Here is a 70,616-nt window from a genome sequence, read left to right on the forward strand (position 1 = left end):
TTTACCGTCTGAGCCAATAAGACTTCATCCCCACCAAACCCGGAAGGCCGGCGCTGCCTCAGGGCTTACGGGGTGGCTTCCGGCCATGATCGCCGACCCGGCGAGCGGGCTGCGGCGTTTTCCTTCTTGCAGAGGGTGGGGAATGTAGCAGAGTGCGGGGTAGGGCCGCCCCGGCGGGCTTCTGCGCGCGGGTTTGGTTTACGTCTGCTGGAAAGGGAGGGAGGGAAAGAGGGAAGGCGGGGCGATCACTTTTTAATTCGCCTGCAAACCCCGGCGCCAGCTTTATCTGTGCCGCGGCGAGATGTCCGGAGGATCAGCTAGGAGCCTGGGCAAGGGTGAGACCTGCCGACCGTGATCCGACGCGTGGTGGGGGATCGGGGGGGTGGGGGTGGGGGGTGTTCTGCTCCGGAGCTGAACGGCCCAGGAGACTTCACATTCGCGGAAAACCGGACGCCCCCACTGCGGTCCAGGCTGTAACCGCGTCTGCTGCTCTCCGCAGGAAGCGCGCCCCCGGGGCCCGTCCCCGAGGGCCTGATCCGTGTCTACAGCATGAGGTTCTGCCCGTATGCCCAGAGGACTCGCCTGGTCCTGACGGCCAAGGGTATCCGGTAAGGACCGAGGCAGGGGCCGCTCCCAGCCTGCCAGGAACCAGCTGCTTGGGGAGGCTTGGACAGGCCTGGGGGCGGGGGATGAGAATCTCTGATAGGGTCCTTACTGCCAAATAGAGTATTCTCAGCCTTCTGCGGGGTGATAAAGGCCTAGTGGTAAAGAACTCGCCTGCCAGTGCAGGAGACATGAGACTCGAGTTGGATCCCTGGGTTGGGAGGATCCCCTGGAGGCGGGCATGACAACCCACTCGAGTATTCTTGCCTGGAGAATCCCATGGACAGAGGAGCCTGGCGGGCTACAGTCCACGGGGTTGCAAAGAGTCATACAGGACTGAAGCGACTTATTGCATGCATTGAAAGCTATGAACACTGTTCCCCTGGTGGGGAGTGGAAGGAATCCCACAGACTGCACCAGTTGAGGACATCTCGTTTAGATTAACCTAACCGTTTTATGGGTCAGCAAAGCTGGGGCTCCAGTAAAGTCGGTGGTATGCAGAGATCACTGGAATGGGAATCACAGGCAAAGGCTCTTTTAGCTTTGGCATATCCCTGAATCCTTCTGTACTGCCTTCTCCTTCATCCCACTTCATTCACGTCCTATTTATCTATATATTGTTTGCTTCTATTCTGAGGATATAGCCCTTTCCTGACCAGCGGGTAATTTACCCTACTACTGAGTCCAGACCTTGACTATCCTACTGGTAGAGTCCTGAATTAACTACATGGTGCATTTTCTTATAGCTTGGGTTTTTGAATAAAATAAAGTGTCTCTGTTTTAAGATTCAGATTTTGGGGAAGCCCCACAGAAACTAGTTATCTACAGGAAATATCCAAGTCATTGACTTTTCCTGACTTGAACAGCCATTGGATCTGCCTCTCTTCCAATGACCTTTGAGATCTGTTGAACAGACATCAAATACCTGTGATGTGGGAGTTTAAAACATAGCACCCATTCCAAAGAAACTTTCCATCTATATGCTTAGAGTTTTTTAATTAATTTTAGCCTGCTAGAGGGAGAATTAAGCAGACAATACTTTTCTCTAAAAAAAGTAAGCTATATAGTCTAAAGAAAGAAAAAAATTATTTTTGGATTAATCACTTCAGTAACTCTTGTGTCTTTAGATGAAACTGATTCTAAATACATAGCAAAATATTTAGCATTTAGTAACATTTGTCAATACATAGCAGATATCCAATTCAATTGGATTGAAAAATGACATACCTTGTGCTCATACAACTGAAGAGTTCAGGATCAAAACAGCTGAATTTGGAGGCACAGAGTTCTGGGTTAGTGCCCCTCTGGAGCTCTAGATTGAAAACTTTAATCTTTCTGGGACAGTTTTCCAAAGGAAAATTAAAGTGATCTTATAAAAGTGCATGTATGGAGAGTGAAGGGTGGTAACTGTTGCCTAGCAGGGCAAACAACAGAGGAACCTGGTGGACCGCAGTCCATGGCATCGCAAAGAGTCGGACATGACTGACCAACTAATATACTATGTTCATGGGTTCGTTTTGAGTCCCAGGAGACTTTGATTAGAGAAGTGGTAGACTTTACCACATGATACAATCTACTAAAGCACGGTTTTCTCTCATCTTCCAACTTGTTGCAGCAGGTATGTTGCCCTGTTGGCTCATCATTACCAAGATACCAAAATGCATATGTGTTCTGAGAGCCTTCTTTATTACAAAAGCCCAGGATTTACCCTTTCTTTTCACAGTATGAAATTGCAGAAATCTTGATTGGCAGGGAGCCTCATTGTTCTTGCAGTGGCTTGTATCTGAGTGTACAGTGATCTGTCAGCAGACAAACCCTGTAATACATACACACAGACGCCAGTATTCAATCTGGCTATTCCTTTGTTTCCATGGGGGAGAGGGTAGGGTTGTGTATTTAATAGTACCTCAAGCTAAATGCTATTGTAGCTTCTGAGGTGGATGGGGAGAAAGGAAACAAAAGATGTTAGGGTGTATTATTTCTGAGTAACTAATCTGTTCTGTTGAACACTCATCCAGCTTTGACAATGATATGGATCTGGCTGTAGCAATTATATGAAACTTCCCTTCCTCTTATTTCCCCTAAAATCTCTCAGACAAGAGAGAAGTTAGATCTAAAAACAATCTTAGTATAGTCTGGACTTCACCTGTTTCTTCTTTATGGGTTTACTTAGTGTGATTTACCCATGTGGCAGTTTTAAAAAACATCAGTGCATGGAGATTTAATCTGGGAGCTTATTTTGTGGTTGAATTTTTTGGATTCTCTAATATTCTTGTAAAAAATGACTAGCTTTCTATTCAAATTAGCAAAAGGAATTTAGTTTTATCATATTGATTCTATATAGTGGGTGTGGACAAACTCAATTAGCTGGCTGATTTATTTTTGCAATTAAGATACATCTTAGTCCCAAATGGAATATCTAATCGACAATCTTGAAGCATTTCCACTTATTTATTCAACCAGTGTATACTGAGTGCCTATCTGAAAATGTTTATATTTTTTCATAGCATATAAATCTGTTTAAAACTTTGCTGATTTACATGTTTGTTTATGAATATGACCAAGACACACAAGGTCACTGCTTTCCTGGAGCTTATATTCTAGGGAGGTGACATAACAAACACGAAATTAAGCGAGCAAAGTAATTTCAGTTACATATCATCGGTACAATGGAGAAAGTAATTCAAGAAATATTGAAAAAGGTAATTGTGGCCACATCATAATGACCAAACTGGAAGTTATAGGAAACATGTGACAGGTAAGCAGGGGCCAGATCACATGGCATGGAAAGGGGTTTAGAGTTTATCCTCACTGCAGTGAGGAGCACTTGAGGGGCATGCGAAGAGTTGACTCATTGGAAAAGACTCTGATGCTGGGAGGGATTGGGGGCAGGAGGAGAAGGGGACGACCGACGATGAGATGGCTGGATGGCATCACTGACTCGATGGACGTGAGTCTGAGTGAACTCCGGGAGTTGGTGATGGACAGGGAGGCCTGGCGTGCTGCAATTTATGGGGTCGCAAAGAGTCAGACATGACTGAGCAACTGAACTGAACTGAAGTAAGCAGGAGGGTGGCCTCATCCAATTTACTTTTGTAAATGGATGTGGAGAATGAACTATAGGGAGGTCACAGGGGAAGCACAGGGGCCAGTGGGACTGCTGTAGAGATTCAGGTGGCAGGTGATGTCTTGGACGAGGTGGCAAGTGTTAAAGCTGAGAAGCAGATGAAGTCAGACTGATTTGAAGATCTAGCTGACAGGTCTTGCTGATCCAGGTGATTTGAGGAAGAGAGGGTAGGGGGAAGGAATCAAGGCCACGCTGACTCCAAAATTTGGGGTCTGATCAGCTAAGTGGGTGATGGGACCAATGACATTTTATTCAGGAATACAAGAAAAATGTTACTGTCTTCACTGTCTTCTATGTTTTTCAGGCATGAAGTCATCAACATAAATCTGAAAAATAAGCCTGAGTGGTTCTTCAAGAAGAATCCCTCAGGCCTGGTGCCGGTTCTGGAAACCAGTCAGGGTCAATTGATCTGTGAATCTGCCATCACTTGTGAGTACCTGGATGAAGCATATCCAGAGAAGAAGCTGTTGCCAGGCGACCCCTATGAGAAAGCTTGCCAAAAGATGGTCTTTGAGTCCTTTTCTAAGGTGCGTGTTTAAGAAATTTCAGCTCCTATTTAAAATATCTTTGTTTTTAAAGCTGAATCAGTGCTGTCACTCTTGGTTCAGTGATTTGGGAGGGAAAGACAAACAGGATTATGCTCTTGCCGGCTCTGACATGTCCTGTGCGCCCTTTCATAATCTGGACCCTGTTTACTTTTCAAAGTTACATCTCTTCACTCTTCTCCTAATACTTTATATTCATGTCATGCTGAATATTTTTATTTTTCCCAAACTTGCCACCTTCTTCTCTATTCTTGCTAAAAGACTTTCTCCTTCTCACTTTGCCAAATTGTCTTCAAGTCTCTTTCATGTATAGTACATGCCATTCAGTGTCCTTTTAAGATATATTTGATTCAGACTCACCAAAATGGCTTATTTGCAGCTTATAAAATCCTGAACGGTACAGCATCTTTGTTGACAAAACTGTTTCTAGGATCAGTATATAACCTCTGTGAAGAGGAACTGGTGCACGTTTCACGTGTATAGAATACCCTGACACGGCCTGTGAGGGTTCTATCCTGCTTTAATGTGACAGGGTCAGTATGGTTAGCCTCACACTGATAAACTAAGACATTATTCTCTGTCTAGGTACCACCTTTGATATCGGGGATTCTTAGAACACAAAATAAGGAAGACTGCTCTGGCCTAAAAGAAGAATTGCATAAAGAAATCACCAAGCTAGAGGAGGTAAATAATCCCTTCTTGATTCTTATTGGATTAAGTGATATATTATACCCACACTCATTTCTCCTCTTTTCTTCATACTCCCATCTCCAAAATGACTTTAAGGTAATTAGAAATAGCATCAAATAGGAAATTTTAGTTTATAACAGATACCAGCTGTAAGCTGCTGTACTTAAGATACAAACCAAAATACCTAAAAATGTTTTGTCATGGGCCTGCTTTTAAAACTTTTTATTGCACTGACACCAAAATATTAAGGAAAAATTTCAACCAAATTTCCACAGCTTTACACCTGTTTATGTTTTTCTATGCTTGTTTTCAGTCCTTGAACATATATTTAAAATGTTAACATAACTATAATCAGAACATAAGTCATTGTGGTTTTTTCCACTTAATATTATATAATAAACTTTATGGATATAAAATTATTTTATACGTTAAAACTTATATAAAATTATATAAAAATGTTTATTATATAATGAACATTTCCCACAAGTCTGCCATTAGAGAGACACTTGGGGAAACCCAGATGTGTTTTTTCCTCCTTTGTGAGAGAGATGCTATTTGGACCTTTATATGGAATTCTCTTCCACTCACACTCAGCCTTAGGTTTTTACTGAGGGAAGACACAGTTCTTGTCTCCTTTGGAAATGCATCCTAACCTTTTATCAGTAAGTTTGAAATTTACTGTAAAGTGAGTGAAGTCACTCAGTTGTGTCCAACTCTCTGTGACCCCATGGACTATAAACCACCAGACTCCTCTGTCCATGGGATTTTCCAGGCAAGAATACTGGAGTGGGTTGCCATTTACTGTAGATTTTTTCAAAGCTTTTTTTCCCATTAAGAAAGTTCTATTACTAGTTTGCTAATATTTTTCTAAAAGTCATGAGAGTGTTGGCTTTTATTGAGTATTTTGTCTTCATCTATTACATTTGATGAAATGTTCACTGAATATTTTCCCTTTAATCTGATGAATAGGTATGGTAGCATTGACAGATTTTTCTGGTGTTGAACTGTGCCAGTATTACTGTGTAAAACCCACTTGCTTTCAATGGATTTTCATATATATTTTAAAACTAGTTGATATTTCATTACTGCATATTTGTTCATAAAAGAGACTACTTTGTTATCATATCTTTGTGTGTTTTTTTGTTGTGGTGGTGGTTGTTATTTTGGCCATGCCAGGAGGCCCCTGGCAATGAAAGCACAGAGTCCTAACCACTGGACCCCCAGGGAATCCACTATTTGGTTTTTATATCAGGGATTTTCTCAACTCATAAAATGAGTCAGGTTACTTTCTCTGGTTTTTTAAGTTCGAAATCATTTGATAGGGTTTGGCAATTTCTGTAAAACATTTGAGTCCAGTGTCTTTTATAGGGGTAGAGTTTTTATCAGTAGTTCAGTTTCCTTAATGTTAATTGATTTTCAGGATTTTTATATTCCAGTTTTGTAATTGGACTGTAATGAATTGTAATTCATTTGTAATGAATCAGTTTTGTAATTTATATTTTTCTTTACAGTTACATATTTCATATTCTCATTTATATAGACAGAAAGAGGATCATGTTTCCTGATTTAGAAAAGTCTCTATGTACAACTCAGAGAAGGCAATGGCAACCCCCTCCAGTACTCTTGCCTGGAAAATCCCATGGATGGAGGAGCCTGGTAGGCTGCAGTCCATGGGGTCATGAAGAGTCCGACATGACTGAGTGACTTCACTTTCACTTTTCACTTTCATGCACTGGAGAAGGAAATGACAACCCACTCCAGTGTTCTTGCCTGGAGAATCCCAGGGACAGCGGAGCCTGGTGGGCTGCTCTTTATGGGGTCGCAGAGTCGGACACGACTAAAGTGACTTAGCAGCAGCAGCTATATACAACTACAGCTGGCTCTTGAACAGGGCAGAGGTTTAAGGTGCCAAGTCCCCAAGCAGTAGAAAATCCACATACTACCTACTAAATTTGGGGTTAGTTGGGGGACATATAATTTTCTTCCCATCTAATTTCAGACTCCAGGTTAAGGACTCATGCGTTAAAGTGAGTTGTACTATTTCCATGTTTCAGGCTGCTGAGAGAGTATTTCCTTCTGACTGAAACTATCATACTTAATTTTACTTATGCATAATATAATTACCAGGCACTACAATTTAAGGACAGACCTAGACAGTATTGGTTCATTGTACAGTTCTGAGTGCCTAATAACTGCAAGGCACTCTGCTGAACAGTATGGGAGGTAGAAAGTGAGAGGCAGTCCATACCATTCAGATGATTGGTTTGATAGTAAACCAAAAATAAATACTCAGGTAGATATAAATAATCTATCTACAATGCAGGATGTTATAAGAGCCCTGAGAAAAATCATGGATGTTTTATAAAATGCTTTGGTGTTTATTAGCCAGATAATATTCTCAATCTTCTGTTTGAAAAACCATAATATTAATTTACGTCCTTAAATTTCAGACATATACTTTTGTACTTGGTTTTCAAAGGATTTTATGTGGCATTGTTTAACAGTTAATCTAGTTATGTCCAGTTTATTTTCAGTAAAGTTTTTATTGACGTATCATATGCGGAGACTTACCCAAAGCGTAAGAGTATAGCTTGAATTTACAAAGTGAAGACAGCCATGAAATTGGCATCCGTATCAAGAAACAGAATATTAGTTTTGGATGATTTCTGTACTTTGTACAAATGGAATCATATACACTTTGGGGTTTGACTTCTTTCATACAGGATCAAGTTTCTGAGGTTGTATATGCTGTGTATAGTTCATTCCTATTCTTTGTATAGTGTTCCAGCATATGACTACTGCACAGTTTATCCATTTTAGTCCTGATGGACAGTATTCTTATGCTGTTTAATATTCAGGTTCTGACTGCTAAGAAGACAACCTTCTTTGGTGGCAATTCTCTTTCTATGATTGATTACCTCATCTGGCCCTGGTTTGAACGGCTGGAAGCTCTGGAGTTGAATGAGTAAGACATTTGAATATTTTTTGCATGATTTAGGACAATGATAACTGGAATTATGTATACTAACCTTTCATATAGATGAAAATTAATGTATCTCATTCAATTGACATGAATGGGAACAAGCAGACAGGAGGAGACTTGGACTTTCCAGAGCATGTCCTATACCTACACTCACCATTTTCTCCCATCTCTGGGCTGGGCAGGGGTGGGGAATTCTGTAACAGGTAGTAAAATGTTTGAAAAGTGATTTACTCCTCCCCTGGTTAGAAACCCATAAGGATGCACATTTTAGTAAGGACGTCAGGCAGGACTGTGTGACCAATGCCACCTTCCATTTACCAGCAAGAGTCCCACACTGTTTCCCAAACTCTGTGTTTTGAAGTTTAGCAGCCACCTTGGCTTACTCCCATTTCCTAGAGCTTAGAGCTGCTCAGTTGCTATTAGTCACTGTCTGACCACAGAGTAATAAATATGTCATGTTCTTGATTGTCTTTCACATTTTCATTTTAAAAAGCTACCAGTCTCTTAGTTTGGACAAGTTCTTAGGTTAACTGAGCAAGTCACTTCACTCTGGTCTTAGATTCCTCTTTCACAAAACAAGGACCTCTACAATACTTCCAAATCTCATATTTTATGATTATGCACATCTTAAAGAAGTATTTCTAAAGAACTCTTTGAAAATAGAGGAAAATGATATGAAACTGCAGAGTTAAAGGAGCCTTTGCAATACCTTCCTACTTAGCCTTATTCATCCCTTCATTATTTCCATTTCCCACAGGTGTGTAGACCACGCTCCAGCCCTTAAGCTGTGGATGGCAGCAATGAAGAAGGATCCCACAGTATCATCTCTCCTCACTGATGTGAAGACCTTTCAAGGTTTCTTCAACCTCTACTTGCAGAACAGCCCTGAGGCTTGTGACTATGGTCTCTGATGGGGACAAGAATCAGCAATGAAGACATAGCTGATACTTTCCTTCACTAATATGAATAATACTGTGGTTTTATTTTACCATGTGCTCTCATGTCTTATTGAATCACCTCTGATTTGACACCAAATTTGGCCAAATTGTGGGCTTTCCTCCAGGCCTCCTACAGCAATATAAACACAATTCCTGTCTCAGGGTGTTCAAATGACTCTTAAGGGTTCTATCACACTCCATGCTGAAAATTTCTAAATCACCTCTAGTGAGAGCTGGAAGTCAATCTGGATTTTTAACTGCCCATAGGACATTTCCACATGGATACTGTGTTGTCATTGCAAGAGATGCCTTTTCAAGTTTGTCTTCTAGGTTCTGAGTTAAGAACTTTTCAATTCCTCATTCTTTCTTTTCCATGTCTGACTCGGTTTCATGCCTTTTATACAACTGCTGTTGCCACTGAAGTCCAGACCCACATTATTTCAAAGCCAAGTGACTAGCTGGTCTCCTATTGGTTCTCTCAGGCTTCAATCACTAACCCTTTCAAAATCCTTCCTACCAAATCCTATGCTGCCCAGCGCAAAAGGTGTTCCATGTATATAAGTAAATGCTGAGAAGGCCACATCCATTCTAAAGCTGGATGAGTAATTCGGCAATACTGATGTTGTCTTTATACACTTTAGCTCATTAGGCTTCTCACTATTCACTTTCTATCATCACATCACCTCCATGAGAAAGTAGGTCCGGAGAGCATCATTTCATTCTACAGATGATTCAGTTAAGGTCCTGAGGTTAAGTGAAGTCTTAAGATGCTGGAGGAAAGTGCTGCAGAACATACCCAGTACAGGGCTCCTTTATCAGAACTAGGGAGCGGGCTTTCGACCTGCCCTCATACTCTCTCTTTTTTTTTTTTTTCCTTTTTTTAAAAATTTATTTAATTTATTTTTTAAAATTTTAAAATTATTAATTCTTACATGCGTTCCCAAACATGAACCCCCGTCCCACCTCCCTCCCCATAACATCTCTGTGGGTCATCCCCATACACCAGCCCCAAGCATGCTGTATCCTGCGTCAGACATAGACTGGCCTCATACTCTCTTAAAAGTAAGAGCGCCTAGAAATCCCCCAAGGCTCACCCCTAGATTTCCAATTCGGTACGTCCGGGTGGGCCCAGGAGTACACATATGAAATGGGCCTTTCGCCCTATGGTGATACAGGCGACCTGGGGGCCGCACCCTAGGAGGCAGCAGCGAACTGGCTGACTTCACAAAAGGTCTCCAGCCGCCCACCTCCGCCGCCACCAATGCCCACGCTCGGAGCTGACCCATCTCTGCTGCCGTCCGCCTGCCCCACCCAACAAGCCCGGGTCCGCTGTGGGCGGACTTCAGTAGGATGTAGACCCGGGCGCTGAGGTGCCACGACCAGCCACTATTCGGCTTCCACTTTGGCCAGCCACAGACCCGTTGGGATCCAAGATTCCGGCCCAGGAGCCTGTAACGCGGCCACTCATTAGCTCAGCTTTGTACCGCTCGGCTGGAGCGCTTCCAAAGACGGAAGGTTGGTGACGCTCTGGGCGCCGCGGCCAATTGGCGGATAGAGTCGCGTTCTAAGGGGCGGGTTCCGCCTGGGCCCCGCCTCTCTCTGCGACCACCCTCCACCCCCCCCCCCAACCTCCGCTCCATATCCGGTTCCGTTTGCCGCCCGCCGGGAGGTGCCTCGGGGGCGTCTGTCATTTTGCCTGCACCGGGTGGGTTGCTGGGGTCTGCGTTGTATTGAAGGGGAGAGGGGTTTGAGGCCAATTCTGAAACTTGAGATTTTTCACGAATTTGGGGACCCAGGATGGGATTGCCGATTTTTAATTTTGCGTAACACTTTCAGAGGTTAAAGGTCTGCCTGGAATGCGGGAGACCCGGGTTCGATCCCTGGGTCGGGAAGATCCCCTGGAGAAGGAAATGGCAACCCACTCGAGTACTCTTGCCTGGAGAATCCCATGGAGGGAGGAGCCTGGTAGGCTACAGTCCATGGGGTCGCAGAGAGTCGGACACGACTGAGCGACTTCACTTTCACTTCAGACGAAAGCCCAACTACGGAAGCCCAACTGTCTTCACCGAGGTTTCATCAAAGATTTTAACATTTTTTAAAAAAGCTACTCTGAGGATAAGAAGCAGGTCTTTAAAGCAAATGCCTTTAACTTAAAGGGGGGGGGAAAGTCCATTTTCTGATTTGACTGAGACAAGTAAAGATGACTCCGTATCACTGATTGTCAGCCCTGCATTGGGCACCGCTATTTTAGCTACACTGTAGGGACCTGGGTTGGGAAGATCCCCTGGAGGAGGGCATGGCAACCCACTCCAGTATTCTTGCCTGAAGAAGCCCACGGAAAGAGGAGCTTGGTGGGCTACAGTCCATGGGGGGTCACAGAGTCGGACACTACTGAGCAACTAAGCACAGCACCGCACAGGGCACTGGCAGTTGGGGGCATTTGGTCCTCAGAAACGTTCTGTCTTGTCAGAACTATGGGTCTTTCATGCTACGTTCAAATAATAAAAATAGTAGCTATTGTCGAGTGCTTACTAGGTAATAGAGGGATCCTAAGTAATACAGCTTGTCATCCACTGTGAATTTTCTCCGCAAACCACATGATGTATTGGCACCATTGGCTCAGAATTACACATGAGGACACTAAGGCATAGAAAGTTGCAATATGTTCAGGGTCACCCAGCTAGTAAATGCTGAAAAGGAGATTCAAATCCAGCCTGAACTCATAGTCATTCAGATCATTCTGAAAATAAGAATATACTTCTGCCCCAGACTCTTCATTCATCAACTTTTAGGTTTTAGACAGTGAGCTGGAAGAGGACTGTATCTACCTTTTTGACACACCACTATTATGCCTGGGCTATATCAGAAGTGTTGACATTCCTTTTTGAAACCCAATGTGTTTTGTTTGATTTTACAAATGTTTGATTTTGGTTTATTTTAGGATCTTGAAAATCTGCCATTGCTTATTCAAGTGGAAAATTGTTAATTTTTTTCTTTGATCCCATAAGTTATAAAATAGGGATATGAAAGGAGAACCAAGTACTTAGAAAGTCTCCTTTGAACCTGCCCCATTGCAAAGAGGACACTTCTCCCACCGATAACTTTAGTAATCTTGTTTAATGTCCCAGAGACATTAGAACACAAGATTCTCTATGATCCTAACTTCTTGGAAATAAGTCCTAAATCGGCCCGTTTGAAAAAGAGCCTTTTTCCTCACTTGTCTAACTCTTTGAACTTGCTGAATAGTGGAATTCTCAGTAACATAATCTGTCATGTAAATCAAGCTTCTGAAATATTAAGAGGAACGTCTTCCAAGTTCTTCCACTATCTGAGATTAGTATGACAATACAATTTTGAAAAATTGCAAAATGCAAACCCCGTTTCCTCTCCTCAAAACAGAGACTCATGTAAATAGAGTGAAAAGATTATTTCTGTGGTGGCACTTTTTTTCCTAGAAAGCTTAAGATATCTTCACCCAGGACTGAAGATCTCCACATTTTCAAAACAGATTCCATCATATTTCAGGTCTCTAGAAACCAATCTGGAGTAGGTTTAATGTTGCCTAATTACCATTTATTCCTTGCTTAAGTACTCAGTATAATAGAGGTATAAACATGATATAATAACAAACAAGGGAAATTTGTAAAGAGGATTTCCAAGCGGTACTTACTGAGTCTCAAAGAGAAAATAGGGTTAAACTTATATGTCACAATTAAAATCTTTCTAGGGTAACCATATTGTTCAGTGGTAAGATTAAAAACTGAAATATAACCTGCAGCATTCAGGCATTCAATTGTTGTTAAATAGGTAACTGGTGAAATAAGCATTCTGAGTTGAACTTTAATTCTGATGTGCAAGGCAAAGCTCAATTATAGTGCATTTTATCTTTTTGTATATAAAATCAGAATGTACTATACTATTAAAAATGTGTCCTTATTCACTAGGATTAATCATTAATTTTGAAGTAGACTAAACTCTTACTATACTGAGGATAGCCACCTGAACAATTGCATTTAATACTCAAAACCCATCGAGTAGGTACTTAGTGTTCTCATTTTATAGGTGAGGAAGATGAAGATCAAAGAGGTCAGATAGCTTGCCTAAGTGCCAAGGTCAGGGTTTGAATACAGTGCCAAGTGAGAAACTTGACATAATATTCCTTCCCTTCAGAGGAAAAACAGTCCACCCCTTTGTCCATTCTCCCCTGACTATATCAAATAGACCTTTGCCCCATGACTTCCCATATATTACTACAAGTATACAGTTGACCCTTGAACAACATGGGTTTGATTTGCAAGGGTCCATGTATACATGGACTTTTTTCACTGAATACATGCTACAGTACTACATGGTCTGCAGTTGGTTGAATCTGCAGGTGTAGAAGCACAGATGTGAAGGGCTGACAGTGGTGGACCTGCTGCTGCTGCTAAGTCGCTTCAGTCGTGTCCGACTCTGTGCGACCCCATAGACGGCAGCCCACCAGGCTCCCCCGTCCCTGGGATTCTCCAGGCAAGAACACTGGAGTGGGTTGCCATTTCCTTCTCCAATGCAGGAAAGTGAAAAGTGAAAGTGAAGTTGCTCAGTCGTGTCCGGCTCTTAGCGACCCCATGGACTGCAGCCTACCAGGCTGCTCCACCCATGGGATTTTCCAGGCAAGAGTACTGGAGTGGGGTGCCATTAGCTTCTCCAGTGCCCTGAAATCTCTAGTTGTTCAAGGGTCAGCTGTATTTTTAATAATATTTACCAGCTCTCAGAGTTGGTTTTATTGAAAACGTGGGAATAAGGAGACACAACATGAAAATATATTCTCTTCTAGTGTAGTAGAAAGATGGACCCAGGAATCTCTTACTTTTCAAATGGAATCCTCAGTTTGGTTGCTAATCCAGTCATCATCAGTGTATACCAGGGATGGGCAAACTAAAGCCAGTGGGTCAAGTCAAGCCACTGCTCATTTCTTTGCAGTTCAAGGGCTAAGAATAGTTAGGGGAAAACATTTCAGTGAAGAAGTATAATTTGTAACATGTGAAAACTACATGGAATTCACCAAGAGTGAGTCCTAATGCAAACTAGACTTTGGGTGATAATGATGTTTCAATATAGTCCATTGATTGTAAGAAGTGTACCACCCTGATGCAGGATGTTGATGGGGAGGCTATGCATGTGTGGGGATAGGTTGGTTGGAAACTTCTCTATATTCTGCTAAATTTTTCTGTGAACCTGCTCTAAAAAGTAGTCTGTTAAAATATACCTGTATATGAAGTTCAAATTTACTATTCATAAATAGTGGTTTATTGGAACATAGCCAAGCCCATTTACTTATATATTATCTATGGCTATTTTCACCTTACGAGGGTAGAGTTGAGTAGCTGAGACAAGATGGCTTGAGAAGCCTAAAATGTTTATTCTCTTGACCTTAACAGAAAAAGTTTGCCCATCTCTGGTATAGAATAAGATTCCAGATGGAGTGACTTGCCCTGGAAATCAAACTTCCAGGCTTCATAAACCTCCTTCCACCTCTTACTAGTTATCAGGCTTTTGACAAGTGACTTAACCTTGCTAGCCTCAGTTTACTTGTCTTTTAAAATGAGGTAAGAAGAGAATCCTTGTAGGATTATTTTAAGGATTTAGTGAGTTAATACACATAAAGCATTAAATACATGTTAGTATAATTTACTTTGAGTTTAGAGAGTTTCACATTCCTCATATGGCCTTTCCCTTTAGAATCTGTTCATGTGAAAGTCAACTATTTGGAATACTATACTTCCTTTATGTGAGTGTCACATTTACCTGATCAGGAGTCATTTCCTTGTCTACCAGAAGCTCTCACATGACATGAGTATGTTGACTGTTTCCTTTTTACGCACCGGTCAGTTCATTTCAGTTCAGTCGCTCAGTTGTGTCCGACTCTTTGCGACCCCATGGACTGCAGCATGCCAGGCCTCCCTGTCCATCACCAACTCCCAGAGTTTACTCAAACTTATGTCCATTAAGTTGGTGATGCCATCCAACCATCTCATCCTCTGTCGTCCCCTTCTCCTCCTGCCCTCAATCTTTCCCAGCATCAGGGTCTTTTCAAATGAGTCAGCTCTTCGCATCAGGTGGCCAAAGTATTGGAGCTGCAGTTTAGCATCAGTCGTTCCAATGAATATTCAGGACTGATTTCCTTTAGGATTGACTATTTTGATCTCTTTGCAGTCCAAGGGGCTCTCAAGAGTCTTCTCTAACACCACAGTTCAAAAGCATCAGTTCTTCGGTACTCAGCTCTCTTTATAGTCCAACTCTCACATGCATACATGACTACTGGAAAATCCATATCCTTGACTAGACGGACCTTTGTTGACAAAGTAATGTCTCTGCTTTTTAATATGCTGTCTAGGTTGGTCATAACTTTCCTTCCAAGGAGTAAGCATCTTTTAATTTCATGGCTGCATCACCATCTGCAGTGATTTAGGGTCAGAGCAAAGGCTAGTTACCCCCTTTATCTCACGTAGATGGAAGAGCTATCCAAGTGACCTCTGTATTGCTGGGCTATTGGCAGTATGTCCTTGGTAATTAAAAAGGGTCTGCTTTGAAATGTATACTGGGAGTTGAAGAGAGCACACAGATTTGTCTCTGCCTCTAGATATCTGGTTTCCTATTCATTACTAGTTTTTCATAACTTGAGTAAAATCTCATAAATAAGGCTGGAACTAGGGTAGTGAGGACATAGAATTAAAGGAGACACTTTAGGGTCGTGCAAGATCTTAACACTAAGTTTTTCTTCTTATCTGCTAGATGATGAAAAAGTTTGGCCTTATTTTATAATTTATTTAGGCTGTACTGGGTCTTCATTGCTGCATAGATGGCAAGCAGGGGGTTACTCTTTAGTTGCTGTGCCTGGGCTTCTCATCGATGTGGCCTCTCCTTGCCAAGCACAGGCTCTAGGGCACATGGACTCAGTAGTTGTGGTTCCCAGGCTCTAGAGCACAGACTTAATAGTTGTGGCTCATGGGCTCAGTTGCTTCTGGGCATATAGATCTTCCCTGATCAGAGATCCAAGTCCTGTCCCACTGAGCCACCAGGGAAATCCTTGGCCTTAAGATAAAGTACACTCATGTACAGAGTATGGCCAGGAGGGCTTAGAATGAGAAAGAAAACGTTAGTGTCACCCTGGTCAATTTGTATTAAATTCCCTTGGAATAAGTGGAATTCACATGCCTGTTCTTCGCAGATTGTTGATGCAGAGAAAAGACCGCGCAGGATGTTGTGAGTTCAAAGCAAGGGGTACTTCTCAGGTTTGTTTTTCCCGCTCCGACTACGCTGGCTTCTGAGTCTGGGGCTCTGTCTCTTCAGGTTGAATTATCTTAGCTGCCGTCCTGGATCACTTCCCTACGACCCCGCCACGGCCCTGTTGCTCCAAAGTTGTATTTGGGGCCAGAGGGGCGCGCCGGAACGCTGCTGTCCTTGGACCCTGCGCCGGCGGCAGCAAGCCTCACGGCAAAGAGTGCGAGCGTTGGTCGTTGCGCAGACGCCAGGAGAGCATGACTGACGACGCGACCAGGACCTTGGGGAAAGGTGAGTCCTCTTGACAGTTGTCCGCGGGCTGGGGGTGCCGGCTGGCTGGATATTGGCTCTGGAGAAGCTGTTGCTGGTCCTTGGCTCGCAGACCAGCGCGGCGGCGAGGAGGATCGCGGTTCCTCCGCCAAAAAGCCACGTGCAAAAAAAAAAAAAAGGGGGGGGGGCTCTTCTCTGGGGCCCGGGAGGAGGAGGACCGAGGTCCTCGTGGGGTCCTGGGAAGGCGAGTGAGCCCCTCTCCACAGAGGGCTAACCCGCCTCCCCGTCTCCCCCTCCATCCGCAGGGAGCATCCCCCCAGGGCCTGTCCCTGAAGGCGTAATCCGCCTCTACAGCATGAGGTTCTGTCCCTACGCGCACAGGACGCGCCTGGTCCTCCGGGCCAAAGGCATCAGGTGAGCGGCGGGAGGCCCCATAGGCGCTCGGGAAAGTTCACCATCTAGGGCGCCCCGCTTAGGTGTCACAGGCTGTCTGTCACTTTCTTCTGAGACGAAGTCAATAAACGGTTAGCAGAGGGCAGGTGGGTTCTTGAGTGGGCCATCCTGAAACGCAGAATGAGGTCTCTGCAGGAAACTGTTAGGACCACTCGGAGCAAACTGAATGATGGCTCTGGTGAGCTGGGTTTCTTCCCTAAAGTTTGTGAAAGAGAGGACCGCGGAGGCTACCGAGGCCTTCTCTGACAGCTCTATGAAATGCAGCCCAGACCCCACCCCAGGTATATTCAGGTCAGTTCTGTTCCCCTTATTGCACTAACAACGTTTCCTTACTTACGTGTTTTTCCTCCACACTCCCCAGCCTCACTTCCATTGCCCCTCCACACACTTTCACACACACTGTCTGTCTGTCTGTCTCTCTCTTGCACACACACAAATGTATGTTCCTGAAGGCAGGGACTTTGTCTTTCTTATTCATGGGCTAGAAGAGAACCTGGCCAATAATAGGCACTTAAAACTATTTTTTGAATGAATGAGCAAATAGTTCCAAACAAAGAAGCAGAAAGGACTGCTATCAAGACGTTTCCCACACACCTGAAAAATGGGTGCACACTGGTCATAGAAGTAATTTTGCAAGACTAGCTCCTGCAAAGGAGGTCTGGATTTTGAAGGCAGAGCAACTTTACTGGAATGGGGAGGCTGCATGGAGCCAGCTCAAAGCTAAAGTGTTACTCAAGCCTCCAAAGTGTATCATTAGGGGATGACTTCGGAGTTTTGTGCTATAGAGATGCAGAGACTATTGCAGAGACTTTAAAAAAAGAAAAATTATGTAATTCTGCTCTGTGGATTGTCTATGGCTTTTTCCCAGGTTATTCCCTCTTGCTCAATCCTAGTTGGCCCAAAGGTTACTTTTTTAAAAAAGAAAAATAACAATAGATTGATGTTTTACCCACAGTGATGAAGTGGCAGCTTGAGAATTGATAGAAGTCTTTCTTTAGGGCAGAGTTTCTCACCCTTGGCGATGCTGACATTTGGGGCAGATGATTCTTGGCCTTGTGTGTTTGGTGAGGAGGAGCTATCCTGTGTGTTGTTGGATATCTTGCAGCGTCCCTGGCCTCTGCCCATTAGATGCCAGTAGAATCCCCCTCCCTCCAGTTGTGGTGAACAAAAAAATGTCTCCAGATATCAGATTTGTACTTTCAGACTTTAAAATGTACTAAAATCTGTGGTGCCGTGGTTAAGCTTGTGAGCTCTGAGTCAGACTGCCTGGCCTTCCATCTTGGCTCTGCTACTTCCTGGTGGGGAATATTGGGCAAGAGATGGAACCATAAGGAGCCTTATTTCTCAGAAGGGATGTATTAAATGATTTCTTTGCCTTCCCTTGTTTGCACCTCATCATGATTCCCTAGTTTATCTCATGGGAATCGTGGAGAGCAAATGGGATAAGGCATAGAAAACAGCAAACACATCCTACTGTTGCAAAGAAGAATGATGTTGTTATGTACTTTTCTTTGCACAAACCTCAATTTAAAAAACTTATTGCAAATTTTAATTTTATAGATTGGTTGTTTCTGCTTTCAAGATGAGTGTCTGGGGATTTCCCTGGCAATCCAATGGTTAAGACTCTGTACTTGCACTGCATGGGCACAGGTTTGATCTCTGGTCTAGAAACTAAGATCTCACACGGCGGGGAGAAAAAAAGATGAGTGTCTGCCTAATCCTCTCATTTTTGTTCTGTCCTGTTTTCCCTTTGCTTTATAAGACATGAAGTTATCAACATTAACCTGAGAAACAAGCCTGAATGGTACTTTACAAAGCATCCTTTTGGCCAAATTCCTGTCCTGGAGAACAGCAAATGTCAACTGATCTATGAATCTGTCATCGCTTGTGAGTACCTGGATGATGCTTACCCTGGAAGGAAGCTGTACCCATATGACCCTTATGAGCGAGCTCGCCAAAAGATGTTATTGGAGCTATTCTATAAGGTATATCCATTAAAAAATAAACAAAACACTTAACACTCTATTTTACTTTATATGTCTTTCTCAACCTCCAATCCATCTTAAAAGTCAAATCATGGGTGAAATTGATTTGTTTTAATATCTGTGTGTGCCTTAGGAGGATAACTGGTGTGGAATTATAGTAAAGCTGTGACCTCTGATATTAAAGGTTAAAGTCTTTGCCAATAGCTACTTTTCCAGTGGAACAAGCAGTCTCAAGAGTTATGATTATGGCATAGTTATGATTGCGTAACTTGAGACAAGGAATATTGAAAGAGTGGAAAACTGGTGATACTTTGAAGGAGCTATTTCCAAGGTCTCAGGTGAAAAAAATATCAGGGTGTGAAAACGGTAATGCACAGAAGGAGATTGCCCTTTATGGGGAACAAAAGTGCCAACTGCCCAGGAAATGTGAAGAAGAGAGAAAAGGGGACAGCTGTTGATATTGGGAGAGAATGTGATGGAGAAATTTTATGATAGCTTTTTTTTAAAGAAACAAAAATGACTCAGTGATATTAGTGACTGATGTCTACTGAGCACTAGTGATGTGCCAAGCACTGTTCTAACTATTTTATAAAGGTTAACCTCTTTAATCCCCATCACTGCCCTCATCAGGTCCCACCCATTAAGGTGGATACTATTCTTGTGTCCTTTCTTCAGATGAGAACACTGAGGCTTAAAGAAGGAAAATGTCCCACCTAAGATTGTACAGTATGGAAATAGCTGAACAAGTAAGGCGTACCAGAGAGCCCCCTTTAAAGCACCTTGTTTAGCTGTGACAAGTGGATTCCTGAAACCACAGAGATCGCCGTCAGGTGGCACTGTGGACAGAGGGACAGAGCTCTGGCTGCATTGTCAGGCAGAGCAGGAGCACGGAGTGCCCTCAGACTTCTCTGCTCAGAACCTGTGTCCTCCGATCAGGTCCCACATTTGACCAAGGAGTGTCTGGTAGCATTGAGATGCGGGAGAGACTGCGCTGATCTGAAGCTGGCCCTGCGTCAGGAGTTCTGCAACCTGGAAGAGGTAAAAATGGGGCCCTCTCCTGGCCAGATGTGGAGGATAAAGTGATGCGGGTCCACACCCTGGTCACCCCGATGCCCTTCACTTTCACAGGCTTATAGACTCTTCCTGTCAGACTTTGATAAGTTCAACTACTAGTCATCTGACTTGTGGATACTTGTGCTCCACTAACCTCCTCTGGCGGAGAAGGCAATGGCACCCCACTCCAATACTCTTGCCTGGAATATCCCATGGATGGAGGAGCCTGGTAGGCTGCAGTCCATGGGGTCGCTAAGAGTCGGACATGACTGAGCGACTTCACTTTGACTTTTCACTTTCCTGCATTGGAGAAGGAAATGGCAACCCACTCCAGTGTTCTTGCCTGGAGAATCCCAGGGACGGGGGAGCCTGGTGGGCTGCCGTCTATGGGGTCGCACAGAGTCGGACACAACTGACTTAGCAGCAGCCGCAGCAACAACCTCCTCTGGAATTTTTCTTGAAAATCTGCATAGGGGTAAGAGAGGGCATGTGATGAACTTGTTCCTTTCCCAGAATCACCACATTCCTGACCTGTCTCTGCACGGATTCTGTAGCTTCTGCTTCTGAGTCCAAGGTCAATATTGGTTAGGGATTGTGTCTGGCTTCTAGTATTGATTTAAAAAATTATAAGGATTTATTCTTTCACACACATACACACAAACCTAGAGGTACAGTAGTATAGGGCCATTTTGATGGCTTCTTTATGAAGTTACCAGGGACTGAAGTTTTTTTTTTTCTCTTCCTGTTCTGTCATTTTTCAGTGTGAGGCTTACATCCTCAAAATAACAAAATAGCTGCTGGAACTTTAGCTATCACATCCAAGTTCCAGGTTACAGAAAGGACAACAGAAAGGAAAAAACTGGCAAAAAGCCATACTCCTTTAAAGGCTTTCCTAGAAGTTCTGTCCAATGATTACTTAAATTTCATTGACCAGAGCTTAGTCATCAAGTTATAAGTATCTGCAGGGGAAGTTGGGAAATTTAATCTCTTAGCTGGGACCACTTTGCATAAAATCAGAGTTCTGTAATTAAGAAAGAAGGGGGAAAATCTTCCCTGGTAGTCCAGGGGCTAAAATTCCATCTTCCCAATACAGAGGGCTCAGGTTCTATCCCTGGTCAGGGAACTAGATCCCACATGCCACAGCTAAAAATATCTCACATGCCACAACCAAGACCTGAGCAGCCAAATAAATAAATGTTTTAAAAAAAAAGGGGGGGGGGAAGTGTCTATTGGTAATCAAGGAGCAATCTTTGTTATCAGATCCTCCAAGTATCTAGCAGTAATAGGGCTACTTACCCTGCACCTCTCTTATTGTCTGGAAGGTGGTCCTTTGACGTCCTTTGTCTTTGTTCTAGAAACTGATAAATTCCCCTATGGGTGGGCTGTAATTCTTTGGCAGCCAGGGAACGCTATTTTTATCCCTTTAAAAGAAGGCTGATTACTAATATTCTTCCATCTGACCTTTGTGAAGTGGAAGCTGTTCAATTTATTTACACTTACAGCTGCCTGTCTCAGATTTATATAGTTTCAGCATTTATGGATTCAGCATTATGTGTAAGAAATGTCAGCCTTTGGTCCTGAGAACTCAGACTGCGGTCTTAAGTTTGAGGAGGCAAGTAGGATGAGGTAGAAAGAGTCTTGGCTCCCTAGGCTTGGCTTTATAGGATTCCAGAACCTTCATCAAGGTTCTGGACCTCTCTGTGCCTTCGTTTCCACATTCATAGAACGAAAGGGTATTTTAAAAGGTGTATTCACAAGTTTTGCAGAGGGACAGCCCAGTGAAAGGAGGTCCGCTGGTGGTTTTAGCGCCTGCTTCAGCCAGACCAGCCCCGCTTTCAACACTGTGTTTAACAAAACTTCTAATAAGCTTGAATTTGAAAAGGGAGGGGGACCTTGCTTTCAAAAAGAAGTTTGATAGCTCTTGCCCATAGAGAATTTTTATGGTCTTTATTTTCAAAGATTAGCTGAACTGATTTTATCATGTCTGGTTACCTTCTTACAAGTTAAATGCTGGGCCAGGGAAAGGAGCCCTGAAACAAAATCTTTTAAATTTAAAGATAATTGAAAACATACGTTGACCTATCTCCTTCCTACTCTGCAATTGAATGATGGATGAACTTTGAAAACTACAGATTGCTAAGTAAATGTATAATATTACAATGGAGGCGCAGTTCCTTAGTTTGGGTTCTTCCAGGGAAGTGAACCTGTATTTTTGTGCTGGGCATGATGCTAAAGTTGCTTTGCATATTCCTCTTATTTAACCTTGCCAATGACCCTCTCAGATGTAATAAGTAGTATCAGTGAAATTCTGGCTAGTTAAGGGCTGCTGCTGCTGCTACTGCTAAGTCGCTTCAGTCGTGTCCGACTCTAGGCAGGCTAATTAAGGATCACTGAGTATGCAGTATTGTTCCAGATTTGAGTTGTTTTTTTGTCCCATTGAATGTTAGTAGGAATTATAAGTACAACATAAGTAATATCAGAATCTGAAAGATGCCCGCTGAGCTTGAATTATTTGATACATTCCTCTTGATACCAGTATATTGACTCTAGGAGATTCTAGTGAAATTGAAACTTGTCAGAATAATTCTAATAGAAATGTTTTCTCTCTATTAATAGAGTTGATGTGTACAATTTTTTCTCCATGGTTTTGTACAATCAGGATTTTCTGTGAGTTGAAAATATCTTAAATATCTATGGATTGTCTTGAGTGATAAGCAACTCAAGAGACCAGTGTATAATATTCCATGTTATCTGCAAGCAAACAGGTCAGTTTAAGTTGGCAACCTTATACTCTAACGTTTTCTTCTTTTTAAATAAATGCCCTTTGACTTTTATATTTTTCGTTCAAGGAAGTATCATCAAAATTGAAGGTTTATTTGTGCTTGTTATATAAGCTCATTTTTCCATGTTATTTTTATACTTCTTTGAGATACATTTTTTTGTTGTTCAGTTGCTTAGTCATGTCCGACTCTTTGTGACCCCATGGACTGTAGAAGCTGCCCTTCACTATCTCCCTGAGTTTGCTCAAACTCATGTCCATTAAGTCAGTGATGCCATCCAACCATCTCATTCTCTGTCACCCTCTTCTCTTCCTGCCTTCAATCTTTCCCAGCATCAGGATCTTTTCCAATGAGTTGGCTCTTAGCATCAGGTGGCCAAAGTATTGGAGCTTTGGCACCATCCTTCCAATGAATGAATATTCAGGGTTGATTTCTTTTAAGATTGACTGGTTTTATTTCCTTGCTGTCCAAGGGACTTTCAAGAGTCTTCTCCAGCACCACAGTTCTAAAGCATCAATTCTTCAGTGCTCAGCCTTCTTTATGTTCCAACTCACATCCGTACATGACTACTGGAAAAACCATAGCCTTGACTAGACGGACCTTAGTCGGCAAAGTAATGTCTCTGCTTTTGAATATACTATCTAGGTTAGTCATAACTTTTCTTCCAAGGAGTAAGCGTCTTTTAATTTCATGGTTGCAATCACGATCTGCAGTGATTTTGGAGCCCCCCAAAATAAAGTCTGACACTCTTTCCACTGTTTCGCCATCTATTTCCCATGAAGTGATGGGACCGGATGCCATGATCTTCGTTTTCTGAATGTTGAGCTTTAGGCCAACTTTTTCACTCTCCTCTTTCACTTTCATCAAGAGGCTCTTTAGTTCCTCTTCACTTTCTGCCATAAGGGTGGTGTCATCTGCATATCTGAGGTTATTGATATTTCTCCCGGCAATCTTGATTCCAGCTTGTGTTTCTTCCAGTCCAGCGTTTCTCATGATGTACTCTGCATAGAAGTTAAATAAGCAGGGTGACAATATGCAGCCTTGACGTACTCCTTTTCCTATTTGGAACCAGTCTGTTGTTCCATGTCCAGTTCTAACTGTTGCTTCCTGACCTGCATACAGATTTCTCAAGAGGCAGGTTAGGTGGTTTGGTATTCCCATCTCTCTCAGAATTTTCCACAGTTTATTGTGATATGCACACATGTAAATAAACGCCTAGAAAAATGTCTGGAGAGACTCAAATCAGACTCCTGCTGGTGCCTACTACTGGAAGGGGATTAGCCTGGGGGTGGGAAAGAAAAGTGGTTAAGAGCAAGGATAGGAAAAAAAAAAGAGCAAGGATAGGAAGGGAGAGCCTTTGCTTTCTATACTGCTTTCTATGTTTGAATTTTTGCCATATGCATAAGCCAGAGTTGTGTCCAGCACACTCATTAGGGTTATTTAGATTATTTCAGTTGCTTATCATTATTAATGATGCCTCCCAGAAACTGCAGCTCTTTTGCATAAAAAGCCCTTTCTCTGTTTTAAAATATGTCCTTAGGCCAGACTTCCAGGAACAGAATTACAGGATCAAAGGGTATGACCATTTTAGAAGCTAGAGTGGAATGTTGCTAAATTGCTTCCCCTAAGACTTGTGCTGTATACCCCCTACCCTCTGAGAGTGTCGAAAATGCCCTTTGAACCAATCCCTTTTCACTGTTGAGAGATTTCATTTAAAAAGATACTTGCCTGTCTTGAGAAACGGTAGTTTCTCACAGTTGCTTTAATGTATATTTCTTTGATTGATAGTGAGGTGGTATATTTTCCCCAAAATATTCCATTTCTTTGTGTTTTATTTGTGAAAATGGTCTACTACCCATCTGTTTGTCAAGATCTTCCTGATTTTCCTTGTTAATTTTTTAAAGAGTTCTTTATATGTAAAGGATATTGGCCTGTTTTTAAGATACATTGTTTTGTTTTGACTTTTTGTCCTTTCTGCACATATAGAAATTTAACATTAAAAACATTGTGTGATCTTTCCTGCTGTGATTTCTTCCACTGCTTTTGTACATAGGAAATCCTTTCCCCCTTCAGAAATTTGATAATATGCTTTTATATTTTCACCTACCACCCATCACTTTAAAGATATTTGACTTGTCAAGCCTTGTCCCACTAGCTTTCCCCCACTATTATCTTACAGTATATATTTCAACAAAAAGAATTAAACCTATGAAAGGGATTCCAGGATAGAATTTTCAGGGTGGTCCTTTGATTACCTGCCAAATGTTGACAGGATGCATTCTGAATCTTCACAGGAAACTCCTGGTTGTAAGTGGTGACCAGCAGGAGGGGCGTGTTTGGCACAGACCCTGCTTCTCAGGCTTCTTTCCAGAGAAGTGGATTTTATGTATACTCTAAGTTTGTTCTGTATCCTTGGTTTGTTTTAAAGGGAATCCGTTAATCTTCATTAGCTCAGCCTCAGTTATTGAATGTCAGTGGAGCAGACACCTGAAATTTGAAATCTTGAGAATCTTCCCTTATCTTGTATGAACTCAAAAGATATCTGCCCTGGAGTGGATTGAGTATTTCTGCTTCTGGTTAGGGTCTGCATTGCTGATGTAACAGCAGGTGGCTTTGTGTATTTTATAGGAGGGGACTGGTTCTGCTTGATAAGAACTATTTCCTTGGAGAAAAACCGCTTCCTTCCTCCTCCAGCCAGGCCAGAGCCAGCATGTCCTGGTTAGAGCCAGGAGACTTCTCTGTGTGCAGGGCAGGTGGTCTTAACCAAGTGCAGTTATTGACGCTGCACTTGAGCGCCCGAGACTGTAGACTGAAGAGTCTTAGGATGTCTGGTTGGAGGAAGTCTGGGTTTCTCTTTATAATCTTGTCCCTCACAAAAATTTTTGCAGATTTCTTTTCCTCCTTGGTGAACCTCCTAGCTGGAGAGCCTTGGCCAGTGCGCTTCACCACGATGGCCACGAGGGGGAGCCTAGCGCGCTTCTTCCTTCTACGTGCGCGCTAGCGGGAACCTCTTTTTGTCCGCTTGGGGGAGCCCAACAGGCCTTCGAGGCAGATAAGCGGCCCTTCCAGGGTTCAAGTTCAGGGGTGTAAACAGCGTACTCACGGGTTACCAACCAGTCTCTCCCTCTTCATTTGCATGCTCATTCTTTTTTCTGAGTCACATCCAGAAGCAAGAGAAGGATCTGTAGTCATTTTTCAGTGAACTGAAGAACAGAGAATTTTTAAAAATAGCGTTTTCTACTATTCCAGAACGTCAAATGGCTTTTTCCTAAAATAGCTCACGTCTTAATCTGAATGCAAGATGTGTTAATACATTAAGGAAATCCCAGGGCTTGAAGCTGGAGGTTCAATTTCTTCCCCAGGCTATGTGTGGCCTTCTGGGAATGCCTAGGGCCTTGGTGGAAAGTATCTTCTCTAAGAAGATACTGCCATCTTGAAGGGCAGTATTTCTGAGAATGAGAGAGTCCATTGTGAGAAAAGTTATTCAACATTAGGAATGACCAGTATCACTATATGTGACAGGTGGGTGACAGAAATACCGCAAAACAGAGGGTTTTTTTTTTTTTTTTTTTAAGATGTTGGCTATTAACATAGCCACTGCTCAGTGGGTGGAGGCAAAGCTGCAGCTTCCTGTTCTGATGACAGAACATTTAGGAAAGATAAGACATAGGAAATTAAGACTGTCATATTATTTTACTTCTGACTGTCCTAAATTTGTCAAGATGTGGGAGTTGGACCATAAAGAAAACTGAGTGCCAAAGAATTGATGCTTTATTACTGTGGTACTGAAGACTCTTGAGAGTCCCAGGACATAAAACCAGTTAATCCTAAAGGAAATCAGCCCTGAATATCCATTGGAAGGACTGATGCTGAAGCTGAAGCTCCAATACTTTGGCCACCTGATGCAAAGAGCTGACTCATTGGAAAAGACTCTAATGCTGGGAAAGATTGAGGGCAAGAGGAGCAGGTGGCGAGAGGATGAGATGGTTGGGTGGCATCATCGACTCAGCAGACATTAGTTTGAGCAAGCTCCAGGAGATAGTGAAGGACAGGGAAGCCTGGCGTGCTGTAGTCCATGGAGTCGCAAACAGTTGGACACGACTGAGGGACTGAACAACAACAAAAGGGACTTAGTTTAAACTGAGAATACAGAAGAACTATTTTAAGTCAAGTTTCCTGAAGACTGTCTTATCCATGGAATGAGAGAGGAAGGAGAGAATTTTGAAAAGCTCTTTGGCCGTGATTGTATCTCACCTCTCCGTCAGTTGCCTGACTGAGAGAGGATGAGAGAGGGGAAGATTGCGAGGCAGGGGTGGGGGGAGTCCTCACAGAGGGACTCTCAAAGCTGGGCCAGTCCTTGGCAGAAGGAAAGAGGGTTTCAGAGTTTGCTGATTCTGAGCTTGTTGCTGATACTTAAGGAACAGACAGAGAATTCACAAGAGACTTGGGAAAGCCTCTGTGATTACAGTCCTCACACATACATATTTGAAGTTGACACAGGGTTGACACTAGTCTGGAACTTAGTAGAATGGTGTCTTTATCTTAGCTCTGGCACTGACCAGAGAGCCCTCTTACTTCCCTGGGACGGAATTTCCTTCTCTCTATGCAAGGGTGTCTTCCACACAGGAGACAAGAATCAGCTCCCTAGCATGCTTTCCTCTCTGCTTGAACTGCCAGGAAACTCGAGTCAAATTCAAAGCTTTATTTATTAAGGAACTCTGCAGGAGCCTTGGCTTGATATCTTGAGACCATTTTCCTTCCTTATTTTGACCTTATGTTCTAACTTTTATTTTTCCCTTTCTTAGCATGTTGTGATTTTTCATATTTAATATTTTAGTGTACACATTTTTATACACTGAACCTCCAATCCTTTGTCTAGTGAGCATGGTATAAATAAATGGAAAAATGAAAGGGGTAGTTATACTAGATGAATCCAGGGGCCCTTCCAGTACTGAAGTTTTGTGATTCTCAGGGAGTAAGTCATTTTACATGTCTGGAATGTCTCAGGTTTGCGGAGAAGGGAGCTCTCCTACTGAAGGTCCTAAAGATGGTAATGAGCTTCCAAAGAGGCCTGACCAGGATGTGCCCCTGGGTCACTGTGATGTGTCTATAGAGAAGCTGGCACTTTGGTTTATAGGAAGACTGCTTTTCTACTGGGATGTTTAGACTTGCTTTGTATGAAATCTGGTGGAGAAATGCCTGTTTGAGGCAGGGCTCAAGAATCTGCAGCTGTATCAATAACTCCAAGGAATTTTGATGTCACACTTGGATTTAAGAAAGTCTGAGGGAATGTGTAAATGTATCACAGGGGCAGGGGAGAGGCTGGTGGAAGACATCAGTTTCATCCATATACTTATCTTGACTTTTTATTGTAATGAATACCTTGATAAAGGTTGAATTACATTATGAATGGTTTCTTTCTTAAGACTCACTTTTTTTTTTTTTTACTATACTGCATGGGCATGCAGGATCTTAAGCTCCCCGACCAGGGATTGAACCCATGCCCCTTACAGTGGAAGCGTAGAATCTAACCACTGGACAGCCAGGGAAGTCCCTATGAGTGTTTACACGGCTGAGGGTAGTTTTACAAAGATATTCCTAAAAAACAGAGGACAGACTTCCTTGATAAATAGAAGTGAGACAGTTTCGATGGTTCCTAATGTCTGAATGAATAAGCGTATCATTCTGTTAAAAATTAATTGCATCTATATGATGATATGTATTCAAAGATATACTCTTACTTTGAGTAAATGAGAGGTTTTAAAATATACTAAATAAACATCAATGACTAAGCAGTTATTCATTTTCAAAATATCTCATCACCTTAACAGAAGGCTTATCATGGGTTCTAATAAATGCCCATATATGGTCTGTTCTGATAAGGACTTTCTCAAGAGCATCTCTGCTCTGTAAAGCAGAAGAGTTACACCAAAGTTCCAGAGTCAGTGGGTTTAGATTCAGTTCTGATTTGTGCCATGAAGGCCAATAATAAGCGGAACATACACGTTTCAAAGCCAGCGATAAATGTTTGGGTAACTATTATCTGATCCTGAACATAAAGCAAGTAGGAATTCGTGAAAACTGCTGCTGCTGCTGCTAAGTCACTTCAGTCGTGTCCGACTCCGTGCCACCCCAAAGATGGCTGGATGGTTCCTTTTCCTTGTAAATCAGGTCTTACTACATGCAATCGAAAATAGCCTCTTTTAAATTTTCATTGCCCAGGCTCTGCCATTTTAGTACCGTCGTCTTCAAACAAAATGATGCCACCTAATATTATTTCAGATTATTCGGGGAACTCCCCTATGCCATCCTGGGAGATAATGAAGACGTAGACTTTAGGGTACCAAGATTTGCTTTCTCTTCTGAGAAGGGTGGTGGCCAAGGATTTACTTTCTGTAGATGTAACCTCTGGAGGTCTCTCTGATTTTTCATCAAGAGAGCTCACATTTATTGGTGCATGATTCCATCATTCCTTACTGTAAGGTGGGCAGTAACATTACCACCATTATACCAAATGAGAGCATGAGGCTTGGAGGAGAAGGTGAGTAAATTGTCTGGGTTTCATGTTGAATGAGAGGCGGAACCCAGGAGAGGACCAGATCTGCCAGCCCCAGAGTTCATTCTTAACTCCACCCCTAGACCTCCTCATAGAAGCGACAAGCTGGCCTGAAGGATGAAGAATCAAGCCTGAGAGACAGGAAGTTTGAAATGTAGGTAAAGGACGTGTGCTCAGTTGCTCAGTCGTGTCCAGCTCTTAGTGGCCCGTGGACTGCAGCACTCCAGGCTCCTCTGTCCATAGAGTTTTCCAGGCAGGAATACTGAAGTGGGTTGCCATTCCCTACTCCAGGGGATATTCCTGACTCAGGGATCGAAATCACGTCTCTTTCGTCTCCTGCATTGGCAGGTGGATTCTTTACCACTAGCACCACCTGGGAAGCCCAGATAAAGGATATAGGAATCTAGATAAAGGGTAGAGGGATCTAGATCTTTTGCTACAGGGAGGTATTTAATTGATTATGAGTTATGTCAAAGAGAGTCTTTTGTTTGACTTAACTAGATAATTGGCATCATACTTTTCTCAATGGGAGGAACTGGCCCAACAATAACCTCTGCTAAATACTATTGCTTTTCAAATTTTCAAGTACCTCCCCATCCCCCACTCCCCCCGCCACCACTGTCAAGAGTTTGTTTTCTTGATGGTTCGTCTATCTGTGTTGATTTGTCCCGTTTGGGAATGAGAACTTTTGTTTTAATGTAAAAATTTGATAATGTTGAGTGACCAACACATATGAAGTTGAAAAAGCTCAAATAAAAAAGGAAAACATGATAGAAAGATAGTATTGGGATGTGAGAGAGCCCATCAGATAGCCCTGCTCTTCCTTGCCTTGGTTTTGAATTGGCTGAAAAATAAGGCTAAAGAGGAAGACATGTGGAGACTATGGTATCCCCTTTATTACAGATAAACTGGATCCTGGAGAATGGGGGTCATGACCACAAAAAGTGAGGTTCCTTATGTGGCCCCTCCCTCCCAGTAATGCGCAGTGCTGGTCAGAGGCAGGGACCCCTCTCTAGGGGCTGAGCCCTAGAAAGCTTAGAACAGGGAGTAGCCTGTTCTAGGCTGAGAGAGGCAGGGCTGTTCTTCCAAATCCTCCCATCAGATGAGTCGGTGGGGTACTCCAGTGTTGAAAGGAGGGCAGGGGTAAGTGTGGCCTGGAGAACAGACCCTAAAGGAGATGGAAGAAACCTCAGAAAAAGGGAAGAAGCATTCACCTAACCAAATGGAAGACGATGCCAAGCCTTGGGTCTCCTTCTTTGGGAATTAATTTGATTATTTGTATTTAGTGCCTATAAATACATTAGCAGATGGGTTAATTAACTTGCTTTTGCTCTGTTTAAACTTCCAGATTCTTGGCTATCAGAACACCGTCTTCTTTGGCGGAGATTGTATATCCATGATTGATTACCTCTTTTGGCCCTGGTTTGAGCGGCTGGATGTATATGGAATAGCCGAGTAAGACATTAAGCTGTATGGTCATAGATTCCTAGGGTCACACTGGGTAGCAGTGCTTCAGATGATCTCTGTGCCATCTGTCCTCCTCTGGACATGCTTCTCGTGAATGTAGAATGTAGAGCTTTAAACTGTGTGCCTCCTTGCTCAAAATGCACCTGTGCTCTTGTGGCACTGACTGCGGACACACACTTCATCCATGTTGCTGCTGCTAAGACTGCACCCAAAAGCCTCCCTAGTGTTTCAGAGCCGCCGGCTGTCCTGCCCAGCATCCAGCATAGCCGGTGGTGAGTGCAGAAGCAGGTGGACGGCCTCAGTCACAGGGTTTTGGTGGCTTGTCTGCAGCTCCATCGGTGGCCCTTTACCTGGTCCTGGCGTGTCGCCCTGTGGACCTCACATCCCTTATAGGGCGCCTTAGTTACTGGAGGAATCTTTCTCCAGATAGGCATACCCTTAAAAATCAAATGATTTTTGAAGTCATATGTGCTTGATACCAGAGAAATAAAATGGCCGGCCACACACCACACAGGTGTAGGGATGCTTCAAGTAGAAGAAATGGCCCTGTAGACTTAGGGAGACCACACAGGGGCCCCGCACAGACACGTGCTTTGTTCCCACGACACTCACGGGAGAACGTGAACTTGTGCTGGCCCTGCTCTCACACCAGCCGGTCACATGGGTGGGTGCTGGACCATTCTGGTGTTGGGGAATGCAGTCCTGCCGAGGTGGAACTGCGTCTGGACTTTTATAATGCACCCGCTTGAGTTTACCCAGGATTCATCTTATGAGCTCCTCACTTAGGGCAGGTCAGATGTCACAGACTTGAATATTTTAAACCATGTCAGAACATAAACCTCGCCAAAACCTGTCTCCTCTGGGGACAGAGCTTGAACCACACATTAGGAACCCTCTCCTCCTGGATTTTCCATTAACAAGTTTACTGTCGGGGCAAGTCACTACAGATCCGAGACCTACACGTCCTGATCAGTCCCTGAAAGGGCCCAGTCAGCTCCGTTATTTCAAGGTTTCATAATTGTTTTACTCATTTCTTTAAAAATGTGTTCTTGCAAACTTTTTTTTTTTCAATTCCCCAAAAGTACAATCTGAGAATGACTGAAGCATGTGTCTTTTTGTTGGTAAACAGTGAAAAACAGATACCTTATTTCCCCAGAGCACTCAGTCCACAAGTATTTTATTTTATTTTATTTTTTATTTTTTATTTTTTTCACAAGTATTTTAACTGCAGGGTTAAAAACAACAACTTTGATGATTCTAAAGACACACAGCCATTTCAAGTCAGATTTTCCTCCAGTAAGTGACTGTGCTCAGTTGATAGGAAGGTAACTAAGATAGCTCTGTTGCCCCAATAAACTCATCTCTTGTAGCTTGTAGTCTAAAAAGTGACTTGCATCCCCTTTCACCTGCAGACCGGCTAACGCTTCTCTCCTGTCCTGCAGCTGTGTGAACCACACCCCTGCGCTCCGGCTCTGGATTGCAGCCATGAAGCAGGATCCCACAGTCTGTTCTCTTCTCACAGATAAGAACACCTTCCTGGGCTTCTTGAATCTCTATTTTCAGAACAACCCTGGTGCCTTTGACTACGGGCTAAGTTGCTGAGCCTTGCAGTCCACCCCTTCACCACCCAGAATTCCCAAACCTGTCTTGATTCTGCACTTCTTTTGGTGGGGCAGTCAGTCTCTCTTCATTTTCTTTAAGGTTTCAAATAAACATGGAGACAGAATCATTTCTGATAATCATTTTATGACTCCTCTAGCCTGTAGTATCTAGTGATTCTCTAGAAATCTCAGTGTTAATGTCCAGAGATGTTTAAGGAGACCGTGTGCCTCCCAGCTTGATGACCTTTGCCCCAGTTTGACCTCCAGGTTATTGGTGGTGATGCTGATGCTGAGGTTCAAGGCCGCTGCCCCATCACTGATGCTGTCACTACAGATTGGTACCCTGCATATCTTCCTGGTGAGAGAGATGAGAAGGAAGAAAGCACTTCAGGTCCACATACTCTCTATTTGGCAGTCTGCAGTCCTTGTGGGCGTGCATGAGTCTCTCTCTGGCTCCAACTTTTTGGCTGTGGGCCTGGGAGACACCAAGGTCTTGTGACGGAAAGAATTCCAAAGCAGGAAATGAAACACCCAGTATCACCCTGGACTAATGACGTCAAAATATCAGCGGTGCTCTTGGCACTCAGAATGGCTCACAAAATGTTCTAGAGTTGACATCCTGCCTTGAAAAATTACACATACCCTAAACCCGGTCTCAGGCAAAGGTCATTCTGTTGGATTTGCGTCACAGATCCTTTCAATTCACCCCAACACATGCCCCTGATTGCCTTTTGTATACCAAGCCTGGGCCATGTGAGTGATAAGGATGACAAAAACACCAGAGCTCCTGATCTCTTCACTTTTCCTGGTTGAGATTTTAAACCTAGAGCTTTGGAGCTGCTTGCCTTGTAGTGGGAAGGCTTCTCTTTTTAAAAAAGGTTGTTTAAACTGGAGTATAGTTGGTTTACAATGTTGTGTTCATTTCAGGTATACAACAAAGTGATTCAGTTATATAACAAAGTGATTCAGTTATATATACATATTCTTTTCCAGATTCTTTTCCATTATAGATTATTACAAGATATTGAACACAGTTTCCTGTATTATATAGTAGTCCTTATGGTTTATCTATTTTATGTTTAGCAGCGTGTATCTGCTAAGCCCATACTCCTAATTTATCCCTCCCCCATTTCCCCTTTGGTAACCATGCTTGTTTTCTATGTCTCTGAGTCTGTAACTAAGTTCATTTGTATTGCATTTTTAATTCCATACATAAGTGATACATAGTATTTATCTTTCTCTGTCTGACTTACTTCACTTAGTATAATAATCTCTAGGTCCATTCATGGTGCTGCAGATGGCAATATTTTATTCTTTTTATGGCTGAGTAATAGACTCTTGATGAAAGTGAAAGAGGAGAGTGAAAAAGTTGGCTTAAAGCTCAACATTCAGAAAACAAAGATCATGGCATCTGGTCCCATCACTTCATGGGAAATAGATGGGGAAACAGTGGAAATAGTGTCAGACTTTATTTTTCTGGGCTCCAAAATCACTGCAGATGGTGACTGCAGCCATGAAATTAAAAGATGCTTACTCCTTGGAAGAAAAGTTATGACCAACCTAGATAGCATATTGAAAAGCAGAGACATTACTTTGCCAACAAAGGTCCGTCCAGTCAAGGCTATGGTTTTTCCAGTGGTCGTGTATGGATGTGAGAGTTGGACTGTGAAGAAGGCTGAGCGCCAAAGAATTGATGTTTTTGAACTGTGGTGTTGGAGAAGACTCTTGAGAGTCCCTTGGACTGCAAGGAGATCCAACCAGTCCATTCTGAAGGAGATCAGCCCTGGGATTTCTTTGGAAGGAATGATGCTGAAGCTGAAACTCCAATACTTTGGCTACCTCATGCAAAGAGTTGACTCATTGGAAAAGACTGTGATGCTGGGAGGGATTGGGGGCAGGAGGAGAAGGGGACGACTGAGGATGAGATGGCTGGATGGCATCACGGACTCAATGGACGTGAGTCTGAGTGAACTCCGGGAGTTGGTGATGGACAGGGAGGCCTGGCGTGCTGCAATTCATGGGGTCGTGAAGAGTCGGACACGACTGAGTGAAATGAACTGAACTGAACTGAATATTACTCATTACTCTTCCTTGGTGGCTCAGTGGTAAAAAAAATCCATCTACCAACGCTGGAGACGTGAGTTCGATCCCTGGGTCAGGAAGATCCCATGGAGAAGGAAATGGCAACCCATTTCTGTATTCTTACCTTGGAAATCCCACGGATAGAGGAGCCTGACAGTCATGGCATTGCAAAGAGTCAGACACCAGTGAGCAACTAAACAACATGTGGTATATATATATATATCTATCTCAGTTCAGTTCAGTCGCTCAGTCATGTCCGGCTCTGAGACCCCGTGAATCGCAGCACGCCAATGTCCACACTTCAGTTGCTTCTATGTCTTGGCTATTGTGAATAGTGCTGCCATGAATATTGGGGTGCATGTGTCTTTTCGAAGTAGAGTTTTCATTTTTCCCAGGCATATGCCCAGGAGTGGGATTGCTGGATCATATGGTAACTCTATTTTTAGCTTTTAAAGGAATTTTCACTTGTTCTCCAGGGCAGCCACACCAAGATATTGGAATGCTTCCATTGGCCAGGCATGGCACCTCGGCGGGCTCTGTCCAGATGTGCCCTCCTCCAAAGATGATAAGGAGCCCCAGAGGATGGCCAGGTGTGACGACAGGTGCCTTAGGAGTGGGACAGGCCTGGCCAACACCATTTTATCTCAGGGTCTCAGGATCAGCCTGTGATCATTTGCTTTGTTCACGTGGGATCTTTTCCCAGCCTCTAGCCACGCTGAGGCCAGGCAGTGGCAGGAGTGGTGTGGAGCGATGTTCAGACTTGTCAGTGCCCGCGGAGGAGCTGTCTGCTACTTCTCCTCTGACTCAGCCCGAACCCACCCATTACTCCCCATGTCTCATCCTGACCTGGCCATCTGCTGCCACTGGGTGGATTTTGACTCATGTAAATAGTTACCAGTGTGACTCCGTGCCAGCTGGACAGAGCGAGCCAGCTCAGGGAGGTAGCCAGTCTGCCAGAGCAGGCACCATGTGACCGGGCAGTCTGCTGTGCCATCTGCTCAGGATGGGGTGCTCTGTTGCCATGGTGCCTGAGCCAACGCAGAGTGAGGTCTGCGAGTCACATTTCCTTGGGATGCTTGCTCGGCTTCCGTGGCTTTCCTGGGACTCAGGGACTGGTCATCTTTGCGGGTGTAAATCCTGTGTGCTGGCCGGCATTTGGCACGGGACCGAGACTGCTGTTGAGACAACAAATAAAGGCCTGTTGCTGGATGGCTAAAACCAAAGATATTCTCTTCTGAGGCTCCAAGTGCTAATTTAGAAAGCTTGGAGAACCAGGAAATAAAGGATGGAGGAGAGTACCCATGGGGAAGTGCGCAGGCTGGGCCTTCGACGACGTCCTTCTCATTCCTTTATGTCATCTGTCTGAGCCACAGAGGGATCTGAATTATGGACCTCTGGATGAAACTAGGCTCATTTAGTCTGGAGAAAAGAGACAATTAAAATAAGCCTCCATGAGGAGCTTTCAAAATAACCACTTATTTTATTGGTGGGGTAGGGGAGGGAGAAATAATACATCAGGATTAAAAAAAATTTCAGTGAAAGAGAAACAGGAGGTTGTGCATCATCCTACCTCCCAGAGAGAACCACTTTTGATAATTGGAGAATATCTTATAAAAGGCATGTTGAACTGTGGATTTAAGGTGAAATCTGTTCTCTATGTCCAGCAAATTAGAACCGAAAGAGCCTCATTGTCATAGATGATGTTAATATCAGAGCTGATGATCAGAGGAGTCACGTGGACTTCTTTTCTTCATGGTTCTGGACAGAAGCCCATCTGGGCTGAGTCCAGTTACATCCTGACACAGTGTTGGGGGAGAGGTCAAGATAGCTAGCTGTGGTTATGGTGGTGGGTGGGTGGTGGGGATAGTGAGTAAGGGTTACTTGAGATTCCTTCTAGCTCTAAACCTTTCTGATGGCAGACAGCAAGCAGAGTGGCTGGGTTAGAGTGGATTAAATCTAAACGGTCAAGTCCAAGGTGGAGCATCTTCACTGTCACAGGGACCCCTCTCAGGTGCCTCCACATTTCTCCACGTTGGAGCTTTGGTGGTTGGGTTGGGGTGTTTCTCCCCCTTAAGTTCTCACCTTGTGTACCACCTGGTCCACACCTCCTCTGTCAGAGTCAGTGGTCTTGATGGAAGGGGACATCACTGCTCTGCCTTAGGGTCCTCTGTGGTTTATGTCCGCTTGGTTCTGTTTGTTATCAAAAGCTATACAAACAGTCAACCATCCAGCCCGAGGGGCTTCTCACTGATTAGCCTTCAGCCCCTTCTTCCCCTCACACACACAGTGAACACTGGGCCCACCCGGGAGCCTCCCTGCCCCCCATTTCCCTTTCGTTCACATCTGTGAGTCCCTGGAAAGCTGAGCATCTGGTCTTTACCAACGTTTTGCTTGCCTCTGCCTTGTCAGACCTCTAGAGCCTTTGCAAATGCTGCTTCCTCCATTCTCTAATCTTCCTCAGAGCAGCCTCCTGGTGCTTTTCTGCAACTAGATTTTCTCTTGCAAAGTTCAGAGAAGAATTCTTCTTTGGGCAAACAGGTGGTATACCATAGAGGATAAGAAGAGGCCTGTGTGGCCAGATGAATGGGTTCAAATTCTCAGTCTGCCACTCATTAAATTCCATGGGCAAGTTGCTCCAGCGTTCTGAGCTTTAGTTTCTTATCTGTAACACGGGACCACTAAGGATCTGTTCCATAGGGCTGTTGAATAATGATGGAATCATCCATGTCAGGACTTAGCATCTGCCAGGGAAATGCTCAGTGAATGGACAACAACCCTAATACCATGGCGAATGAGGCTTCTGCAGATGGTCAAATATGAACTCTGAGTTCATTCTCCCAACACTTCGCCAAACAGGATTGCACACAGCTTGATCCATGGTTTAGAGTTGTTTTCGGGTGGCTTTGAGGCTTCCCTCATAGCTCAGTTGGTAAAGAATCCACCTGCAATGCAGGAGACCCTGGTTCGATTCCTGGGTTGAGAAGATCCACTGGAGAAGGGATAGGCTACCCACTCAAGTATCCTTGGGCTTCTCTTGTGGCTCAGCTGGTAAAGAATCCACCTGCAATGTGGGAGACCTAGGTTCAATCCCTGGGTTGGGAAGATCCCCTGGAGAAGGGAAAGGCTACCCACTCCAGTATTCTGGCCTGGAGAATTCCATGGACTATACAGTCCATGGGGTTGCAAAGAGCTGGACAAGACTGAGTGACTTTCACTTTCACTTGGGTGTGTAGGTTTAATCTCAAATGCTCCCTTCCCCCATTCCCATTCAGTACATCCAAAGCCCAGTTTTAATATCGTGCATCTTGGAACCTTACCATGTTGCTGATGATGGTAAAATAAATATTCTCTCCCATGTTATGGAGGAGTACTCAGAATCCTGCTTCTCTACCCTCTTGGAGCATGTTACCACCTTACACAGGTGAAAGTGTTAGGGGTTTGCAAGGCCTGCCCAGCTACAAGACAGCTTGGATGTTGCGTGGAACACGAAAGCACCTGGGACCGTGTTGTTAATGGAAAGGATGATTACCACGTGCTCCAGACAACAACTGTGGGCTACTCTGCCCAGTCATTTCCTCCCAAGGATCCACCACAACCAAGAATGCCTTCGCAGACAGCAAGAGTCCCCAGCTCACTTTGTTAGTAGCAGACAGCCTCCTCAAAGGGTGTGGTTGGAGAGCAGCAGTCAGCTCCCTGGCTTGGAGCCAGCGGGAAAGAATCATTCACAGGCCCATCCGTGGGCCACACAGGACAAGCAACTGAGGCAGGCTCCGTGCTGCCTGCCCTGGGGAGGCTGAGTGCAGCACCCCTCCCCCAGCAGCACAGGACTGAGGGCTGAGAAGCAAGGAGGGTGGATGTCTGCTAGCAGGGGTGTGTGTGCTAAGTCACTTGGTTGGGTACAACTCTTTTGCGACCCCCGTGGACTGTAATCGGCAAGGCTCCCCCATCCATGGGATTCTTCAGGCAAGAATACTGGAGTGCATTGCTATGTCCTCCCCAAGGGAATCTTCTCAACCTGCGGATCGAACCCATGTCTCCTGAATCTCTTGCACTGGCAAGTGAATTCTTTACCACTCGTGCCACTGGGAAGCCCCCAGACTTTGCTAAATCTGGGTTTATACTTCCAAAGCTGTGGAATATTTCATTTACATTTCACGGGTTTAGGAAAACCTCTCAAAGTATGTTTGTGTGTGTGTCTATCTGGGTATTTCTGTCAAAGGAGGAAAGTAGCAGGATGAATACTGAGAAGACTTAAAATGATCAGAGCAGGAGACAGTTAAGAAATTCTATCCTGAAATAAGTATTGGCCATTCATGTGCTAAATAGAAAGGCCCCCTTGGAGTCTTTATCTGGAACATTGTCCTGGTAATCTGTTGGCAGCAGGGGGTGGGGTACACATAGTCTTCCCAGGTGCAGCGACAGGGGCACTGCTGAGCCTGGAGCCAGGGGAAGAGTTACCTCTGAGGCTCTGCGGAGGACGCGCTGGAGGAAGCTCTCATCTAAGACTGGCTTTGGGTGTGTGGAGGAGGGAACTCAGGGTAGAGCCAGACAACAGAAAATCTTCCATTTACTGAGTGCTTGCCTGCCATATGTCAGGCACTTTAGATATCCTAGTGATACCTCACAGTCTTTGAGGTAACTGCTAATTACCCCCATTTTGCAGATGGGTAAACTGAGGCTTTGAGAGGAAGTAACATGTCCAGATGTCACATGGCCAATGATGGGTGAAGTCCAGGTTTGAATGCAAGAAGTGGACTCCAGATGCCATGCTCTTAACCTCTGCATTCCTCTGCTTCCTCTTCACCCATACCCACTTGCCTCCTGCCCTCCTCTGACTTCTCCTTCTGCTTACCTCTCTAGACTGGGAGCTCTCTGAAGGTAGGAATAGTGTCTCACTTCAATTTTGACTTCCTAGCAGCTAGCACAGTGCCTGGCATATAGTAGTGATAGCCGCTCAGTGTTTTGTAAAAGGGCAGACGTGATTGGATGGATGACATAGAAACCTGCACCCGCTTCCAGGAGCTGCTTCCAGGGGGCTGTCATAGCTGACTCCCCTCTTTGCTGTCCAGAAGAGCACCTGCTCTCCCAAGAAACAGGGATGCTTTGCCTGGTACCCTCTCTCTGGCTCTACTGTTTCTATGCAACTGCTGGTCTGAGCTCTGGTTGTTCTGCAAAGGGACTAAGAAAGCAGAGGAGGCAGAGAAGCCAAGCAAAGTGCCCCAGACACTATGGTCAAGTGCAATTTCTGAGCATGCGCCTGGCCCTAAGGTGGGTGTGAAGGAAACAGGTCCTACAGGTCCCACGGTGTGTGCTGAGCGAACCCAGGGAAGACAGACTCAAGTGGGGAGAGTGGGTACTTAGGGACAGCCTCATCATCAGTGGGGGAAACACGAAGTCGGAATTTGGCTGTAAGGAGCCCTCCTAAGGGCAAGGGTAATAACTGCTGCTGTTTTTGTTATTACTCTTCAAGCCCTAAGCTAAGTGCCTCCCATGTGCCCTGTTCACTCAGCCTTCTCAATGACTCCACGAGATAGGCAGCATTATTCCCAATTTGCAGAAGAGATGGAGGCAAAACCATGGCTCGTAGAAATTAGTTGACTTGCTGAGCAGGACGTGGCACTGCTGGGACTTGACCGCAGAGCCCAAGCTCAGCCCCTGTGCCATCTGCACTGTCTGGAATCTCAGTCTTATTGGTTCTTGCATGGCTTTGTCACAGAAATCCAGGTCTCCCAGGGGCAGAACCTCACAATGGTGTGAGCAGACACATTGGAAAGGGGGCAAGGGGACCTCCTTCCTGTCTCTCTGGTTGCTTGAACACTCAGCTAAGCAATCTTACTGCTTGAGGTCTTGTTCCGTCCTGGAGGGGTGCGGCTTCAGTAGTTTCCCTGTCGGAAGGATTACAGAATACTGCGAGGAGACAGATATGTGGAGAGAGCGTCTCAGGAATCCTTCCGGTGGGAGTTGTGTCAAGGGGGCTGGATGCCACCCACCTCTCTGGCCTTGAACCTGGTTCCACTAAAGTTTTTTGCTGTCACCTCTGCTGGCCCTGATTCTGGGGGTATCAGGAATTGGGGGCATGTATGGGTTAATTCCTTGTCTCTGACAGGGAGCTCTTGGACCTGAGGTTCAACTCCTGGGGGCTGATTCAGCACTAGCCATGCCTTTTGGGAGAGATCCAAAGCCATTTTCAGCCTTTGGAGGTCCAACCAATGTCCCAAGAGACCTTTGGTCTAACATAGCTCAGTTGCCACCAGCAATAGGTGATAAATGAGGGTTGGGGGGTGTGTGAGTCATCTCCGGGAAGACAGGCCCAAGGGAAGCTTGTAAGAAGTGGCAGGAAGTGGGTCTCTGCTTTCTATTTCAAATAAACTGACCCTAAGAGAAACCTTAAATATTACTGATTAGTGGGTTTTAAAGAGACAGATGAGACTGAATTCTTCCTGACTCCCTATCCCCACCCCCATCCCTGGCCTGAAAATCTCACTTTGCAACTTCTAAGACCTACCTGTTCTGATCTCGGAAAAAAGAAATATCTTTGAACATCACTGAGATTTATGTGGTTCCATCTTGGTGGGAGAGAATTTGTTGTTGACACTTTTATCTTCTGGTTTCTTTGTGGGGCTGTTGAGAAACACCAAAGTGACCGTAAACACCACTGTCACCTCTAAAGCAAGGGTTCCTAATTGTGCCGGAGAAAATGAAGCAGCCCCAGGGCTCAGGTGAATTTAGCACAGGCATTTGGTGCTGGAACGACAATTGTACGGATTTGATTTTCTTTGGGGAGGCTCTTCACATTTTCCTGTGTAAAAGGACAAAGGGTCTCACTTGCACTTTGTTTTCCTAGCAGCTGGCACAGTGCCTGGCATATAACAGTGATAGGCACTCAGTGGTTTGTGAGGGGGCAAATACATGAACATGTAACTGGATGAACGATGAAGAGATGTGTGTTTGTCTTAACAGCTCAAACCCTAAGCTGATCCAGTAGCTCTCATATTCCCGTCTTCCTGAACAGGCCTCAGAGCCGCACTGCTTCACTTTCAGTTACTTACCAGTCTTCATTTTTCTCTGGCTTACTTTGTGGACATTGTTCTTATCTTCCTCAAAGACCCAGTTCCTTGGGGAAAGAGCCCTCCCCTTGTTTTATACTTCTGTTCCCTACAGATCATCTGACCTAGGGTGGAACACAAGCTGATACTCAGTCCTTGGTTAAAAAAAAAAAGAAGCCCTTTCCTCACTCCAGAGTCATGACGATTAAATAAATCCCAGAATAAAGGGATTATTCTTAAGTTAAGATGCTTGGTGGTAAATCCATATGCAACAAGTTGGTGAGTACAGATCATCGCAATTATTAGCAGAGGTTCACCTCAAAGCAGGTTTAATACAGGGATGTTCAGTGCAGTGTTGTTTAAACAGCAAAAAAAAAAAAAAAAAAAAATGAGGCTACTTAAGTGTTCCTCAGGGGAGGGTGGGTAAATTAGGGTACACGTATCACACAGGGAGACAGCAAACAGCTATTTTAAAGACTAAGGTAGATCAAACAGTCAACAAAGATGTCCAAGAAAAGTTGAGATGCTGTGGTGCAATTTACGTGAAAAAGAACAAAAGGCATACTTCCCCTGTGGTCTAGTGGTTAAGATTTCACACTCTGAATGCAGGGGTCATGGATGTGATCCCTGGTTGGGGAGCTGGGATGCTGTAGGGAGAGAGAGCGTGGCCAAAAGAAAAAAAAAAGAAAAAGGGTTGCATCCACACAGGTGACATATACATACAAATCCGTACATGTGACAGGAAAATGTGCTTCCCAAGTGGCACAGAATCCGCCCACCAGTGCAGGAGACACAAGAGAAGCTTGATCCCTGGGTGGGGAAGCTCCCCTGGAGGAGGGCATGGCAACCCACTCCAGCATTCTTGCCTGGAGTATCCCATGACGGGGGAGCCTGGGGGCGGCTATAGTCCAAAGGGTCACAAAGAGTCAGACATGACTGAAGTGACTTGACACGCATGCACCCACACAGAAAGATGTTGGAAGGATACACAAGTCGCTTCCTATTCATTAACACTGGGGGAAATGGGTTGAGAAGTCAAGAGTAGGGGCTTTTATCTGTTACTTCATTTTTCTGTCAGTGGCTGGATTTTTAAATCATGACTACATTGTTTTTGTTTAAAAAAAAAAAACAACCCAACCATGAGTTAGAAAAACAAGCTATCTTTGGATGGCAAGGAAAAATGTTAACTCTGAAAGATGTCCCTCCAGGGTAGTGGAAGGGGGTGAGGCGGCGAGGCAGGGGAGGGGGCGGGGGAGGTGAACTGAAGGCCCAAGCTGTCACTGGTTCTTGGCTCTCTCTGCTTGTCATCCACTGGCCAAACCAAACAATCCTCCTGCTCTATCCCATGGGCAGAGACCAGACAGGGCATGAGAATGCTCTGAATCACAGTCTGCAGAGTGACTTCAGTTAGAACTTCCGGGACATTTGCTGACTGCTGCCACCAAACCCACTCTGGAAGGGTGCTTGGTGCACAGCAGGGGCGGCTTAAATGTTGCCTATGTCCATGGTGCCTTCCTGAGAGCTTTCCTGGTTGGTGGCTCACAAAGTAAAGAAAGTGCCTGCAATGCAGGAGACCCAGGTTCAATCCCTGGGTCAGCAAGATCCCCGAGAGGAGGAAATGACAACCCACTCCAGTATTCTTGCTTGGTGAATTCCATGGACAGACGAGCCTGGCAGGCAGAGTTGGATATGACTGAGCAACACACACGTGCGCGCACACACACACACACAAATGGTGCAACACACATGCACGCACACACACACACACACACAAATGGTGCTTTCCTGCTCTCATTCTATGGTTCTGGCTGAAATGCTTTTCCTGGTCAGTCCTGCCCAGCTTTGAGAAACAGTCTCTGGCAGTGCCTGACCGTGAGGCCTTCCCTAATCCTCCAGTTATCAGAGGTTCTTGGTCTTCCAGCATCGCCTGGGGAACTTGGCAGAAGGCAGATTCCTGCACTGAACTCTTAGAGACTCCACTGAAGTCTGCTGTGTGGCCCAGGAAGCCGCGCACCAGTGATACCCAAACCTGACCTGCCAGAAAGGAGTGCTCACCAGCTTTGCCTTCCGCATCCTCTCTGCTTCTCATACTAGTGTATTCTCAGAAGCCTGTGGGGTGCCAGATTCCCCTTGGACCACAGATCCCAAGCAGGCTCCTTGGCTCCTACCAGGTCTGTGTTCTAAGTTTTGAAAAGGAAGTGAAAAGCCATGCTCAATCAACTAGGGGGTATCATCAGTCACTTGAGGGTGCTTTAGGAGCCTTACCTGGGTGCCCTGTAGGTTCTAGTTGGTGTCTGGGCATTTGACCTAGCTCTTCATGTTATTCTGATGACAGCCTTGATTACAAACCAGTGCTGGTTTGATTACAAAGCAGGTTCTCAACTTAAGCTGTGCTTTGACAAGGTAGAGAGAGGGGTTGGGGTTTTGAGGAGGGAGGAGGGGGTCCTCCTTCAACCTAACCAACTTTGTGGCTTCAGGCCAGCCCTACTCATTTCACTTGCCAAGATGCACAGAAAAAGTCCTAGGCATTTGGCATAGCAAGTGAGCAGACACTGGGTAAAGTCTAGCATCCTTGGGAAGAAAAGAGATTCCTTGGAGAAAGCTGTCCTTAGTGAAAAGGCCTAAAGTGCCCTACAGGCCTAGAACTCTTCTGTTTATAAGGCAATCTGTTTTCTTCAAGCCAAAAGCTTCATGTTACTCCCAGGCCCCCACACTCTCTGCACACAATCAACTGTGTGAAACAGGGTTTTGTGTTGAAATCCACCCTATAGCTGGCTTTCAAAGGCCCTTTCTGAAACTCTGCAGGCTGCCTCAGAGATGGGCCAGAAATACTCTATTTTGCAATTTTTAAAAGTTTTCCAAAAGCATAAGAATAAAAAAGGGAGTGAAAGCTTCCTCTTGTCAACAGGAAATCCACCCTCTCCCCAGCTCTGCCCTGGGAAGCTCACAGATTTCCTGAAGTTAAAAACAAATACTGTGACCAGTTTCTACTCCTTGCAAGAATTTAATTCTTCCTTTAATATAAATAAGGCAGCATGAAACACCAAGAGTCCCGCTGCTTCCTGCTTCAGAAGCAGCTTTGGTGCATAAAAGATCCCTATTTCCCCACTGAGTTGTTGTCTCTGTATAAACAAGAGGCCAGAAGGTAATGTTTCGGTGAATTTTCTTCTGGAAGCAAAGGGGAAGCTGGGGGAGACTGAGGCTTGATCTTGGCTTAAGGAGACTGGTTTTTGGTCACTGGGGTCTCTTCAAAGTACATCAGATGAGGATGAAGATCAGAAAGAAAAGGCATGGGTGACAATAAATAAGGAAATTCACCCCAACTCTGGAAATGAATCCCCACAGAATGGGTGCTTAGGGTTATTGCTGGAGACCATGTGGGCCTGGGGAGGGGCAAGCCCAGGCGCTGCTCACTCTAACCCCAGCTCACATGTAAAGCTTCCTCAGCTTCCTACAGTCTGTAATGCTTCATCACAGCTGAGCCAACCACTGTGAATTAACCCTGTCAGGCAAACTGTCCATCTTCTGGAAATTTCCAAGGCTAGCTGAGAGCACTCCTGGGGCAGAGACAGGATCTTTTCTTCGTTCATGGTAAGCCCGACACCCCTAAGGAATCAGGCATGAGTCTGGGAGGTATGGGCAGCTCCAGCCCTGGAGGGAGACTGCTGGGGAAGGAGCACTCATCCTTGCTTCCTGCGTGGCCCTCTGCAGGGTGACTGAAGTGATGCCAAGACAGGAGCTCCTAGAGGGCTAGTGAAGCCACAAACGGAGGAGGGAGCGGCTTTGAGCCCCCTGAGCCAGGCCTGGAGGCGGAGGCCAACGCCGACCACACGCTCTGTGCCTGCCCGGGGGCAGCGGCCCAGTAGGGCCAAGGCGCCCTCTCTGAGGTCTGTGGGCTGCGCCTCTAGTCTGTCTTTGTGTGTCCCATCAGCCAAGCCTCTGTCAGGCTCTGCTGGTGCTGGTCATCTGTGTGGCCAGCAAAACCCATCCAGAAAGGGGGGTTCTGTGCAGTGAGAGAACCCCACTGGAATGAACAACCAAGGGAATGTGGGGGTCTGCATGGGGAGCTGGGATTCCACAACAGATCTTGCTTCCAGGCAACCTTTGCCCTAAGAATGGAACCCTGAGAGAAACCCAGGGTGATGGCATCCCTCATCTCTATGATCTTCTCTGAACTGGGCATCTTCTCTGAAGGCCAGACCCCAGCACCCCAGGTACCAGGCTCTGTCCTTCGCCCCAGTCACTCTGTGAGTGGCCTTCTTTCTCTCTCATCTTCCATCTTCAGTGCCTCCACCTCCCAACATACTGGTGGCTGGAGAGACCAGCTGTGGAGATAAATGAGGGTGAGGAGCCACTGAGCTTGTACCCACATGGTATGTGGCCCCTAGAGGGTTCAAAATGCAGCATCCAAGGGGAAGGGGCAGAGAGAAATGGGTGCACCCTGAGTCCTGAGTGAGACGTGGAGCTGAAACAACGGCCAACTTCAACTTCTCTCTGCCAGGTACCCACTTCTGTACAACAGAGACGTTAGCCACTTGGGCTGCGAATCTAAGTCTTTTCTCCAAACAGTATAAAAATGGCAGCCACAGTGGGGATCCCTATAGTGCAGGCTATGGATTGAATGCTGCAAATACCCATACTGATGCCCACTGTTTGGCTGCAGATGCCTGCGGCCAAGGGTTACCGGAAAATCAGGGTGCAGGGTCTTAACTTGGGTTCCTGTTGACATTCCTATAGATCCTTTGTTGATATTCAAGTAAAGACTGGACCTGGGATATAAAAAGAATCACACCCAAATCGCTGTTTGCGCTGTTTGCATTGTCCCGTATCTCAGAATCCATAGAGTTCTATCATCATCTTTGTCATTGGTAGTGATCCAAAAGTCAGCTGCAAAGGATCAGTCCCTAAACCCAGACAATAGCTTCAGCTGGCAAGTCCCAACGGCATGAACGCAAACCAGCTTTGGCTTGGAATTCCATTTCCTCTGTGCTATAGAGTCTGGCTTCCCCTGCGGGCTGAGCCATGGCACCCCATAAAGCCTGCCGTCTTCCCAGGACAGGGCCTGCAGATGCCCCCAGGGGTGTGAATGCAAAGGATGCCCTGTGTCCTGGCCCTCTGGGTTGTGGATGCTCTACAAGATGACAGTTTTCGGGGGCAGGCTGGCATGGTCTGAGGGAATATGGAGGGAGTACTCGCTAATGAGCGCTGGGGCATTCTTGAGCATTTCATAGAAGGAGTCCACTGTCTTCCGGTAGAGACTTCGCTGTAGGACGAAGGGCCGGAAGAGGTTGAGAGGCTCCGCCCTGCGCACGGCCTCAGGGAGCCCCATCGCCTCTGGCACCTTGCGGTTGCCGATGAAAAAGTGCTGGAGCTTCTTCTCCAGCAGGCTCTTCTCCAGGAAGCAGAGCAATTCGTGGAGACGAGCGTCGAGCTGCTCGGCTTTCCAGTCGGCAGGCCGCCGGGCGAGCAAGAGGTGCAGAAGGGCGGTCTTCAGGTGGTAGTTGCCCAACCCGCTGGGGCCGGTCAGGCGGCTCTGCTTGGAGAGCAGGAAGGAGGCGATCTGCAAGCAGCTGAGGTGGCAGGCGCCCTCTGGCAGCGCCTTCGAGGTTACCCTGAGGAAGTGGCGCTCATAGACAGCGAAGGACAGAAGCCAATCGGTGCTGGATGCCCGGGTACCCCCGCCAGGCTCCCGGGCAAGGTGGGAGACGAAGTATAGATCGGAGTCGTCACACTGGATCACGGGAATCAGGTTGAAGGGCATGAACTTCCCCGAGCGGAACCTGATCTTGAGGGACCCCGGGGTGTCCAGCTGGCCAAAGGCCAGGTCGAACTCATACTTGTGCTCGATGCGGTGCCAGGCTCTGGTGAGGGCGGTCTGGAACCACTTCATGACGCGCATGGTGTCCAGGTACGGGGAGTTGGGGGCGCACAGCGGGTCTGCTGCCTTGCTGCCGTGGTGCACCATGTTGTTCCTGCCGTGGAGGAGACACAGCATGTCTTCTCCAAGCTTGGTCTTGCCGCAGATACAGCCCAGCGTGTCCTCGTCGGCCCGGACCACCTTGATCTGGCCATAGCCCTGGCGATCCAAAGGCACAGAGCGGCTAGAGCACCAGAGCTCTGGGTGGAAGTGGTAGGGCTCCGGGGGCATGAAGGGTACGAAGAGGTCGCACAGCAGAGGCTTGTTCACCTGCCAGTTCTCGTACATGCTGTCCACGCCGATGAAGTCCTCCACCTCCATGTCCGAGTCCCGGCTGCACAGGCTCCTCAGGGCTTCCAGCAAGTCATCCACGAAGCCTTCCACAAACTCCCGGGTGCGGGCGGCGTCAGCTGTGGCTCCCCGGATGCAGCGCTCGTAGAAGTGGTCGAGCGTGGCCCTGTTGGGCAGGGTGAGGCCCCGGAGCGGGGCGCCCTCCAGGTCGGGCAGCTCGTCCTCATCCGAGCCCAGGCACTCGGGCGAGGGCGCGTCCTGGTGGTCTTGCCGCCACACCTCGATCACCAGGAAGAGGATCATGCAGAGAGTGCTCCACAGGTCCCAGGCGGTGCGGCTCTCATTCTGCTGCTGGCCCTCCTCTGCCACCTGCTCCAATGCCTCCTTCTCGGCCTCCTTGTCGGCCGCCAGCCGCGCCATCTCCTCCTCTAGGCGCAGCTGCTCCAGCTGCAGCTTCTCCTGGTGCGCCTGCATCTGACGGATGATCTCCTCCTCGTTCTCGGGGACCGTGGCGTTCTCTCGCGGGAACAGCAGCGGGTGGTTGATGATGGCCGTCACCACCACTAGGCACACCCGGAAAAGCCCCAGGGCCATGGCGGCAGCTTTCCTGGGAACAGACAGAGAGACAGGACTGGTCACACCTAGCTTTCCTCAACACCGCCCACTCCCTTGTCGTTCCCTCCCACTGACCTCCGCCCCACCCAACCCACAGCCCAGCCTTGTTGGGAACAAGAACCCTGAAGTCCCACACCAGCATCCTGGCTAAACCACCACAGTGGTGGACCTGTTTCTGTCTGCCCAAACAGTCCTCTTTCTGGTAGCAGCACCCACTTCCCCTGGGAACCAAATCTTTTCTACTCCTAGTCCTCATGATTTGGGAGGGGATGAGGGGATGAACCCACCCCCAGTCAAGGGGTGAGGATATAACCCCGCCTGACTACTTCACACTCCTCCTCACCCTGGCAGTGGTTGTTTCTGGATGAGTTTATGACCTGCTCTGGCCAATGGGAGACAGAGGTAGGATTTGTTGGGACCAATGGGGAGAAAGGCTTACCCTGTAGCCTAAGGTTGCTCAGGCAACCCTGAGGGGTTACACCTGGTATTGGCTCTCTAGCAACCTCAAAGGGAGATCTGCCAGAGAGAGGTGCCGACAGGGACCCAGCAGTGCCTGAAGCCATTACCTCTGGACTTTGTAGTCATATAAATCAATACATTCCTATTTTGGCTGCACCGCATAGCTTGCAGGATCTCAGTTCCCTGAGGTCAATAGGAATTGAAACTGGGCCTGGCAGTGAAAGCCCAGAATCCTTACCACTAAGCAACCAGGGAATTCTCAATATATTCTCTTTTTGTTTAAGTCAGTTTCTTTTCTAACACTTGAATCAAAATAATAGTGTATAAGACATCCTTTCTTCCCCCTCAGTGAATGGCTGATTCCTCGGTATAGTATAGCCTAGTGGTTAGGCAGAGAAGGCACTGGCACCCCACTCCAGTACTCTTGCCTGGAAAATCCCATGGACGGAGGAGCCTGGTAGGCTGCAGTCCATGGGGTTGCTGAGGGTTGGACATGACTGAACGACTTCACTTTCACTTTTCACTTTCAGGAATTGGAGAAGGGAATTGAAACCCACTCCAGTGTTCTTGCCTGGAGAATCCCAGGGACGGGGGAGCTTGGTGGGCTGCTGTCTATGGGGTTGCACAGAGTCGGACACGACTGAAGTGACTTAGCAGCAGCAGCAGTGGTTAAGAACAGAAGGGCTGGGTTCCAAAGCCAGCCCTGTCACTCACTGCATTAGCTATGTGACCTTGGGCATGTTAACTCACCCCTCTGAGCCTCACTTTCCTTACTGTACAAAAGGAGAGCCAGAGCACCCAGAAGGTCATCATATGAATGAATTCACTGTTCATGCAAACTACCTACACAGCACGGTGCACAGCATGTTTACTGAGCAGCAGCTGAAACAGTCTTGAGCCCTTATATACCCCCAGTGAAAACCTCTCCTTCAGATTGGAAGACCCCACCTCAAATTCAGACACTGTTCTCTCGGCTGATCCTGAATCTTTTCCCGGACGATCTAGGGAACAACCAGAGTGACTAAGTCATTGACTTTCCTCTCACTAGTCATCTGAACTTCTAACCTGGCTTCTTAATTGTGAAAGGAGACGTGACACTCCTCCAGGATTTTTAGGTCTCAAGTGACTTTGGGATAAGGACTAACCCCTTATAATACTTACTATTCAGACTGTGCAGCTGCAACATCCCCTGGGAGTTTGTTAGAAATGCAGAATCTTGGCCCCACCCCAGACCCACGGAACCAGAATCTGCATTTTAATACCATCCACATTAAAGTCTTCGAAGGACTATCTCACATAGTAACCCTTATATTATACCCTCTCTTTCCCCTGGCTGGAATCTTGGGAAGTAACAATTGGCCTTTTTGGCATTTGCCCCACCCACTTCCTGTTGGGGACCTCAGCTAGGAAAGCAAATGGACAAAGGAGGTCATTGCTGGAGAACTAAGAGCCCCCACCTCTGCCTCAATGCATGCCAACAGACCTGATAGGAGCCCCATTCCCTGACCTTGAATTTGCACCCTGAAAGTCACATGTTCTGGTTCTTACCCTAATGGTACCAAGAAGCAGGTATCTATCAGCAGGTTAAGAACACCTCTGGATGGCATCACCAGTGCAATGAATATGAACTTGGGCAAACTCCAGGAGATGATGAGGAACAGGGAGGGCTGCCATACTACAGTCCATGGGGTCTTAAAGAGTTGGACACGACTGTGTGACTGAACAACAACACCTCTGCAGGTTCTACCTGGCAGTGCCAGGATGTAGATAGCCTGAGTTTTCACTAACCTGGGCAAAACCTGCTGCTCAGAGGTGACCCCTCTTCATTAGCAGGAACCAAAAGTGTTGGAGGTGGGGAGGTCCAGCGGCAGCAGAATTCAGTGTAGTTACCTTCAGGCCTAAGAGGTGAACTGAGACGCTTACGCATTTCCACTTGAGAAGTCAATGGAGGACAGGAGAAAGTGGAGGAAGTTGGGCTGGGAGGGAGGTAGGGTGAGGAAAAAGTGCAGGGGGCAGCCAGCCAGTTTCTCTGCCCCAAGACAAGGAGCAGCGTGCAGGATAATTGCATGAACAGGCCAGCTCTGGTTTCCACATTAGAGAAACATCAGTGGAAAATTTGACCAGGATGGTCCAGGATAAAACTGTAAGGCTGGCTGATAAACATGGATCAGAACTTTAGGATAAAGGGGTATGGCACCCCACTCCAGTACTCTTGCCTGGAAAATCCCATGGATGGAGGAGCCTGGTGGGCTGCAGTCCATGGGGTCGCTGAGAGTTGGACATGACTCAGTGACTTCACTTTCACTTTTCACTTTCATGCATTGGAAAAGGAAATGGCAACCCACTCCAGTGTTCTTGCCTGGAGAATCCCAGGGACGGGGGAGCCTGGTGGGTTGCCGTCTATGGGGTCGCACAGAGTCGGACACGACTGAAGTGACTTAGCAGCAGCAGCAGTACTAGTAATAGAAATGACAACCCACTCCAGTACTCTTGCCTGGGAAAACCCATGGACAGAGAAGCTTGGCCGGCTACAGTCCATGGGGTTGCAAAGAGTGAGACACGACCAGGCGACTAACACATACAACATACATAATGGTAGAATGCCAGGCAGCAGTCAGTCAGGAGGTAATTTGGGCGTTTTGAGGCCCTAAAGGGCCTGTACTACAGACTGCCACACTTGGGCACAAGCAGGCCCTGACAAGTCACAGCCCAAGTCTTGGCAACACCTGATTCTTGAGGTCAGTTTCCAGGGTAGGATGCCACCAGCCTGGGAGTGGGGTGCCATCGCTAAGTTCTATAACTGGGAAGTCCTCCTCTTCTCTCTCCAACAGCTTCCACGGGGCTCCCTGCATATGTCCTCATGCCTGCTGCAAGATGATGTGCTAAACTAGGGCAGGCAAGTTTCAAAACTCCAAATCAACTAGATCAATCAGCACTGTGATGAGAGGCTAAGAGGATGGACTCTGGAGGGGACAGACTGGGTTAGCCCCAGCATGTGCACTACTAGATATGTGACCTTGGACAAACCATTCAACTTTTCAGAATCTCCGTCTTTTCATCTGTAAAATGGGAATAATAATACCTGCTGTTGTAAAGGAAATAACACACGGAAAGCACTCAGCAAAATGCTTGTGTGTTAGTCACTCAGTTGTGTCCAACTCTTTGCGACCCCATGGACTACAGCCTGCCAGGCTCCTCTGTCCATGGAATTTTCCAGGCAAGGATATAGGAGTGGGTTGCCATTTCCTTCTCCAAGGGATCTTCCCAACCCAGGGATGGAACCCAGGTCTCCTGCATTGCAGGTGGATGTTTAACATCTGAGCTACTAGGGAAGTCCAAAATGCTTGCCCCTGAGCTAATTTTCATATAAAAGGTTAGCTGTGATGGGATGGGAATAATAGATGAACCTGCCTGCAGGGGTCTGCAGATGCAGTGGGCCAAACAAATGCCCCTACAGGGGATGCAGGCAGCCACAGATCACTAGCAATAGTGAGGTTATGAACAAGACTCAAAAGGAGCAGGAATCACAAAGGACCCTGGGCTGTAGAGACAGGCCCAGGTTTGAACTGTGACTCTGTCCCTTGCCGAGGGGTCGTGGGTGAGTCACTTGGCTGCTCTAGGGCTCCACTGCTTTACCTGTGAGATGGAGCTAACAGCAGGCCCTCCTTCATAGAGAGGGGAAGTTAAGCAAGACCATCCAACTCAGGTGCTGAGCACAGTGCCCAGCATGGGGTAAGCACATTACAACACCAGCTCCTTCCTCCTTGGCCTCTAGGGGCTTATTATCTCACCAGTCAAGCACACCAACCCTACCCAAGTCCCAAGGGTTTGGAGGAACACACGCTCAAAAGTGCTCTGAAAGCACAAAATGCTCCCCTAAGCCTGCTGTTCCTCGGTAAACCACTCCATCCACTCTTCCCCCCAGTAACAGGGTGGGGGGTGGGGTGGGGTGGGGGTGGGGGTGGGGTGGGGCAGCGAAGCCTTGGATCCTCCTGGAGGTGGAGTTCCCTCTGACTCACTTCTAGTTTAAACCACCTCCGCCCTCCTGGGGATGGGATGGGATCCCAGTTGTTGTCTGGCTCCTGATACCCTTTGTGCAGGCTGGCTTTGCCCGCGGCGCCTAAATGATGGGGAACAGGGCGGAGCTGCTGAGTCTGCACGAAGTGGGGCTGGGTTAGAAGCCTCCATTACTTCCCCTCCCCAAGCCAAGTCCCCAGGGTCTGCCCCAGGGTCCTCGGGGGTAAGAAGGATGAGGGAGAGAATCTGGATGTTGGGACTTTTGGAGACCACAGGGGCAGGACAGCAGCTAGAGCCTCTCACAAAACTGTGGATATATGCATGCACACACGCGTGCGCACACACACACACACACACTCCTCACCAAAGGGTCCCTCTCCCCCAGATTTAAGTATTCCACCTCTGCCTTGGCCCAAATCTCTTACCTCTGCAAGGCTGCCCCATACATGTAGTCTGAGACATCCAGCTGGGTTCAGTTTTGAATATAAACCTGGGTCACCTGGAGGGCTTTTGTGGGTCTGCTTGCCAGGAAGCAGGCAGGAAACCTGCTGAGTTCCTCTCCACCCCCGCCCCTGCCCACAGAGCGTGGCAGCCCATGCAGGTCACGGCTAAACTTAGCCTGGCAAACGTCCAGGGTCACCGGGGCTGGGGCGGAGCGCTGCGTGTGGTCAGCCCAGACCAATGGTTTACTCAAACCCTTACTCTGAGCCTGGCTGGAAGCCCCAGACCCTGGGGGAGAAATCTAAGACCTCCCCTTCCTTCTGTGGGTCCCTCACTTCCACAGCCTCCAGGCCCCCGAGGCACCCCCACCACAGCTTAATCCAATAAATGCCACTAAGAGTTGGTTAATAGTGGGACTTCCCTAGCGATCTAGTGGTTCAGACTCTGCACTCTCAATGCAGGGGCACAGGCTCCATCCCTGGTCAGGGAGCTAAGGTTCTGCCTGCCACACGGCCAAAAAAATAGTGATACACTTCATTTTATCAAACCCTCACTAGGATGCGGGGCTTCCCTGGTGGCTCAGATGGTAAAGAATCTGCCTGAAATGCAGGAGACCCGGGTTCGATCGCTGGGTCAGGAAGATCCCCTGGAGGAGGGCATGGTAATTGTCTCCAGTATTCTTGTCTGGAGAATTCAATGGACAGAGGAGCCTGGAGGGCTGCAGTCCATAGGGTCGCAAAGAGTCGGACACGACTGAAGCAACTTAGCGCTCACGCACAAACAGAACACAGTGGAAGTAACTTGGGCTTTGGTGGAAGCAGTCAGAGCAGGCTTTCTCAGCCTAGCTGTGCCTTTTCTAGTTGTGTGGCTAGAAAATTACTTCTCATCTTGGGCTTTGGTTAACCCACCCGTGAAACAGGGGTGACACCCACCACTTAGAAGGTTACAGGGGTTGCTGTGAGCAGTGCTCAGCACATCCTAGTGAAGTAAAAGTGCTGGAATTCTCCAGGCAGGAATACTGGAGTATGGTGCCATGCCCTCCTCCAGGGGATCTTCCCAAACTTAATAGTGTGCAAGGAATATGTTTGGGTGCTACAGGGCCCACAAAGATGAGAATGGCGTGATCCTCAGTAGTGAAAACACTACAATCCACACAAGAGGCAGACAGAATGAACAACAGGCTACAACATTCAGAGGGAGTTTCACTGCTGTTCTTTGTGGGAACTTCTTTATCTGTAAATCTTCTCTGCGCCCATCGACCTGGTTTCATATCCACCACACCCCTTTCCTTGGAGGCAGAATTCCAACAACAAATCGAGAGCAGCAGGAGCCTGTGTCCAGCCCTAAAAATGTGTTCATCAACACCCGCCTGGCTCTGTCACCCACCTGCCCTCACCTGGGGCTGGCTGACTGTGGCCTCAGCAGTGGGGGTGCCTTTCTTAGCAGCCCAGCAGCCAGCCTCTCCGCCTCCCTAGGACAGTGGTTCCAATGTGGTTGTGGCTCAGCATCCCTAACATCACTTGGAGATGTGTTAGAAAAGCAAATTTTCAGGTGCAGCTCCAGACCTGCTGATCAGAAATTCCAGGGGTGGGGCCAGCACCTCTAGGTGGTTCTAATGCCCACTCCAGTCTGAGACCCACCCCTTCCCAAGCCAGGCAGGCTTCTAGGGAGGAGGAGGGTGAGACTCCAGTGTCCCTGCAGCCCAGATCCTGGCACTCGCCAAGGGTTTGCCTCACGCCTAGCCTCTCAGATGCAATTAGCTCTGCTAACTACCACGGCAGATGTAGCTCAGGCCCTGGCGTCATCTTCAGAGCTGAAAGGAGAACCTGTGTGTCCTTACAGAATGGAATAGGGAGGTGGGCTGATGGCAGGGGGACGACTGACAGCCCAGGTCCTGTGGGGTTACTGGAGTCCCTTTCCTGTTGCTTAGATTCTGGGCCTTCCAAGAAAGAAGTGGCTAAAGGAGACCCAAACTGTCCAAAGTCTGGGCTGAACCCCTCCTGTGTCCCTGGCCTTGTGCTGGAGTTTCACAGTCCTAGCCAACGAGATACATGTTGTTAGGGGGAAATAAATCCACAAATTTAAGAAAGTCAGAATTTAGAGTGGAACTCATCTAAGCCCCATTTTACAGATGGGGAAATTGAGGCATAATGAGGAGACACACCTGACTGGGAGAGTGGGTGAAGGTGGAAGTGGTCCAGGCAGACTGTGGCCCCTCACAAGCAGAAGAGGATTAGTGAAAGGTGATGTTTTCATTAACAGCTAACAGGAAGCTAATTACTCTGCGTGTGTTTTGTCATTTAATTTCCAGAACACCAGATAGGTGGTTGTGGCATCCCTATCTTGTGAAGAGACTGGTGGTCAGGGAGCTTCACTGCTACTACTACTAAGTCGCTTCAGTCGTGTCCGACTCTGTGTGACCTCATAGATGGCAGCCCACCAGGCGCCCCCGTCCCTGGGATTCTCCAGGCAAGAACACTGGAGTGGGTTGCCATTTCCTTTTCCAGCTTCACTGGGTGGCCTCTAAGATTTCCTGGACTGCAGTCTGTGATGAAGCCTGTCTTCCTCTCTCTGCTTTACTCCTTCCATCCCCCCAGGGGCTGATAGGAAACCTCCCCCGCCTGGTGACACCTCCCTGGCTTCCCTGCCAGTGGCAACCACCAAAATCATCAGGTTGGCTGACCCCAAGCTTCCTAGGCCTTGGAGAAACAGGACTATAAGTAAAGAGAGGTGGAATGCAGAGTGCAAGTTTGACCCCAAGTCTTCGTTTGCAGTTTGGGCCCCTGGAGCAGGCTGTCTGAGTCCTGGTGACATACGGTCTGTCTGTCTCATGCCCGATTCCACTCTTCTCTCTTGGCAGAGGCCATATCCCATGCTGGTGTCTGACCAGCTTCCCTGCTGTTCAATAGCACCCACCATTCAGGGCCGGCTCAGGGGTCCCTCCTCCGGGGAGCCTGCCCTTTTCCAAACCCTGTGGGTCAGGCCACATCCCTGCTCTTTACTGTGTGGGTTTATGCTTTGTCCCTGCCTTTCTACCTGCAGTGCCAGCAAGGGCTCGAAGCTGAACATCATCTCCATCCCCACCCCTACCTCCTCCAGGCACCACACTCAGGGCTGGACACCTGCAGGCGCCCAACATGTCAGTGGGAGTTGGCTTATCACCTACTGGGGAGGAATGGCCCGCCTTGTGAGTGATGGGTCTCCACACATCCCTTCCTCGCCGCCTCACTCTGGGCCAGGGGACAGACAGACCCAGCACAGACGGTGCCATAAAGGGCAACACCGCAGGCACTGGCTGCCGCCTCTCAGGACGGGACTCCCCTGCTGGAGAGGAGAGAGGTCCCGCCCGGGCAGGGCAGACAGCCTCCACCAGTGCATTTCAGGCTGGGGTCTCTTCACTTGCACCCTGCAAGCGGACGGGGGAGGGGAACTTCAGGGAGAGGGTGAACTCTAGGGGTGGGAACTGGGTGCTGGCCAGCCTGAGGCCTGGGCAGAGAGGGAGGGGCGGGGGAAAGAGGAAGGAAGAGGACCAAAATTAGTTGAGAAAGTGGGTAGAAAGGGTGCAGTTTTGGGCCGCCAGGGCTTCCTCTTTTCAGTGTCTTTGCAGCACCGCCACCTTCCACGGCATCACCTTTAGCCCCTCCCACTGGGGGGAGGACCTCCTCCTTGGCCTCAGCCTGGCACTTCCTCAGACTTGCCACTTTTGTGGCCACTGGGCTCCTTCCTTTATCTCTTTTTCGCCTTCCCGGGCGCAGGAGTGGTGCTGATGTAGGGATGGAGTGGGGAGGGGACACTTCCCTACGTAACTGGCTCAGGGCAGGTGCTGGACAACTGGGCCACTCAGGCCTTCTCTGGGGAAGCCACCACACTGCATGTTCTATGCACCCAAAATGGCATGATCTTTGCTGTTTCCTCCAAGAGAAGCCAGAAATCTGCTTTTGACCAACATCTCAATTTTACTCTGCTGTCCACTCTTTCAAAAATTCTTTGAAATCCATGTGAGCCAAATAAACTGTATCAGCGGGCCACCCTGAGTCTGTCACCCCTCACATGCCTCCTCTCCCTGCCCACTGCTGCCCCTCACTCCCCACCCAGCGTTCCACTCAAGGCTGCCTGTGACCCCAGGACTCTCCTCACTCTTCCCCCCTCAGCCACACCGCCACCTGCTAGCTAGCGCCTTTGCATCCGGGACTCCCTGAAATACCTCCCGCCACTGCTCACTCCGCTCAACTTTTCACTCCTAGTCCAGTGCTGACCCCATTCCAGTGTTTTCCAGTCGGCCTCAGCAGCCACTCTCAGTTAATCCTAACCAGCCGGTGCCTGGGGCTTGCATGCGCCTTCCCCACAGCCTCTCCAGGGACGAGAAGGAAAGAGAGTGACCGTGTGGCCTAATGTGCGGGCACTGAGTAGCACTCAGATTACAGTCCAAGGCCTGTGGTTCCCAGGACTGAGAGCTGCACCCTCACCACCCCTTCCTAACCCAGGGACACGCCAGGGTTAAGACTGGCCCTGGCCCTGGTAGGGGTGGGAAAGCAGGGCAGAACAAGGGAGAGAGCAGAGCCCCCACCCCCCTGACCCGGGGAGGTGGACTACCTACCGATGGGCCCATGGGAACTGTACACTTGTGGGGAGCAGCCTTTCCACTGATGGGAGCTCTGCTGTGGCCACACTGGCCAGACTCCTTGAGGGAGCCCGCTCACGTCCGCCAGAGTGTGGATTTTCCACCAGGCCCACTCTCAGAAGAGGGATGCGCTTCCACAATGCCACCAGGATGCCAACCCCATCCTCTGGACTGGGGTCAAGCAGCTGGCCAGCCCGGGTGCAGCAAGGACAGTGGCCTGGACTCTGCCCAGATGGATGGGACAGCCCACATCCCTCCTGTTCCTGCTCCTCCACCGCATCCCATGCACGTCCCTCAGCGGCAAGGGATGGACAAGGCAGGGAAGCCATCAGTCTCCCAAGAAGGACAGGGCCTCCTTCTGTCCAGCCGTGCTGCCTGAATTCCCTGCCACCAAGGCCCTGAACCACAGGGCATCATGGAAAATCACAGTAAAATTCTTGGGATGGAGAGACAGACAGACAGACTAAGGCCTGGGGTCTCAGAGGCTAAGGGATAACAAGGAGGCTGCAGTCACAGAGACAAGGAAGGGCTCCCCTGGCAGTCCTGAGTTGGGGCCTACACCCTCCTCTCTCATTCATCCTTCCCAAGGCTCCTGGAATATAAGTTACTGCTGTTGAATGGCACACTTCAACAGGACAAGTCCATGTGCTCATACCCAGACCCTATGAATGGGGCTGTATTTGCACAAAGGGTCTTTACACATGTAATTTAATTAAGCATCTTGAGGTGAGACACTTCCCGATCACCCTGAATGCAAAGACAACTGTCCTTCTAAAGAGACAGAAAAGGAGAAAACAGACAAGGAGGAGAAGGTGATGGAAGATGGAGGCAGAGGTTGGAGTGATGCACCATAGCCCACAAAGGTCTGGAGCCATGGGAAGCTGGAAGAGGCAAGAGACGATTCTTCCTTAGGGCATTTGGAGGGAGTGTGGTCCTTGGAGTACCTTGATTTCAGACTTTTGGCCTCCACAGCTAAGAGAGAGCAGAATCCTGTTGTTTCAAGCCACCACATTTGTGATCTTCAGTTACAACAGCCCTTAGGTGGCCAGTGCAGTCTCACAGCGCATCCCAGCTTGGCCACCCAGCTTCCCATTTCTGCTGGTCACCAGCAGCAAACCAGCCATCACCTGGGATTCCAAGCAGAGGATGCCACACTATAGGGCTCTCCCTCCTGGCCGGGTGTGGTCCTTTGGAATCAGCTCCTCTGAGCTCTCCCCTAATTCCAGCCACCTCAGGTAGCCCAGGCCCTGGAGGTCTCCCTGCCCCACTTCAGGGAGATCCTGAGTCCATGAGACACAGATCTGAGCTCTAGTTCAGTCAGGGGACGCCCTTTGTTCCCTTCCCTCCCGCGAGGGCCACTTCAAATTATCTACTGTTCTCTGAACACCTCCTAGAATTACTTTCCCACCATTTCCTACAATGTCCACACCTAACCCCATCGTACGGTCCTCACAGTCAGCCCATTTCAGAAACCACTTCCCAAAGTCTTCTGGATCATCTCTTCCCCCAACTCGAGACAAATCCTTTTCTTGAAGGGGATGGACGAACATGGGGAACAGATAGCCTATTTACTAAACCTCTCAAGTGCAGGCGGGCATCTGGCACTAGTGTAGATGGTGTCTCCAGAAATGTGACCCAAGTAGGGACCCAACAGAGCCCTGCTCCTCAAGACTTTGCTCTTGGCTCATCTGCCTGTGCAGCAGCCCCATTTCCCAGGCAGGAGTCCAAGGCAACGAGAGGTTGACCAATTGCTCAAGGTCACACAATAGGAAGAGAGCAGAGGAGCCAGAGGCCTGTGCCAGGCCTGCGGTGCTGGACCCTGCTATCTCCCCAGGGGACCCAGGCTGCTGCTTCATCACAAGGGGCTGCTGGCCTGAGCTCTGGTCGTATCCCACTGCCCTCTGTGGTTGGGCTCCTCTGGGGTCAAGGTGGGCCTGTGTGCCTTGACATTCTGCAGAGCTCCTGGCAGAGACCATATGCAGGGCCGCCTGCTCACTGTGCCAAGGACATGGTGACCCTGGGGACCCACTGGCTTACACCCTGCACATGGAGACATTAGCTTTCCAGAGGCGTCTATAAACACCCTCCATGCATTTCCTACAGCGGGTGTGTACCCAAGGGCTTCCCTTGAAACCCAATTCCCACACCAGGTTTCTAAACTTGAAGTTACAGGGTGCGTTTTAACAACAGAAGTGCAGTACTAACCGTGTCCCACAGCGAAGCAGTCCTTCTGACTGTCAGACATTGGCTTGGCTTAAACTGCTGTTTCTGGGAAGTCTCCTCTGCCCCTGGGCCCCATCTCACTCCCAACAGCAGCTACCCGGAGGGAACATGAACACTCACTGTAGGGTGGCCACACCAGGGCTCCCCAGACTGTCCACTGTCTCTCCCTGCATCCTGTGTTTTCTACACCCCAGGCCTCCAAGCACCGCAGCAAATGCTCAGGGCAGACCCTGCTTTTGGGACACCGAGGGCGGTCTGCAGCAGGCGGTGGGAAGTAGGCTCCAGACCACAGCAAACACACAGGCTTAGGGGAGGGACTCAAGGGGGTGGAGCAGGAAGCTGAGAGTAAACACAAAGGACAACAAAGGGAAGGGAAGGGAAGGGAAGCCCCTCCCACCCGCCCACAGGCCCCTGCCACCCGCCCACAGGCCCCTCTCAGAGCTGAGCAGGGGATGGAGGGATTAAGTAGATTGTCGGTGGTGCCCAGCAGCCACCTTTCCTGGGCTGGAACAAAGAGCCCAGCTCAGGGAGACACCCGGGGCCTCTCTGGGCACAAGAGATGGGCCCCGGGGGCTTTTCTGCGGCCACAGAACAGCCAGTTCCCCCTCTCCCCACCTCTTCCCTCTCCCCACTGCCTCTTACTCTGTTCAGGCTTAAGGGGGTACTGGCCCCCACCACAGTGAAAGCCCAGGCTGTGTTCCCACCCTGGTCCCCTGAGGCTTGGGCGTACCTGACACAATGTCCGGGCCCCAGCTGGGCTGAGAGTGGGGGGGAGAGGTGGGGAGGAAAGGAAGCGCTCTGGGCCACACACACAGACACACACACACACAGACACACAGACACACACACCACACACACAAACACACACAGAGTCACGCTGCTTCGTGACTGCAAAGATCTAAAGACCCCTTTCATCTTAATAACGGGGAACAGCAAGAGACTCAAAGGCAAGAAGGAGGCCTACCCAGCTGTAAAAAACATAAGAGCTGCGGTTGGCCCTCTTGGCTGGGCTCTCCACTGCAGGGACCTCCCTCACCAGGGCCACACCAGTCAGAGCATACCAGTCCGACTCCTCCAGGGGGACCTAGGAACTGTGAGAAGAACGACCTGCAAAATCACCCAGGAACACAGTCACCCTCCCTGTGAGTTACACAAAACCACCATCTACGACCACAAGGTTTTCCAGCCACAGGGTTGGAATGATGACATTGTTGTGAGGATGTCCACGCTCTGTCCTAGCTTCTACCCCAGGCTACACCTGGCACACAGTAGGTGTCCCAGAACCAATTCAGATACACACGGGTCTGGCTGGGATGCGCTGCAAACTGCCACTGCCACTGCCAAGCTCACCGGACATCCTGCCACCCCAAGGCCACCCAGAAAGAAATAGCCCAAAGCTCTTCAGCTCAGAAGGGCTTAATATTTTGTAGAGGCTTCCTGGAGAAGGGCCAGACTCTGGAATCAGAGGCCTGGATTTGAATCCTGGCTCTCCCACTTGCTATAACAATTGCACCTACTTCATGGCATGGCAGCCACACGTCGTGCTCCGTAAAGGACATTGTTACTGGCATTGGTATTGGTGAGGAGGCCAGGTCTCCGTTTTGATTTGTTAAATCCTGCTGGCTGCATCTTAGGGACTCCTCTGGGCAGAGGTAAGATGGCCTACATTCCTGCAGCATCCCCAGAAGCCCGGGGTCAGGGGAAAGTTGTCACCTCTACCTCCTGCTTTCTTGTAAAGGCCCCAGGGGCTGCCACCAAGGGAGAGCAGGAAGTTTGGCACCTGGGAAATTCACAGCTCCCTGCCTGCCCATCTGGCAGCAACAATGAGAACTGCTCCACCATTTCTGAGCACCTAGGAGAAACCAATGCTGGTCTCTGATTAAAGGTGCTGCATGGATGCTTGCTGAATGAATGAATGAAGTCAGCAGGACTAGGAAAAGAACCTCACTGCCTGTATTCCCTGGAGGAGGAATTTGAAATGGGAGTGGAGCGGGGCATCCTGGATAAAGTAAATTAAAAATTTTTTTTCCCCCCTGCGAGGCACCCTGCCATCTGAAAAGCAAAGTAAAGCCCTAACAGTGGTCAGTGCCTTGGGAAATGTGAGCACACCCCTAGGGAGAGACCACAGCCACTTTAGGTCTGTACAGCCTTCTGCTAACTGCAGGCTGGCTAACCACCACCACCGACCACAATGACGTCCCAGAAATGAACTCCGACACAAGTTATCTGACCCTCAGCTATCTCTCCCCCTTGACACCCACCTCCTCGCTGGAGAGCCTTGGAGAAAAGGAAGACAAATGGAGGATGACAGGGTGAGATGCGAATCAGGCAAGGGAAGAAGCAGAAGAGCAGTCCTTGGTAGAGTGAAAAGCAGCTTGGTCTTCCTGGAGGACACCAGACAAGCTGCAGGGCCCTGACACCCAGGGGAGGGCTTAGTACACAGCGACTGACGACTGACGACGAGCTCCACTTATTCAGATTCAAGCATGATGCAAAACACTTTACTTTGCTATATCATCCTCAGAACAAACCTCAAAAGGAGGCACAGAGAGGGGCGGCCACCCACACCAACATCGCGGAACTGGGATTTGAACCCAGGACTGCCCAGCTTTCAAGCCCCTGGTCCTTCCGTCATACTGTGCTGCTCAGTGACCTGTGAAACATCAGACATGCGCCTATGAGCTTTCCTTCCCTGTACCATTTAGGGAAACTCTCTTGCTCAATGTGCTCCGTCGTGTCTAACTCTTTGCGACCCCATGGACTGTAGCCCACCAGGCTCTTTTGGAAAAACAGGTGACAATTTAGGTGAAATGTGGGCATGATGCAAGGAGTCAGACTTAATGAAGCTATGATGCTCCTTCCATCCAGAGATTCTGGGTGTGTGACCCTGGATATCTGAGATGGCTTTTCAGTTCAAAGGATGGGGAAGCCTCCTCTGCAGTGCATGCGGAAAGAGGAGTGAGGTCTCTTGAGACCCTGGGCAGTGTGTTTAGGGGTGAGGCATTAGGAGGAAGAGGAATGGATGCATGGGGGCATTCAGAGGAGGCACACAAGGGTGGAGCCCAGGCATCCCCGCTCTCTTCCCCTCCGGCCCAGGCATGCCTACCTCCTCAGTGACTCTGAAACAAAGTCAGCAAACAAAGGACCTTTTCAGGAACTCCAGGCGGGTCCCCAGACTGCTACTAAGAAGGCTATTGAAACAAGCTCCCAGGAGAACTGTTTGTTATGAGCACGTGGTTTTGCATCAACCAGCTGGGCAATTATAAGGACAACCCCCTCCCTGAGGTTTGAGGCAGGAGTAGGAGACCCTCCTGCATCCGCAGTGCAGGGAAGTGACCTGGAGGGAGGAAGCCCAGGAGAGCTACAAAGGGGAGCCCCTCCTCCTGGGCACAGCAAGGGTCCTGCTGTGCTATTCACCTGGCAGTGAGTCTGTTAAACATTGTGGGCTTTGAATTTTTTTTCTTAGGAGTTCCATCAGAGGATTTCAAGTGCACTGAATATTATCTGCTTCTGGTTGTTACTGTCCCCATTAAACAGACAAAGAAACTGAGTCCTGTGTGGCAATATCACAGAGCAAGAGAGGATCTGGGTTTGGTGGTCTGCCTGTTGTCCTCTCACCATTGATGCTCAGACTTTGTCAGATTCTGTCCTTAGGCAGGACACCATGGACACCCACGGCTGTCCTCGCTAACACCACTCACCAAATCTCCAGTATATCTCAGACACCCTCAGATTCCTACATCAACTGCTGGGGAGGAAAGGATTCCACAGGTCTCATGTAACCCACTTAGAATTCCATGGGGCATGCCAGAGCTGGGTGAGAGGCAGCCTCAGAAACCTTGTTTCTATTTCCAGTTGGTAGCCACCCCTGGGGCAGTGGATTCTGCACAATCTTCCTCTGTGTGCATCTGATCACAAGGCTCCGTGAGGCTACTGAAGCCCCAGCACAGTGTCAAGCACTTTGTAGGTGCACAGTAAGAGCATACTTGTTCCATCAATGAATGAAGGTTCTCTCTTAGGTCAGCCTCCCCAGGAAGGAGGCCATGTTTCTTATTTTCCTTTAGTGGGAGGAGGTGAAGAAGAAGGGAAAGCCCCTTTTCTGACCTCCCCATCGCTACTCCTGTCTTCTCTCACCATACTCCCTTTGCGGACTGATTCAGGTTGTAGGAGCGAGGCTCAGAGCCATGGAAGCCACAAGAAGCCCCTCAGGAGGCATCCTTCTTGGTCTGAGTTGCAGCTCAGAGACCCAAACAAGAAGGCAGCTGTCAGTACTTCAGGCCTGGAGCAAACCCAAGGCCCAAAGACCCTCCACCAAAAGGCTCATAGCCCAGACCTCGGATTTGCAGCCTTGCCCTCTTCCCCTAGCCCATCCCGAGGAACACACCTGTGGATGAAGCACTTGCAGCGCTCCTTCCCTTCAACTTGTGTTTTACAGTTGGGTGGTTCTTGTTCCTCCCAGTATAACTTAAGGTGAAGGTGTCTGTTGCCTTGGGCAACAGTGATGTCACTGGTGAGGTGCTTCCATTCTGCTGATGTCACGGGGTGGGCCACGTGGATGAAGGGGCTTGAGCTTCCTACAGGAAGACATCCCAGGTTCCAAACTGCCCAGGTGGACCCTGTACACCTCGTGGGCACAACCAAACAATCCTCTTCCTGTCCCAGAAAAACCTCACCCTCTCTCCCCTCTGGGTGCCTGTTCAGGCCATGCCTCAAACCCAGCTTTCCCTCTCCTAGTGTTGGTGGAAAGGTCTGGATGGGTAGCTTTACCCTCGGCTCTGAATGAACCCCACACCAGGGAACCAATCTCCTTTTCAACATCTGGGAGAGTCTGGGTCTCTGTGGCCTTGCCCTTTGCCCAGAGCTAAGAGGAGGAAGGAGTGGGGAAGTGAGGTCCCAACCGAGCAGAGAATGCTGGTCCTCCATTGGCCTCCATTGTCTTCCAGTGCTCATACCAGCCAGAGACTGGTCTGCACCAGGCACCATCACAGTGGCTCATAAGCAGGCCCTGTGAGGGGTTGTCCACATTTTACTAATGACAGAGCCGAGGGTTGGAACAGTCAAAGCACTTGCCCAACTCCTGAGCTCTGGAGCCAGGACTCAACCCAAGCCTGCCCTAAGTCAAGGTCGATGTGAGTCATACCTCCTTGGCTCTGGGGCACCTGGAGGCTTGTGGCTTTCTAAAGAAAAGCCATGAGGGAGCCTGGACAGAGACCAGGGAGAACCCTTTAAATCTAGAGGCCAGCTGGGCAGGCCAGGTGGTTCAGACAGCCAAAGCAAGGACTTAGGACTGTATCACCCTCATGTTCACACCGGGGCTGCAGTAAGTGGTCAGTCCTGGCCCTTCCAGTTCGTTGAGTATCTGTGTTGACTAAGGACCATGTTTCTTTGCTCTATACTTGACTTCTTGTTGACCCATCCAGGCCACCTGACCATCTCCTTGGTTTGCATTTACCCCTGTGGCCTGAACGTACAACCCTGAAATTTTATACTAGTTATTTAACTTATGCAAATACAACTTAATGTAGCTGGGAGCTACTGCTTAGAAAGCACTAAATGAAATAAGTAAATAAAATAAAAAATGCTAAATTATGAAAGAGGACAGGGGGACATCCTACTGGCAAACACTGCCCTTGAGGGACTGGCGAAGGAGATACACATAACATATAGGACTGCTGGTCTACCTGGCAGGCATCTCTCAACTGGTGATGGGGCCACAGAAGTGAACAGAGTCCATGCTATTGGACCACTGCTGCCCCTGCCCTCTGCCTCCCCTGACCTGAATCCAGCTTTGCCAAGCACAAGCTGCCTTCTGGTTTTTAGTTTCCCATGTGGCTTGCCCAGGACTCAAGAAGCCAGTATCACTGGCTCTACAATGGTTACAAAGTCTTCTTGCAAATACTCTAGCAATTCTATTTGTACACTTTGTAGTGTACAAGAGCTCTCTGTAGATGACTCAGGAGCTCAAGTCCAGACTGTTCTGAAAATTGTGGAGACAGGGTTTCTGAATGTGTGCAGCTAAGAGCCAGAATCTGGGAAAGGTCACATGACATGGGAAATCGGCTAGGTACCAGTCGACCCTTTCCAAGGCCACGATGAATTTCCCATTAGCTGAGAAGTCTATATTGTTTATTTTTATTTTATTATTTTTTTTCTGCTATTCTTTTATTATTATTATTATTTTAATTTTAAAATCTTTAATTCTTACAAAATACTGTCTATAGACAGTAGATGGAGAGAGAAGGCAATGGCACCTCACTCCAGTACTCTTGCCTGGAAAATCCCATGGATAGAGGAGCCTGGTAGGCTGCAGTCCATGGGGTCGCTAAAAGTTGGACACGACTGAGTGACTTCCCTTTCACTTTTCACTTTCATGCATTGGAGAAGGAAATGGCAACCCACTCCAGTGTTCTTGCCTGGAGAATCCCAGGGACGGGGGAGCCTCATGGGCATCTATGGGGTTGCACAGAGTTGGAGACGACTGAAGCGACTTAGCAGCAGCAGCAGCAGCATAGACAGTAGGTAATAAAATGCTCCTTTCCAGCTAATTAAGTGCTGTAATAATGCTTAGGGTGAAAAATAAGTGATCATACACACAGCGCTGTGAAATGCAGTTTTGGAAAGTCTTTCTGGATGAGCTTGGGAAGGGCAGACGAGCAGCACTGGCCAGGGATAGGGGCTGTAGAGCTTGCAAGTGTCAGGACAGTGTGTTCAGATACTTCTTCCATCCTCCATTCCCTCAGGCATTCTCTGCCCAGGTCAGGGACCCTGCATGGCCCCTTTCCTCTGCACCACACCCAGGCAGCACTTACTCATCATCCTCAGGACAGGCCCTAGACTGGATGTGCGATGTCACACTGCCCAGTGATTAAAAAGGAAAGACATCTGAAGCTTGGGCCAGCCCTGCCTCTCTTTCCTTTCCTTCAGCTGCCAGGTAAGTTTTCCATCTTCCTCCATCTGAGCTGACAGTGGGTTTCCTTCCTCTGATAAAGAGCAATCGCTCTTATCTCTTTCTCATGAGGGGCCTCAACCAAACTAGCTTTTGAAACTTCACCTGCTTATTGTTCTGTGAATGCTCAGTGACTTTCAGGCTTCTGAACACTATACTTCTCTGTGACTGAGTTTCCTCAACTATAGAATGGGGATACCAATACCTATGTCACCGGGCTACTGAGAAGATTAAATGAGTTAATACAGGCCAAGTGATTTTGGTGAAAAAAAAAATGGCAAATGTTAAGCCCTCAATAATTGGTTATCAGGCTGCTGTGTACGGTTGTATGGGTGGTATACTGCTCAAGAACACCTGGCTGGGAGAGTGGAAAGGATGAATCAAGCTCACATGCCAGCTTGCACAGCTATGTGCCTTGGCTCTGTCCACCCAGATGAGGTCTCTGTTTTTTAAATGATACCAAGGTGCCATCTTCTTGTTAAGAGGAAGTACCTTATTCTAATTCATGCAGATGATGGAACAGGCTAGCAGCAGTCTTGGAGGTTACTATTGTCAGCTCTTGGCACTCTCTTGGCTACATCTCTTTCCCTAGCAAGACAAGATTAGTCCCAGCCACAAGTAAGGTCCTGCTCCTCAGCTGTCCAGCACATCTGGAGCACTTACCCCTCCCTTAGCAGGCTCGTGGGGTAAAGCTTTCCCCAAGGGCCCCCCAGGGCTGCCCTCCAATTGAGGGGACTCTGCACCCCAAACATGGAGCCACAGAGTCTTGGACTCTGGAGGGACACTCTCCTTCATAATTGTCGATGGCCACCTGTCTCCTGACAGTGACGGCAGCGCCTTAACTACTGAGGTGCCCCAGTTGTCAGCAAGTTCCTCCTGATTTCTGAGTCAGTAAAATCCATCTCCTGCTTCTCCCACCCTGTGAATCTCTGAGGCCAGACAGAGCAAGTCTCCTCTTTCTCTCGAGTGACAAAGTTGGAAATTCCTGAAGGCCAGAGCCACCTTCCCCTAGGTTTCTCATCTCTGGAGGAAATACCGCCAGTCATTCCCTTCTCCCTGACAAGAAACACCTTCCCAACTCTCAGGCATTCCACCTCTCCCCTGCGGACAGGTGAGAACAGGGCTGTGCACTCCAGCCCTCCACCCAGAGATACTTCTCCTCCAGACAGAATCCTCCATCTTCTTCCCTTTATTGATCCCAAGGGGGTCCAAGAAAGAAAAAAACACAAGACCAGGTTCCTCCCAGACAAAACCTTCTCAGGTGGGCAATTTTGCTAGAAGCCTCTACCAGAAGTTCCTCCATTTTTTGCCCTCAGATAAAAAGTTCACCCACAAACTCTCATCTTTGTTCTTCTCATGTGTGGTGCAGGAGCTGGGTGGCATTCTTGGTGACAGCTTCTGGGCTGATGGCATGAGGTTAAAAGTTCAAATCCTTGCCACCCGAAAGTTGGAGCCTGAAACTGCATCTTTGAAAATTACCGAGCTGGAGGATGGCACTTGCACAAAACTCTTTCCATTAGAGAGTCAGCCTAACCACTTTACGGTTACCCACAAGTGGAAAATGTGAGAGCAGGACAGCCTGGAGCAGCAGCAGCACACAGGGAATCAGCAAACAGTGAAAGCCACTTCAGGCTTGTAGGCTGGAGAGAGGACTCAAAAGCACAGCCCAATATGCTATAAAGGAGGGGTGGATGGCAGCAATTCTGCATGTGCACCAGGCCTTTTTGCAAGGATGGCTTGGACCTGGGACTGCACCCTGCACAGGTTTGCTTTACCTGGCAGCCACTCAGCAGTAGAACTAGTTTATGAAAGGGAAGAACCCTGGGTCAAATCCAAAGGAAGAACCTCCCTACTCCCTCCTCCCTACCAAAACAGGACTCTGAACTGATTTAGATTCAAAAGGACAGGGTCCAGGATCCACCAGTACTTGGTACTCTTCTAGTTTTGGGGAGGAGGGGGAGTGTAAGGAGGGATGGTTCTCACAGCTTTCAGAGGAGCAAAAGGCAAAGTGTGGTCCCTGAGGGGTTCAGTAAAATACTTGCCCTTCCTGGGACACAGCACTTTTGTTTTTAAAGAAAAGGAGCGTTTTGGATGGGAAGCCCAGTCCTGGGGCATCCGAGTTCCTCCAAATCGCAGCCAGGAAGTTGGAAACTCTGGAAAAGGGTCTGGGATGCTACTAAAGAGCAGATGGAGACTAGCAGCAGCCCCAAGAGAAAGTTCTGCACGGCGTGGGGTCTCCTCCACTAATAGCCCAGAAAGAGGAAGCGGCGGGGGCTTTATCCTGCCTCCAGCAACCTCATGGCTTCACTACGTTAAACTAGAAAACAAAGACTTCATACCTACTTTCTCCTTCCAGGAGGGGGAAGGAAGGATGGAAGGGAGCTGGCTAAGAAGCAGGACTCGACTACTCTTTCAGCTCCAGAGCTCTGCTTACACGGTCCAAAGTAACGGATCTTCGGGGCGGTAGAAACAACAACGTGGTCCCGCTTCCGGCATCGCGGTTCGGTGGGCCGGGAGGAGGCGCTGCCGCCGCGCGGGGCTGCAACGGGCAGCGCTCACTGGGGTCTCCGCGGCCGGGGAGAAGCCAGAGAGGAGAGGCTGGGAGGCAGGACCCCGCACGGCGCGAAGAGGGAGAGGACAGCCTCCCCCCAACCCGCGCCTGTACTCGGGCGCCGTATCCCAGTCCCTCAAGTCAGTCCCAACCCGGGGGGCAGAGCAGGCGCGCCGCTCCAATCCGCCTCCATCTCCGGCGCAGCTCCGCCTGGTCCCTCTTTTCCCTTCCAGGCCACGAGATGCTCCGGGAGGACGCAGAGCCTCGCGGCCGCGGGCCCAGTACTTACCTTCGGCTTCGGTTCCCGCTCCCGGAGGCGGGAGGGATTGCGCGAGTCCCGGCTGCGCTCGCGGGTCTCGGGGGCCCCGGAATCCGCTGGCTGGCCGCCGCTGCGGCTGAGCTTCCCGCCCGACAATTAGAGGGGCGGGGGCGGCGATACCTCGGCCGGCTCCCGCCTTCTGGCCCCCATCAGCCGGGCTCTAGAGGACTTCAGAGTTACTCATTTCCTAGATGTCAAAGAAACTTTTCCTCCTTATAAGAACAAAACACCCGCCTCTCCTCCCTGCCGCGGAGGCTCCTTAAGGTGGACCGTGAGGGTTAGGGGGCGGCTGACCCAGGGTCCGCCGCGGAAATCTGCCCATCGACCACCCCAGAAACTCCATAGGGGCCAGCAGAACTGGAGGGTGATCGGGCAAGACGGAATCTGGCTGCTGGATTTAAACTGGAGCGAATGGACAGGGAGTCAGGAGAGGACGCCCTTAAAAGTCCTTCTGGGCGGGCGGAAAGGAAGGAGTTAAGTCCCTGCACGCCTACACAGGGTTTTCCGCGGCGCGTTTTACAAGCGGTGAAATTCCAGGGGCCACTTATTTTGTCCTTTGAAAGGAAATATACGTCGAGCACAACGCTGGTCCTTCTTTTCGACTTCTAAGTGGATTAAAATAGCTCACCAAATTCTGTGATAATTGAATGCATTTTTGCCTTTTCCTGAGTAACTAGGCACAAAGGAGCTTCATTACTAAATACTTTCATCTGTAGAGGGCGCTTTAGTGTCCAAAGCGTGTTTACAGATGGGATGTTAGACCACTATTTTAGG

General features: G+C 47.8%; 3 protein-coding genes across 4 annotated transcripts; 2 read left to right on the forward strand and 1 right to left on the reverse strand.

Annotated features, from left to right (window-relative positions):
- Positions 1-231: 231 nt before the first annotated feature.
- On the forward strand, positions 232-8,910 carry LOC138070198 (glutathione S-transferase omega-1-like). 2 transcript variants are annotated; one of them, XM_068961342.1, is made up of 6 exons: positions 232-335; positions 500-608; positions 4,035-4,257; positions 4,861-4,959; positions 7,824-7,930; positions 8,706-8,910. In XM_068961342.1, exons 1-6 carry the CDS (start codon positions 302-304, stop codon positions 8,857-8,859), a joined length of 726 nt encoding a protein of 241 aa, XP_068817443.1. In that variant the 5' UTR covers positions 232-301; the 3' UTR covers positions 8,860-8,910. The 2 variants fall into 2 exon arrangements, with proteins under 2 accessions (XP_068817443.1, XP_068817444.1); XM_068961343.1 differs by lacking the exon at positions 4,861-4,959.
- Positions 8,911-16,406: 7,496 nt separating this feature from the next.
- Positions 16,407-32,315, forward strand: LOC138070291 (glutathione S-transferase omega-2). Its single transcript, XM_068961453.1, has 6 exons — positions 16,407-16,440; positions 16,725-16,833; positions 18,635-18,857; positions 19,794-19,895; positions 30,595-30,701; positions 32,156-32,315. Exons 1-6 carry the CDS (start codon positions 16,407-16,409, stop codon positions 32,313-32,315), a joined length of 735 nt encoding a protein of 244 aa, XP_068817554.1.
- Positions 32,316-44,480: 12,165 nt separating this feature from the next.
- Positions 44,481-70,003, reverse strand: ITPRIP (inositol 1,4,5-trisphosphate receptor interacting protein). Its single transcript, XM_068961435.1, has 2 exons — positions 69,813-70,003; positions 44,481-48,257 (listed from the first exon to the last, which is right to left on the reverse strand). Exon 2 carries the CDS (start codon positions 48,242-48,244, stop codon positions 46,574-46,576), a length of 1,671 nt encoding a protein of 556 aa, XP_068817536.1. The 5' UTR covers positions 48,245-48,257; positions 69,813-70,003; the 3' UTR covers positions 44,481-46,573.
- Between the last annotated feature and the right edge of the window lie 613 nt (positions 70,004-70,616).

The sequence above is a fragment of the Capricornis sumatraensis genome, chromosome 23, assembly GCF_032405125.1.
Source record: "Capricornis sumatraensis isolate serow.1 chromosome 23, serow.2, whole genome shotgun sequence".
Taxonomy (NCBI): domain Eukaryota; kingdom Metazoa; phylum Chordata; class Mammalia; order Artiodactyla; family Bovidae; genus Capricornis; species Capricornis sumatraensis.

Coding starts and splice junctions, on each gene's coding strand:
- LOC138070198 (XM_068961342.1), top strand. CDS start 302: ATGTCCGGAGGATCAGCTAGGAGCCTGGGCAAGG. Junction 4,258..4,860: donor TCTTTGAGTCCTTTTCTAAG/GTGCGTGTTTAA, acceptor TTCTCTGTCTAG/GTACCACCTTTGATATCGGG. Junction 4,960..7,823: donor AAATCACCAAGCTAGAGGAG/GTAAATAATCCC, acceptor TTTAATATTCAG/GTTCTGACTGCTAAGAAGAC.
- LOC138070291 (XM_068961453.1), top strand. CDS start 16,407: ATGACTGACGACGCGACCAGGACCTTGGGGAAAG. Junction 18,858..19,793: donor TATTGGAGCTATTCTATAAG/GTATATCCATTA, acceptor TCCTCCGATCAG/GTCCCACATTTGACCAAGGA. Junction 30,702..32,155: donor GATGTATATGGAATAGCCGA/GTAAGACATTAA, acceptor CCTGTCCTGCAG/CTGTGTGAACCACACCCCTG.
- ITPRIP (XM_068961435.1), bottom strand. CDS start 48,244: ATGGCCCTGGGGCTTTTCCGGGTGTGCCTAGTGGTGGTGACGGCCATC.